Source organism: Pipistrellus kuhlii, unplaced genomic scaffold (assembly GCF_014108245.1).
Source record: "Pipistrellus kuhlii isolate mPipKuh1 unplaced genomic scaffold, mPipKuh1.p scaffold_m20_p_78, whole genome shotgun sequence".
NCBI lineage: Eukaryota > Metazoa > Chordata > Mammalia > Chiroptera > Vespertilionidae > Pipistrellus > Pipistrellus kuhlii.
In genome coordinates this window covers 31178-101277 of record NW_023425582.1, presented here as the reverse complement: position 1 = coordinate 101277, position 70100 = coordinate 31178, and the positions used below count along the sequence as shown (strand labels likewise).

The 70100-nt window shown below is 53.5% G+C and overlaps 1 protein-coding gene and 1 long non-coding RNA gene across 2 annotated transcripts; one reads left to right on the top strand and one right to left on the bottom strand.

The window, feature by feature from the left end:
- Window positions 1-7968: 7968 nt before the first annotated feature.
- On the bottom strand, window positions 7969-8561 carry LOC123651733. The gene is made up of 2 exons (XR_006740607.1): window positions 8505-8561; window positions 7969-8428 (listed from the first exon to the last, which is right to left on the bottom strand). It is a non-coding gene; the product is annotated as an uncharacterized LOC123651733 (long non-coding RNA).
- A 5016-nt stretch (window positions 8562-13577) lies between these two features.
- Window positions 13578-52278, top strand: AGPAT5 (1-acylglycerol-3-phosphate O-acyltransferase 5). The gene is made up of 8 exons (XM_036423170.2): window positions 13578-13911; window positions 23149-23218; window positions 28887-29002; window positions 31493-31582; window positions 34785-34875; window positions 44788-44949; window positions 48487-48610; window positions 50267-52278. The coding sequence occupies exons 1-8, from the start codon at window positions 13693-13695 to the stop codon at window positions 50490-50492; spliced, it is 1098 nt and encodes a 365-aa protein (XP_036279063.1). The 5' UTR covers window positions 13578-13692; the 3' UTR covers window positions 50493-52278.
- The last annotated feature ends 17822 nt before the right edge of the window (window positions 52279-70100 follow it).

Here is a 70100-nt window from a genome sequence, read left to right as displayed (position 1 = left end):
CACCTGTATGATAACAGTGTGGTGCATTTGTATGATCAAGGCGTAGTCATGTGTATGCTAAAGGCATGGTCCATGTCTCTAGGTCCACTCCTTTCATCAACTTACGTTGATCATTAGATTCCACACATGAGTGAGATCATGTGATACTTGTCTTTCCCTGACTGGCTTATTTCACTTAGCACAATGCTCTCCAGGTCCCTCCATGCCGTCTCAAAGGGTAAAAGATCCTTATTTTTCCACAGCTGCACAGTATTCCATGGTGTAAACGTCCCACAGCTTTTATATCCACTCATCTACTGACGGGCATGTGGGCTGTGTCCAGATCTCAACGATGGTGAATTGTGCTGCTGTGAACATAGGGGTGCATATGTCCTTTCTGATTGGTGTTTCTGGTGTCTTGGGATGTATTCCTAGAAGTCGGATCACTGGGTCAAATGGCAGTTGCATTTTTGATTTTTGGGGGAAATTCCATGCTGTTCTCCACAGTGGGAGTCACGGACGTTACTCTTAGCCTATGAGCCAGACGATGCATTCTGAAGAAGCTGGGCCGCTCCCCGCAGCCCCGGCGCAGGCAGGCCCGTGCTCAGGACTCTCAGGACATTCAGCTGCAGGAACCCTAACTTTTCCCTCCTCCCAGAGCACACCGAGAAGCGGACAGTCAGGCTCCTGGCGCCGGCAGGTCCTGGCGTGAGGAGGGGGCCTGGGGGCGGGAGTTCTCAGAGGTGGTCTTCCCCGGAGGAATGGAAAACTCGGTCACTTTATCCTGCTGAACGGACCAGCGCTGGCTGGAGAGTCTCCGTGAGCCCCTGTGCAGATGCCTGTCACCCCGCTCCCCTCCCCACACGTGCGGGGACGACATCCAGGTTGCAGTCAGCGTCACTGAATCGGGAACTGCTCGCCCGGACGAAGCCCGTTGTTCCCCCAAGAGAGATGCCTGTGCTGTCATTTCAGAACGACTCTCCGCAAGCCTGGTGACCAAACCCCCGGAGTCAGCTGACCCGTCTCCCTCCACGCCGGATAAGAGGCAGCATTTTCAAGATTTCTGCGTTCACCCTTTTAACCCAAGGAGTGACTATAAATAGACGGCAAGGCCTGGGATTTCCAGAGCGAGAGCTGCTATAAATAGTTCCAGCACTTTCCCATGTCATGCTCTGCGGGATCATCCCACGTCCTTGCTTGGATAATCTCTGGAGACGGGGCAGTCACATTCAGAATTTTACGGACCAGTTGAATGAAACTCTTAATGAACCGGCTTCCTCGGTAAAGACCTGGATGTGGAATGATTTTACAGGTTAATTGGACGGCTCTGAGAAACGTTCTCTTAAATGAAGCTTTTAATAGCTTCATTTACTTGCTCTCGTTACTGAGAGTTTTCTTTGAAGAGCAACAGCAAATTAAGCCAAAACCTGGATCCCTCGCTAAACAGTGGTTAACTTAAGTGAAATGTATTCTAATTTTCTTGAGAACTTAGCTAGATGGGGAACTCTGGTATCTACAAAATGAAAAAGCAAGCAAGCAAACACCTTTCAACTCGCCTTACACATGAACATGAGGAAAGCTGGGAGTTCCCTCCAGCGTCCAGAGGGCTCATCTTTCCTCAGACATTCTCAGCCGCTCTGTAGACAGACTACAGGTCTCCGAAAGCTCAGAGCAGGGTGTTCGTCCCCAGGTGCCCGAGGGGGCAGCCAGGCAGTTAGAGCTCGGCCAGTCAGAGCCCAAGGCCCCTCTGGGCAGAGGGATGCCTGCCTTCTAGCATCCTCTGCTGGCCGTTATTTTTGGCCAGAAAAGAGAAAATTAGGCCAGGAAATGGCAGGGACATTAAGCAAAGAAGGAACAGCAATGAGAACAGGTAATGTAAAACGCATGTCCCTGTTTTATACTTTGGTAAAAAAAAAAAAAAAAAAAAAAAAAAAAAAAAAAGGAATGAGAGGCTATACTTTTTAAATTAGATATTTATAAAAATTAATAGACAATTTTAGCAGTTTTAGATCTACCGAAAATATTGAACAAAGGATACAGTTTTCATATATTCCCTCACCAACTACCCATTTCCCTGTTTTTAACATCTTACATTAGTGTACATTTATTACAATTGATGAGCCAATATTAACACATTCTTATTAACTAAAATCCATAGTATTTCTTGGGGTTCACTCTTGGTGGTGTACACTCTCTGGGTTTTGTCATATATATATATATATATATATATATATATATACACATACACACACACATACATACATATACATATATATGTACATATATCTGATTGATTTCAGAGAGGGAGAGGGAGAGACCCCAGTTCTTTTAATAAAAACAGAACTGTTTAGTTCCTATTCTCGCAAGATTTGGTAGCTTGTGTCTTTGAAATAATTGGTCTGCATAATCTAATAGTTAACTTTATGAGGATGGAGTGGTTCGCAGTGCTGTCTTGTTCTTTTGCTGTTTGTGGGACCAGCATTGGGGTTCATGCATTCATTTTCAATACTAGCAATTTGTGTCTTCTCTCACGATTTTCTAGGTCAGCCATGTTAGTTTATTAATAGTATTTTTCTTTTCAAATAACTGGTTTGGGTTCAAGTTCCTCTATTGTCTGAGTTTTATTGACATCTGCTCTTTCCTTTGTGTCCATCCTGCTTTGGTTTAATCCACTCTTCTTTTTCCAATCGCTTTTCCAAATCTGCTACGTTGCATTTCCATTTTTTTTTTAAATATATTTTATTGATTTTGTACAGAGAGGAAGGGATAGAGATAGAGAGTTAGAAACATCGATGAGAGAGAGTCATCGATCAGTTGCCTCTTGCACACCCCCTACTGGGGATATGCCCGCAACCAAGGTACATGCCCTTGACTGGAATCGAACCCGGGTCCCTTTAGTCCCCAAGCCGACGCTCTATCCATTGAGCTAAACCGGTCCCGGCGCATTTCCATTTTTATCCAGTTCAAACGTTTATAATCATCTTCTTGGCCCCATTGGCTATTAGAAGCACATGGTGCTGGCCAGTGTGGCTCAGTGGCTGAGCATCGACCTATGAACCAGGAGGTCAGGGCACATCCCCCGGTTACAGGCTCGATCCTGGGAGGGAGCATGCAGGAGGCAGCCGATCGATGATTTTCATCATTGATGTTTCTATCTCTCCCTCTCCCTCTCCCTTCCTCTTTGAAATCAATAAAAACGTATTTTTTAAAAGTACATATTTGCAGATTCCCCCCCCCCCCGAGATTTTGGTGTTATTGATTTTCTAATTTAATTTATTATGGTCAGTGGGAACACCTGGAATTATGCTTTTAAATTTATTAGGGTATGTTCTATGTTCCAGAAAATGGTCTATTTTGGTGAATGTTCCTGGGCACTTGAAAATAACAGGTGTTCTACTGTTTTTGACCAAGTAGTAGCCTATAAGTCTCAGTCAGCTTGAGCTGATTGGTGATGTTTTTCAGTTCTCATACATCCTTGCTGATTTTTGCTCTGTTTGTCCTGGCCATTACCAAGAGTGGTCTTGAGGTCTTTAAGCAGAATTGCTGATTTATCTCTTAAATTCTATCAGATTGTTTACAGCTTTTAATGCTTAATGTGGCAAAGTACTTGCAGCATAACATGTATCGTGTACACATTGGCAGGTATGCAATTCGGCGGCATTAAGTGCGTTCCCAGTATTATCCAGCCATCAGCCCACCACCACTTCCAGAACTCTTGTGTTATCCCAAGCAGAACCCCACAGCCACCAGCAAGCCCTCTCCTCCCCACAGTCCCCACGACCTCTATCCCACTTCCTACATAATGGCCCATTCTGGGTGCCTCCCATGTACGGAGTCATGAAATGTCTGTCATTTTGTATCTGGCTAATTTCACTGCCCGCACTGCTTCCCAGGCCCATCGAGTTTTGTAGCAGATGCTCGCTCTTCAGGAAGAATGCCTTTTCAGTGCAGCTTATGCTCCTTGTTACAGAATCTCTTGGCCTGTTCCCCGTACCTGGGCTGCTTCCACCATTAGCTAATGTGAAGGATGCTGCTGTGGGCACTGGTAGACAAGCACTTGTTGGATTTCCTGCTTTCAACTCTTTAAAACACCTGGTGACTCAGGTTCAGTTTCTGAGGAGCCGCCAAGGTGTCTGCCATGGCGACTGCCCGTTCACCTTCCCCGTGGCCTCTCCGCCTCTGGTTCCTTCCTGTTGTTTTTAAGTCACCCTCCAGGGTCCTGGGCAGTGTCTGTGGCTTTGATGTGCATTCCCCTAAGGAGCGGCGCTGTTGAGCCTCTTTTCAGGAGCTCTCTGACCATTTATATGTCTTCTCTGGAGAAATGTCCAGCTGGGTCTCTTGCCCATGTTTGAACTGGGTTCGTCTATGTTGCTGAGCGTAGGGGCTCAATTTGTCCCAGGTACCAATCCTCGATCAGATACACGACATGCAAGTATCTCCTCCGATGCTAGCGTCCCCTCCTCGCTCGACAGTATCCGTGTTGCATGGAAGCGTCACGTTGGGATGAAGTCCCGAGTGTGGTTTTCTGTGTGGCCTGTGCCTTGGGGGTCACTGCCAACTCCAGTGTGGTGACGACTTCCCCCTCCATTTTCTTGTAAATTTTATCGTTTTAGCTTCAAGTGTAGGTGTTTGAACCATGTTGCGTTAGTTCTTTCTCTATTGTGTCAGAGAAGGGCTCTTCGGCTGGTGGGTACCCAGTTTTCCTGGCCTTTCCGCCTGGGATGGCCTTGGCGCCTTTGTCAAAAGACGACCGACCAGACACCGGCAGCTTATCCCTGGGCTGTCTGTCCCGTCCGCACCATTGGTCCGTGCGTCTGTCCTCACACCCAGCCGCTCTTCATTACTGTAGCTTTGCAGCCAGGAAACGTGTGTCCTCAGCTTCGTTCTTCTTCAGGGTTGTTTGGTTGCTCAGGGTCCTTCAGATTCCACATGGGCTTTAGGATGGACGTTTCCATTTCTGTAAAACAAAAACAGCAGACAAAACAGCCCCACTGCATATGGAGAGCAGTTGCGTTCCATCCGTGGGTCACTTGGGTGTTAGAAGTAGTAAGTCTTCCAAACCATGACCGTGGGCTCTCTCCCATGGTTCTAATTTCTGGTGATGACCTTTGTGTAGTTTTCAATGTGCAAATCTCTTGTCTCCTTGGCTAATCTCATTTCTAAGATTTTTTTAATGCATTTTCATTGATTCTAGAGAAGAAGAGAGAGGGAGTGAGAGATAGAAACACCAGTGATGAGAAAGAATCATTGATTGGCTGCCTCCTGACGCCCCCCACTGGGGATCGAAACTGCAACCTGGGCATGTGCCCTTGACTGGGAATTGAACCACGACTTCCTGGTTCATAGGTCAAGGCTCAACCACTGAGCCACACCAGCTGGGCTGTTTTTTATTCATCAATGAAACTGTTTAAATGTCCACATTGGATGTCCTGGCTGGTGTACAGAGAGGTGTGCTGAGCTGGCGTCTCACACCCTCGCTTCACTATCGGCTCAGTGTCCCTTTCGAGTAATCCTGTCAGCATTCCTTCATGGGTTCTGATGCTCTGCCGTAAGGGTCAGAGTTTGTCATGTATTCTGGGTGAGTTTTGTTTTTGTGTTGATTGTCCTTCCCCTAAAGCCTGCTGTAGTGCTAATAGGACCCTTCTGAGGGCCAGTGTTAGCATCTCACAGCCCGTAATCTCACTTCTAAACTGTGCTCTGCTTAAGGGGCTCTTGCCACCCTCTCGGAGGCTTCCCTCTGCAACACGTGTTGTCCTGTCATGTGGCCAGGCCACGGGTGAGTCAGGAGATGGAAACACGGGTGGACACGGCTGCGCTGGCCATTTCCATGCTTTTCCCTCCCTCCCCTCAGGCTTGCCGTCACTTATGGTTGAATCTTCAGGGGTTCCTACTGTGTCTCTCTAGAAGCCCCAGTCCATGAGAGAGACAGGGGCGCTAACAGTGTCTGGTGAGCTGAACAGTGGGTCTGACCAGTCGCCTTCGGGCCCGCGAGCTCCCGGGGGTAAGGCCTGTCTCCCTCCTCCAGTGGTGCCTGGTTCGGGCCCAATGGGCATGGTGCGGTCAGATACTTGTTAAACTACAATAGATGATACTGGGCAAAGAAGGGCGAATGAGAAAACACTGAGGAAAAAAAAGGATTTAACCTAAAATATGTGTAGGGAGTCTGAACGTGAGAGTGCTGTGAGAATAATACATCTTTTGGTGAAAACATGAGATTGATGGTGAAAACCCTGTGGACACATCAGGGCTCTGAAAGATTTAAGAGGAACGACTTGGCGGAGTAATATTAACTAATAAATACAGCTCTTGGCAGAGAGGACAAATCTGAGAGTGATATACGATTTAGTAAACAATAGAAATTGGCATGGATCTCCAAAAGAGAAAAAAACAATCTTTTTTTTTTTAATCTGGACTTTAAGTTTTGATAAGAAAAGCTGTACTAGCCTGGGCGGCGTAGCTCAGTGGTTGAGCATCAACCTCTGTGCCAGGAGATCACAGTTTGATTCCAGATCAGGGCACACGCCCAGGTTGCAGGCTCGATCCCCCATATGGGGTGTGCAGGAGGCAGCAGATCAGTGATTCTCTCTCATCACTGATGCTTCTCTCTCCCTCTCCCTTCCTCTCTGACATCAATAAAAACATGTTAAAAAGAAGAGAAGCTGCACTAGAGATGGGGTAGGAAGCAGGCGGTGAGGGGAGCTTGTCCTCCCTCTGAACACCTCTAGGGGGCGTAGGGAGTGGAGGCACCCATTGAAACAGCAGAGACACAGGAGCCGGGTAACAGGCCACAGGTCCAGGCAAGTGACACCTGTGCGGGTCATTGGTGCCCCGGGAGGGAGGGACGTTGCTCAGGATGCTGCTGACAACCCTTGGCAGATGGAGCGCTGATGGTTGCTCAGGCGCTGAGGCTGCAGCTCATCCGGAGGGTCTGGCTGCCACGTTGTTTTCTTTACTGGAATGCGGGAAGCGGGAAGGACCGCTTCCAAAGGACGTACCTTTCAGCAGGAGAAGATGAGTGTCCACCGGACATCGATCAGATGAGCACAGATCAGAGAAGCAGGAGGGCCGGCTACAACAGTCTCACTTCAGAACATCTGAAGCCATTTATTAGAAAACATTTCCAAAAAGTAGTTTTAATACTTGTCAGTGTTTGTTTTAAAGCACGAAAGGCCATAAACACGGAATAGTGCACACTGTCGCCATTTCTGAGTGTCCCTGGGTTACAGACATAGAATAAATGGGGTGCCGAGGGGGTGAGTGCTGGTGACACCAGTCATGGACTGAGAGGCCCCCTCCTGAGGAAGCTGGGAGACTTTGTCTATAAATGTAGGCACAGCCTCGTGGCCTGAACCTGAACTTTGTCTACAAATCAGCCCGTTAGCGTGATACCAAGCCTCTCAATGTGTCGCTTGTCCTACTGGATGAACTACCATCACGCCGGAGGGACACACATCGGCCTGGGCACCATACAGTCTGTGAGACAAGCACATTTAAGCTGCATAAGATCGCCAACTTCCATCGGGTGTGTGTGAGCCATGGCATGCGGCTGTTTCACACACCCTAACGACCAGAGGTAAAAATCAATGTCTACTCACCATGCCAGACTAGGGAACATCTGTGGTTCCACAGCCTAAGAAAGGTATACGCTGTGGCAGCTACACGTAGTCATTTTTCCGGACATGTCAGCTTTTCTTTTTTTCTTTTTTTTTTAATACATTTAAAAATATATATATTTTATTGATTTTTTTTTTTACAGAGAGGATGAGAGAGGGACAGAGAGCTAGAAACATCAATGAGAGAGAAACATCGATCAGCTGCCTCTTGCACACCTCCTACTGGGGATGTGCCTTCAACCAAGGTCCGTGCCCTTGACCGGAATCGAACCTGGGACCCTTCAGTCTGCAGACCGACGCTCTGTCCACTGAGCCAAACAGGTTAGGACTGGACATGTCAGCTTTTAAAGTCTTACTTTTTTAGATTTTTTAAAAATCATTTTGAACTAATAGCCACGTTCCGATGTAATCGTGAGGTAAATGCGTGCTCTTCTCCTTAAGGCTCCAGCTTCTCCACCGGACTGGGTCCCAGGCCCACAGATCCGCCCCCGCTCACCGTGGGCATGGGAGCCGGGCATGTGGGAAGCCCTGTGGCCTCCCTCCTCCTCCTTCACCAGGTCTGTGCTCCGGGGGCCACACCGGAGCCGTGCCTGGGGAAGTCCTTGGTCCACATGGATTCCTGTGTCCGTCAGTCCTGCTCCCCACCCAGAGGCTGCACCTGCTCCGCCTTCACCTTGGGACAGCGGGCAGGGCCGTGTGGCTGGACACACAGGCAGGGCGGCCTCTGTTGCATCAGAGCTTCCTTGTAAAACCTCCAACAATTCGGAAGTGCAGCTGACCCTCCGCTGACCCCGCTTCCTCCCTCAGAGACACCGGCAGCAGCAGTTTCTGGACATCTGCAAACGGAAACAGACTGGGTTTTCAGGAGCAGAGAGTGGAGCGTGTGTCACCAGTACCCGTGTGTGTGTCCACCTGGTGTCAGGAGAGCGATGGCAGGTGTGACTCTGCCTGCCTCTTCCGGAAGCTGCTCCCTGCCTCTGTCCTCACGCATTTACGCTGACAAATCCGGCCACCTGCCTGCTCTCCTCAGACCGCCTGCTGCCCCCGTGGCTGGGCCTGAGGAACTCACCGGCCCTGTGGGTCTGGGCACCAGCCCCCCAGCTGGCGATCTAGTACCAGCCCCCTCTGCTCCCCATCGGCTCTCCTCCTAGGGGCTCCCAGGACCTTGGGTCATGTCCAAAGCCGCTCGCATATCCCATGAGACCCAGCCATCTTGTTCTTGACCATTTCCTTTCCACTCGGCTCCCATCACCTCCCCCCTTCCTTTTTCTGCCAGAATCTTCAAACGCCCCGGGGACTCTGGGAATAAGGAATGGGGTGGCCACAAGTAGTTTTAAGGGACCCGATTTTCAGATGCTTAACTTTCCTAGAACTGATCTGCCCGGAAGACTCCTGGGTCTGGGCTCATGTGGCATTTGTCAATGGCCCTTCCCAAGTCATACTGCCTCACACTGCACTGAGTTCAGGTGTGACTCCCGGAGGACAGGTGTGATACCGGGAGGACAGCTGTGACACCCGGAGGACAGGTGTGACACCCGGAGGACAGGTATGACAGCCCAGAGGACAGGTGTGATACCCAGAGGACAGGTGTGACAGCCCAGAGGACAGGCATGACAGCCCAGAGGACAGGTGTGACACTGGAGGACAGGTGTGATACCGGGAGGACAGGTGTGACACCTGGAGGACAGGTGTGATACCGGGAGGACAGGTATGACAGCCCAGAGGACAGGTGTGATACCCAGAGGACAGGTGTGACACCGGAGGACAGGTGTGATACCCGGAGGACAGATGTGACACCCAGAGGACAGGTGTGATACCCAGAGGACAAGTGTGACACCGGAGGACAGGTGTGATACCCGGAGGACAGGTGTGATACCGGAGGACAGGTGTGATACCGGGAGAACAGGTATGACAGCCCAGAGGACAGGTGTGACACCGGAGGACAGGTGTGATACCGTGAGGACAGGTGTGATACCTGGAGGACAGGTGTGACACCCAGAGGACAGGTGTGATACCGAGAGGACAGGTATGACAGCCCAGAGGACAGGTGTGATACCCAGAGGACAGGTGTGACACCCAGAGGACAGGTGTGATACCGGGAGGATAGGTGACACCCAGAGGACAGATGTGATACTGGAAGGACAAGTGTGACACCCAGAGGACAGGTGTGATACTGGGAGGACAGGTGTGATATCGGGAGGACAGGTGTGACACATGGAGGACAGGTGTGACACCCGGAGGACAGGTGTGATACCAGGAAGACAGGTGTGACGACGGGTGTGACACCGAGAGGACAGGTGTGAGACCCTGAGGACAGGTGTGACGACGGGTGTGACACTGAGAGGACAGGTGTGATACCGGGAGGACAGATGTGACTCCCGAAGGACAGGTGTGATACACAGAGGACAGGTGTGATACCCAGAGGACAGGTATGATACCCGGAGGACAGGTGTGACACCCGGAGGACAGGTGTGACACCCAGAGGACAGGTGTGACACTGGAAGGACAGGTGTGATACCCAGGAGGACAGGTGTGATACCCGGAGGACAGGTGTGACACCCAGGAGGACAGGTGTGACATCCAGGAGGACAGATGTGACACCCGGAGGACAGGTGTGATACCGGGAGGACAGGTGTGACACCCGGAGGACAGGGGTGACACCCGGAGGACAGGTGTGACACCCGGAGGACAGGTGTGACACCCGGAGGACAGGTTTGACACCCAGGAGGACAGATGTGACACCCAGAGGACAGGTGTGATACCCAAAGGACAGGTGTGACACCCAGGAGGACAGATGTGACACCCAGACAGGTGTGACACCTGGAGGACAGGTGTGATACCTGGAGGACAGTGTGACACCAGGACAGGTATGATACCCAGGAGGACAGGTGTGACACCCAGGAGGACACCAAGAGACGAGGCAATTTATTTCAATTAAGGCACTATTATGACAAGCATATCAAGAAAAACAACTTCAAAAAATATATATATTTTATTGATTTTGTACAGAGAGGAAGGAAGAGAGATAGAGAGCTAGAAACATCGATGAGAGAGAGTCATCGATCAGCTGCCTCTTGCACACCCCCTACTGGGGATATGCCCACAACCAAGGTACATGCCCTTGACCGGAATCGAAACCCAGGTCCCTTCATTCCCCAAGCCGATGCTCTATTCATTGAGCCAAACCGGTCTCGGCAAGAAAAACAACTTTTATTTACAGTCATCACACACAAGATTTTGTGATCTATATGGATTCAATCATGTTGCTAACAATAGAAAGAGCTCAATCCAGAAGAAATTCCCACTGTGAGAACCTTGATGAAATAGTCTGGTTAATAAGAGACTATGAAGGAAAAAGGATACTCCATTGAGATACATTCAATGGAATGAAAATGTTTCCAAAAAGAAAAAGAACCAATGTAAAATTCCCGAGTATTTTTTAATGGATGATTGTGGGTACTAAATCACCATGGTATTTAGAACCCAAGGGGTCCATTTAAAAGATCTGTCACCACTTTATTTGAAAATGTCATGCACAATTTATCAGAACATACCCCTTTTTTAATTTTAGATCTTAACTTAAAAATGTGTGTGGGAAGCACAAGGCATTCTTTTAGGGGGCATCTAGGTTAAAAAAACAGAGCTGTGTGGCCCACTGCAGTGCCCACGTGGGCCTTCCAAGTACACACTGCCCTCAGGCACATGCCACCTTCAAGTACACGCCTCCCCCGGGTACACACTGCCTTTGGGTACACACCTCCCCCGGGTACACACTGCCTTTGGGTACACACTGTCTTTGGGTACATACCTCCCCCGGGTACACACTGCCTTTGGGTACACACTGCCTTTGGGTACACACTGCCTTTGGGTACACACACTGCCTTCAGGTACACGCCTCCCCCGGGTACACACTGCCTTTGGGTACACACACTGCCTTCGGGTACACGCCTCCCCTGGGTACACACTGCCTTTGGGTACACACCTCCCCCGGGTACACACTGCCTTTGGGTACACACCTCCCCCGGGTACACACTGCCTTTGGGTACACACTGCCTTTGGGTACACACACTGCCTTCAGGTACACGCCTCCCCCGGGTACACACTGCCTTTGGGTACACACACTGCCTTCGGGTACACGCCTCCCCCGGGTACACACTGCCTTCGGGCACACACACTGCCTTCGAGTACACACTGCCTTTGGGTACACACCTCCCCCGGGTACACACTGCCTTTGGGTACACACTGCCTTTGGGTACACGCCTCCCCCAGGTATACACTTCCTTTGGGTACACGCCTCCCCTGGGTACACACTGCCTTCGGGTACACGCTGCCACTGTCCTCACCTGATTCCCTCTCCCTTCCTTCTATGGCCAGCTGGGCTCAGTCCACTCTCAAATGTCAGCTGAGGAGCTGTCGCTGTCCCAGAGCCGATGAGATGGTTACCATGAGGCCCACTGTGCCATGAGTCCCCTCCCTCTAATGCCGGGAACTCTGGGGCCACCAGGAGCCCACTTTCCTGCCACACCGGAGAAGGCCGCTGGCGGGCAGCTGCTTCTTCCCTTTTCCTGACTCCTCACTGCGGGGTCGCTTTTCAGAGAGGGGGTGGAGGTTAGGGGGAAAACATGATGTGAGTCACACACTGGCTGTCCCCCACATGCCTCTGACTGGGCATCGAACCCTAAGGTGACCAGACGTCCCGCTTTTTAACAATTTGTCCGGCGTCCCGCGGCGTTTTAACGCAGGACAAATTGTTAAAAATCGGGGCTGTCCCGCCAAAAGCGGGACGTCCGGTCACATTATGGAACCCAGGACCCCTCGGTGTGTGTGCGCTTCCCTCAGGGACATAGCTGTGCAGACACCGGCTCCCTGAGGCCTCAGGCACCTGGTGGGCCCCAGAGTCACCATCTACCGCCTGTCCCATCGCGTGCAAGTGACGCCCCACCACCGCCCCTGAGCACCTCCCAGAATGCCTCCCATAAACCCACCCGGCTTCCTGAGAAAACCGGGTTTCTCTCCGGGCCTCGGGCCTTCTTCTGAGGGCGCCATCCTGGACAGGCTGCCTGTCCCGCCCCGGAGCCGCCCTGGCATCCAGGCTGCAGCCCGCCCGCCGGTCCGGGCAGGTCCCGGAGGGTGTCAAGCCCGTTAGGGACCCCCCAACCCCTCACACACACACAACCACTACCCGCACCCCCCAAACACACACACCCGACGCCGCTTCTCGTGAAACATCAGGACGAGTCCGAGGCCGGCCCGGGGGGGGGGGGGGGAGTGGGCGAGGCGGACGGACCGGTCCAGTGACGGCGAGGGGAGGCATGTGAAGGGCTGCCGCCTGCTCGCCCCGCCGCGGCCTCATGGCTGCGTGAGAAGGAAGGCGGCTCTGAGCCTCCCGGGGCGGGGGACGGGGGATCCCAGGGCGCGATCCTCCCCGCCCGGGCGGCGTCTGCCGCGCATCCAGGTGCGGTGCGCACCGGTCCGCTCCCATCAGGACGCGGCTGGGTGCGGGCGCGCCGCCGGGCCCACGGGGCGTGCGGGCCGGAGGCGGGCGTCCCCTCCGGCGGACCCGCGGCCACGGTCCGGCCGGCCCGCTTCCGCCCCGCGCGGCCCGCCCTCCGCCACCTGCCACCCTCGGCCCGGCGGGGCTCCGGAGCATGCGCAGAAGCTGGAGCCCGCGGGCAGGTGCACTTCAACCGTCAGCCGCCTCGACCAATCGGGAGTCGTGTTGTTGCCAAGGACTCCCGCTCCAACGGGAGTGGAGACGGGCAGCCAATCAGGATTCTTGTTGTAGCCACGAAGCCCCGCCCCCGGCAGGGCGCAGGATGACGGGATAGGGTCACGGGGGGAGCGCGCGCCCGAGCTCCCAGCCCGCAGGGCCCGCGTCCGCCTGCCTCGCACCCGCCCTCCCGCCCGCCCGCCCTCCGGCGGCGGCGGCGCGGCCCATGCGGCTGGGGGCGGAGGCCCGAGCGGAGCGGCTGGGCATCTCCGGGGCGGCGGGCGGCCCGGGGCTGCGCGCTGATTGGCCGCGGGCGGAGGCCGCGGGGCGGCCGGGCGGGCGGCCGGGCAGGCGGGGCCGCGGTGCAGAGGGCCCTCGGTCGCCGCCGCGATGCTGCTGTCGCTGGTGCTGCACATGTACTCGCTGCGCTCCGTGCTGCCGGCCGCCGTGATGCTGGGCTCGGCGCCCACCTACCTGCTGGCCTGGGGCGCCTGGCGCCTGCTGTCCGCCTGCCTGCCCGCCCGCTTGTACCAGGCGGTGGACGACCGGCTCTACTGCGTCTACCAGAGCATGGTGCTCTTCTTCTTCGAGAACTACACGGGCGTGCAGGTGGGTGAGAGGGCCGCCCCCCGCCCCCCCGGGGCATGCAGGGGCCTTACTCCCGCCCCCCGCCCCCCTCTCCCCACCCCTGCCGACCTCCGCACCCCGGGCCTGCGGGAGCCTCACTCCCGCCCCGCAGCTCGGTCCGGAACACGTGTGCGGGCTCCCCTCCGCGGCGGGGCAGTCCCGGGGTCTCACTGTGGGGTTTGACGGTGAGGCCCCGAGGTCACCAGGAATCCGTAGCCGGCACCCGCCGCCCCCTCCCCTCCTCCATTCAGGTCCCTTCCACCCTCGTGGTGCATCGCGAAGGGAGGGGTGCGGGAGGCCGTGGGAGCAGGGAGACCGTGGGAGCAGGGCGGCAGGCTGAGTTGGGCGTTGGGTGTGAGAGGGGGTGCTGTGTAAGCCCCTGGAGACTGGTGGCTAGAAGCGCCACTCTGTGCCGAGGGCGGGGACAGGACACGGTCCCTGCAGCTCGCCTCCCCGCCTGGAGCTGCCCACGCAGTCCCGCTTCAGTGCGGGGCTGCTCTCTTTTCTGATTACTTTCTTTCCGTTTGTTTCTTTCTCCGTAGAGATGGGGCTAGTAGATACATTTGTACAACAAACAAAAGTAGAAGGGCCTCTTTATTTAGTTCTTTGAAGTCTCATACAAAGGTAACAATTGTGAGTTTTTATTTTATCTATCAATTTGCAAAAAGAGTTTGATTCTTGGTTATTTCTTACATTCAGTTACTCCCCTTTCCCCCCCTTTTCTTGGTTTGGCATGCAGGAGAGGAAAGGAGAGGGAAGGGGAAGGGAAGGGATGGTTTTGTCTTTTTGCCATTGAGAGCCTCAGTGTCAGTCACCCAGCTACTGTTGAGACTGAAGGGTTGTTGATTCCCTGAGGACTTGAGTTTGCCCCAATTGTAGGTGGTGTTTTTTTGGGGGGGGAAAGGCATTAGGAGAAGTCAGGGTCTCCATTTAAACCAGCATCTTGATTTGCTAGGAGAGAAAGATCACTCTTCCAGAAAACTAGTTGACTTTTAAAGCGGGCCTCGTAAAAGGTTCACTGAAGCGCCCCTATGCGCTTCACATTTACCTGAATGTGTGGTTTTTAAGAATTTAATTTCACATCAGGTGACAGCTGGCCTGGACTCAGAGCATATGACAAAGTCAAGTACCTTTTAGAAAAATAATTCTGCCTGTACCTGGTTATTTTATTTTTGTTCAAAGAATGAAATATGTTCTATGCAATATAATGTACAATATACACTGAAGTACTTTTTGTTTAGCAAGTTTCTTATTTTTAAAAAGCAATTGAAATCTCCCATTTTTTTGGGGGGGGGGCAACCAAAACTTTTGGTGGCCTTGAAAAAAAATAAAAAGCAATGGTAAAATTTCACAGTGATTCTAAAATATTTTACCACATGCCCTGTTTAGTAAAGACCTCCAATTTATTTTGGAGTTCTTAGCACATGGTTTCTTTGAAAATTTACATTTGAATTATACTTCACGGCCATCCTTTTATTTTTTAAAAAATATATTTTATTGATTTTTTACAGAGAGGAAGGGAGAGAGATAGAGAGCTTGAAACGTGGATGAGAGGGAAACATCGACCAGCTGCGGACCCTTCAGTCCGCAGACCGACGCTCTACTACTGAGCCAAACCGGTTTTGGCCAGACATCCTTTTATAAACCTGGGTCCCTTGATGAAGTTTTGTAGGAATCCTAGAACTCACTGCCCACTGGCCATGAGATGCAGGTGATGGACATTAAATGAAAATATAGGCCTGAGAGTTTTCTTGTCTGTGCATTATTTTTTGGCAAGGAATTGTTTGTTGGTTTAGTACAGCGTTTTTCAACTGCTGTTTCGCGGCAAAGATGTTGCCTGGTGTGCCGTAGGTGCAGACAAGAAAAGAATTTTATAATTTTTCACTATTTTGTTTACTTAATATTTCATAATAAAGTAATTATAAAATACTTTCTTTGTGTTTATTTGATTCCTATTCAAGAGAATTACTTTATATATAGTCAATATAGGCACAGAGTTAAATTTTTTAACATTTTCTAATGGTGGTGTGCCTCGTGATTTTTTTCATGAAACAAGTGTGCCTTTGCCCAAAAAAGGTTGAAAAACACTGGTTTAGTAACAGAGAGCATGATATGTTTGGGGGAGATGGGTCTTTTTTCCTGGAATCTGGGGTTCCTGGATAAAAAAGGCTAACTTCCAACATTTCTAATGGTTTTCTTTTAAATCAATAGAGGGATTCAAAATAGCTTTTTAAAAATATAAACCCAAAGGAAAAGGATAGATGAGAATGGACATTCTGTCGTCTTATTTTTTACCTAATAGTTTTCCTCAGTGACTTTGTCATTGCAAAGTTTCTATTAAAATTTTAGCTTGCGCTGTGGTCCGTGTGGCTCAGTTGGCTGGAGATTGTCCCATGCACTGAAAGGTTGCCTGTTCAATTCCTGGTCAGGGCACATGCCCAGATTTGCAGGCTCATCACCCAGTGGGGCGTGTGCACGAGGCAGCTGAGCAGTGTTTCCCCCTCACATTGATGTTTTCTCTCTTCCTTTGTCTCTAAAAATCTTTTTTTTAAATTTTAGCTTGTTTTGCTAAGGGATTTTTTTTTTCTTTTGCTTGAATTGTTCATCAGCTTTCATTGCAAGGCCAGTGATGATCTTCTTGTATGTTCTATATAAAATGATGTTAACTATCTTTTAAGTTTTTGAATGAAAGGAAGTTCACCATTAAATTATATACATTATAAAAGTATTTTCAAATTAGATTCTTTAAAAATAGCATTTTAATGCTTTTAAATTTTGAGTATAAAAAAATAAATGCTTTGTAATAGTTGTGACAGTATTTTTTTATGCATGGAATTTGCAGTTTGGTTGTTTTTTAAAATATGTTTTCATTGATTATTTTAGAGAAAGGAAATGAGAAGGATAGAAAGATAGAAACATCTATCTGCTGCCTCCTGCACACCCCATACTGGGTGTGCAATCGGGCATGTGCCCTGACTGGGGAATAAACGGGTGACCTTTGGTTCATGGTTGACACTCGACCACTGAGCCACTCCGGCCAGGCAGCGTGGGGAATTCTTAAAGCTAAAAACAAGTGGGTCCATGGAATTTGTGATGTGTGCTTGGCAGGTAAACCTTCTCCCAGTGGAACTTGGTAGTTTCACAGGACTTTAGATGGACGTTCTGTTCCTTCCTAATTTCACTATTGTATTTTGACATGCACACATCTTTGACGCAGGAAAACATTCCAATCACAATTGCTAAAATTGCTGTTTCTGATTTATCTTTTTAGGTTCTTCTAGGAACTTGTTAAAACTGAACTCAACTGGGTACCTTCTTTATCATTTATTGCTTTGGGATTTTAAAAGTTTTATGTATCTTTTTTTAAAAAAATATTTCTTTTTATTAATTTCAGAGAGGAAGGGAGAAGGAGAGACAGACATCAATGATGAGAGAGAATCATTGATCGGCTGCCTCTTGCATGCCCCCTGCTGGGGATTGAACCCACAACCCAGGCATGTGCCCTTGGCCTGAATTGAATCTGGGACCCCTCAGTCCACAGGCTAACGCTTTATCCACTGAGCCAAGCCAGGTAGGGCTGTATCTCTTGATTTGAGATCCACTGGCAATTAGAATACACCTTTTTACTATTTGAGGGAGCACTGACTTAAGTGGGTAATTGTGTTGAGTTCCTGTGATTGCCATGAGAAAGCACCTCCAATGTAGTGGCTTAAAACAGTAGAAACTTCTCGCAGTTCTGGAGGCCAGCTGTCAAAATTGAGGTGTGTGGGCCTCACTCCCGGAGGCTCCAGAGAATGTCCTGTCTCTTCCAGCACCTGGTGCTGCTGGCATCCCTGGCTGGCGGCCACACCCTCCCGTCTCTGCCTCGTGGTCATGTGGCCGCCTCCTCTCTCTGCCTCCGCTCTCCTCTGCCTCTTTGTAAGGACACTTGTCATGAGGCCTAGCCGCCCCCCCCCCCCCCCCCCCGCCCCATTCCCCCTCCGATAATCCAGAATGATCTCCCCAAATCCCCTGCTGGAATCCTTTGATTTTACTTTAATATGTGTTTTATTCTAATGGCTCTGTTTGCTAATTCTCTCTTCCCCAAATGCTAACACAATACATTATAACAGTAAAATTTCAAATTTAATGTAAATAAATTGGTTTTTCTACTGATATACTTTGAGTATAAAATAGTGGTAGGGATTCTGTGTACATATTCTGCTTCTCACGTAAATTTGTGCACTTTTGTGGAGCTGAATACACTGAGAGTTGAGTTTTCTTTAAAAAATATGTCTTTATTGATTTCAGAGAGGAAGGGAGAGGGGGAGAGAGAGAGAGAAACATCAACGATGAGAGAGAATCATTGATCAGCTGCCTCTTGCATGCCCCACACTGTGGATGGCGTCTGCAACCCGGGCCTGTGCCCTGATGGGAATCCAACCGTGACCTTCTGGTTCACAGGTCCACACTCCACCACCGAGCCATTGGAGCTGGGCGAGGTGACTCTTCTTACATGGAATTAGAAGTTAATTTTACCTTTAATATTTCGTAATTATTACTATGGTTTCTTTCTTTCTTTTTTTTTTTATAGCAAGGGTGGAGATTTATTGACGAACAAGGACAGACTCCCGCATGGGGAAGGGGAAAGAGTCCCCATTACTATGGTTTCTTAAGCAGAGGTTGATATTAATAGACATTCAAAACTATTAATAAGTAGTAACTTCTCACTAACGGCCCCTAGAGCCCATTCTCCTTTCATTCATTCCTTCAATACTGGATGGGCACCTGATGCAGGGGCGACTAGCGTGGAAGGCCTTGCCCTTACGGAGCTCAGTGTAGGGGGCCGGGACGTGGCAGGAAAAGGGCTGTGTTCTGTGCTCTGTGAGCCCACAAGGGGAGGTGGGGCCTGGGAGCTTCCAGAAGCCAGTGCTTTTGGCCTGGAGCCAGAGAAGGAACTGGTTGGGAAGGTGTGTGGTTGTCCTGGGCTCCGAGATAGGGAGGGCAGATGCGCGGAGAGGGTGGGGCATCCCGGCCTGTGAGAGGCAGCAGCAGGTGCTGTGATTGGACAGGGAGGGAGAAGGAGAGGATGGCGAGTGGAGTCAGCTTCCGAGTGCGACCATGCTGTGCACTGCTATTACGAAGGTCACGTCACTCTGCAAGGCAGCACCGTTCTTCACATGTCACAAATGTGAGAATCGAGGCACAAGCAGTTCACGATTTAGTGGTCAAGCCAGGATACGGTCCGAGGCAGTCCAGCTTCAGGCCCAGTTTTCTGAGGATTCTGCGAGGTGGTGTGGTTACATGGGTTGCACTTACACGTGGAGGGAGGTGGACAGTGAAATAGGAAATTGGATGGAGGGTGTGCTTGTTCGCTCTGTGACAGATGGAGACCCTGTGTGGGCCATTCGAGCCGTGCGGCTGTGGTGAAGAGCCACATGGACTCCCTTCCACGGGAGGACGTGCAGGTGTGCCCGGGAGAGACTGGCACCTGCGTGAGCACACAGCCTCCTCAGGTCCGCGTTGGTTCCATGCTGCAACAGGCGGCTTGGGCTGCTGTCTCTCTCTACTTCAACTCGACACCGGTCTTTCCGTATCTGTCCTGGTCTCACCCCATCTCAGTGTCAGGGTCACTTACACGTAACGTTAGCATGTGTACTGTTGGCACTCACACATCTTACTACCCGTTTGCCTTCTCCAAGATGGTAAGCTCGTGGCGGTGAATGGAGAACCACTTAATTTGATGTTCTTTGTAGCCAAGGCCGCACAGCCTGCGGGATTCTGGCCTTGCTGGTGGAGAGGCAGTGCCTGCCCTGGCAGGATGGGGTCTGACTGGCCTTGGTCTAGCGGTTCTACAGGTGCGGTGAGTCTGAGCGCATCCTTTACTAGGTCAGGTGTGGAGACAGACTCCGCCCTCAGAATCAGGTCAGCGGCCTCGTGAAGGGAGGTTCTGGGACAGAGAACCCTTGTTTGCGTGCCAGGATGCTGCACTTGCTGTGATTTGAACCCACGCAGTCTCTCGGCTTGTTTCCTCCATCTCCGTGGGAACTCGCCGTGAACACCAAGGAAGCGAGCGTGGCTAGGAGTTTCGGGCTGTGGGTGTGTGCGAGTGCTATTTGGAAGGCAGCTTGCCTCTCCTCCGGGTGGGATCCAGGCGCATAAAGAAATGACGGGTGATACTGGGAAAGAGAGCGTGCTGAGTGCTCACACAGGCTAGGCACGAGCGTTTCTGCTTGACAAAATAGTCTCGCCCTCAAACCACACACTTCAGCAACACAGATGGAAGGAAGTGAGTTTAAGAGCAAAAGTGTCTGGTGAGATAAGTACCAACAAGTAAAGAGAGGGACGCCAAGCACAGCAGTTCAGGAGGGCAGCCGATGGCGTGCTTACCTGGGAGGGGTTGCTGGGGCGGCAGGCCCACCATCAGGCAGCTGGTACCTGGGGTGCCGGCTCATGTGCTCTCAGGCCCCCTCTGCTCCTGTTTTCCTCTGTATTTCTGTACAAGCTGTTTTTATGTAAGTTTTTAATTTTTATCTCACCAGTTCTTATCTCTTGGTGAGTAGTCCAAATAAAAAAAATCATGTAAGCTTCTAATACATGTGAAACCTGCTCATTGACATTTTTATCTGGAGTTTTTGCAGAGGATAGTTTGTAACATTTGATGGAGTTTGGGATCCCTGGGTGAGAAATTTGTGTGGTCCCCAGTTCTTTGCCCCACTGCATGTCAGCTTGAGCAGGTAGGTCAGCTTCTCAGCTCCTGGCCCCCACTCCCTGAGCCGAGTTCTCATGTCTCATGGTCTGGGACAAGCTGAAAGGCTGTGGGACGCCTGCCAGCTCCCTGATGGCCCATGTGGATGCCCAGAAAAAGGCCATAAAGAAAGCAATACCCAGGACAGAGGTGGCGCTTGGTCAGACCTCTGAGCTAGGAGGTCGCCTAGGGGCTGTGTGGTGATTGCTTTTGCACATGGGTATTGGACCAGTAGCCATGTTTGCATCTAGTGGTAAAGGGATCATCACTTTCCTCATCAGTGGGATGTTTCAAACTGGGCAGAAAAAGATTGCAGATTTTGGGTGCATTACAATAGGAGACTTTTACTGGGTAACTAGTGACCTATTTCATTGGTATAAAGCACATTAAAAATTTTCAAATGATCCTATCTAATAAAAGAGTAATATGCAAATTGACCATCACTCCACCACACATGATGGCCGCCCCCATGTGGTCAAAGATGGCTACCCCCATATGAACACAAGATGACCGGCAGGGGAAGGCAGTTGTGGGTGATACCACCAGCAGGAGACAGCAGTTGGGAGGGAGCAGGCCTGCAGGGGAGGGCAGTTGGGAGGGACCAAGCCTGTAGGGAGGACATTTGTGGGGAGGACCAGGCCTGCAGGGGAGGACACTTAGGGGCGACCAGGCTGGCAGGGGAGGGCAGTTAGAGGCAATCGGGCCGGCAGGGGAGAAGTTAGGCATCCATCAGGGAGAAGCAGTTAGGGGCAATCAGGCAGGCAGGCGAGCGGTTGGGAGCCAGCAGTCCTGCGTTGTAAGAGGAATGTCCGACTGCCCGTTTATGCCTGATCCCGGGATTTGGCATAAACGGGCAGTCGGACATACCTTGTGGGGTCCCAGATTGAAGAGAGTGCAGGCTGAGCTGAGGGACACATCCCCCCCCTCCCCCGTGCACAAATTTCATGCACTGGGCCTCTAGTTATAAATAAGCATGGAGTATACATTATATATGCAATCTTATTCAAACTGAAATTCTTTGTGGCTGCATCAGAGACCTTTTCCAGGAAAGTATACTAGAGAGCTATGGTTCTTATTCATTAATCACTTACCCCAGTTTTGAATTTAAAAAGAGCCGTCGCATTGTCTGGATGGTTTCCATGTTCCAGGCCTCTTTCAGGCAGCGAGGTTCATCTGTCCCACCACGCTTGTGAGTGCCCTGGCAGTGTGTGCGTTCCCGGGCAGGAGTGGTGTGGAGGGTGGGCCCTTGCTCAAGCTCCTAGTGAGGGATGGCCGAGTTTCAGGGGGAGCCGCTGGCAGACAAGCCTCCAGGCCCACCAGCCGGCTGCACCGGCACTGACCACGTGGAGGCCAGGCCCTGTGACTTGACCTTCCGGTGTGGCAGCCTCTGAAGCTGCGGCTCCCTTCTGGAATGAAAAGTGATTCCCCTGAGCGAGAGCATCAGGCAGTCTGCGGGCCAGTGGGTGGTTCTCATCTGTGCTCTGCATTCTGAGTTGTTTCTCGAGCAGTTTTGAGTGAGCATTTTGTGTTCAATAAAAGTGGTTGTCTCACACAGCCAGGCACAGCAGTTCCCCCCCCCCCCACCCTTGTCCCGTTCTGGCAGACGCTTCCCCCTGACCCTGGTGCAGGCGGTGCTGCTCAGGGTGCCCAGCATGCCTGACAGTGCTGACCTCCTGACCTCCTGCACCAGGCAGCTCCCAGCTGCAGAGCAGGCTCTTTCCATGCTCCTGCCAGCCAGGGTACGAGGGACAGATGCCCAGATGGCCACCCCACAGTTTGCCTCATGCTACTTCCTCCTCACCTGCCCACCCCGAGGCAGGTGCCTGTGGAAAAGGAAACAAGTTTCAGAGGAGTCTTGGGAGCTGTGCCTGTGACTGGTGCAGTGCAGGAAGGAGACCTTTTCTCCACCCCCAGGCTTACACGGGGCCTGCCCACAGCAAGGACAGGGGCGAGGTGAGCGTCAGGGCAGCCCTGCGCGTTTCACTGCTGTGAACATTGGGACGTGCCTGGGCCTCCCAGGAAAGAGGTGGGAACCAAAAGGTCTGACATGCAGAGGTGTCGAAGGCCTCATCTTCTCCTGAATGTGTACCTTCATCTCATCTGAAAATCGCACGTCCCGGGTACTGCTGTTCTGTGTGCTCCGCCCTTAAACCAGTGCACACTGCGCTTCCACAGCGCGTGCATGTCTCCTTCCACGCACTGCATGCACCTGCCTTCTCTAAGGAAGGTCCTTGTGAGCTGTGCCAGTGCATGTCCAGCCGGTACATGCTTGCTGTGTTTTGCTCAGAAGAAACCATTGTGTTTCTTTCACTTTATGACCATTAACCTGGCCTACTCTTGAAACACAGGCCATTTATGCCCTCTGAGACTCGGAGGAGAAATCTGGTTTGTGTGCATCGTGATTGGAAATGATTGTCCTATTTTGTATGTTACATAAGTACATGCTTTAAAATATCAAAGTAATGTGTGTGTTTTTTTGTTTTATCTTGTAGATATTGCTATATGGAGATTTGCCAAAACACAAAGAAAATATAATATATTTAGCAAATCATCAATGCACAGGTTTGTATTTCATTTGTGTGAATCCTAAGTTTTTCTACAGAAAATACGTGGGCATTCAGAGCAATGTTGTTGATTTTTAAATTAATTTTTTTTGTTATTGTTAAAACATGAGTTTGTAATGCAGACATTATGTGACCCTGTATTTGTGACTTCCCCCCGTCTTTGCCTCTTCCCTTCGATGCGTGTAAATAAGCTGTTTCCTCTCCCACATCTTTGAACAGCACTCTGCGTGTCTGTGCCTTCTTCCTCTGTAGGTAATGTGTCTGGAAGGGCTGGTGGGTTGCGGTGAGTGTGCGCTTATATTTTGATGGTTGAGCTGCAGAAAGGGCCGACGTACATGTCTGCCGTGCGACGTACATGTCTGCGGTGCGCCGTTCCTTCTGCCTCTCGAGTGCATGTTTACCCACAGCTTGTTCCTCCGACACAGGCCTCCGAGGACAGGGTCTCAGTGAAGCGCAGCGCAGACTTTCAGTTAGGCACTCTTAAGTTTTAATTCTGCCATAGTTGTGGATTATCAAGAATTACAGAAAATAGTGCTGAGATTGCATGACCTCCTCCCCAAGTGGCCCCAGGGATGACTTCTTAGAAACTGTGTGCAGCACCAAAAGCAACACATGCACACGGCTACAGCCCTTAGTCCTCCAAATCGCTCCGTTCAAAAACAGCCCTCTTCACGTCTTCTTCAAACCTGTGACTGCTTTTGAGGTACACTTCCTAAATTTCATCTTCCTCTAAAAGTGCAGTGCTCGGGAGCTGAGGGTGAAAAGCAAGCTGACACTGACGATGCCTCATCAGGAAGGCCTGTGTACTCGTCTGCCCTCACCTCCCCCTGCCCACTGCGTCTCCATGACTTTGTGCTTTCATTCCCACTTCTGCCATAGACATGGCAAAGAGAGTGAAAGAAATTGAAATGTATTAGCCTCAACTTAGCTTATTAATGATTACACTCTGATTTATAGGATGAGTTGACACTACCAAGTGTTAACAGGAGATTTTGTGGTTTTTTGTTTTTTTTTTAATACATGTTTTTATTGATATCAGAGAGGAAGAGAGAGGGAGAGAGAGATAGACGCATCAATGAGGAGAGAGAGTCATGGATTGGCTGCCTCCTGCACCCCTCCCACGGGATGGAGCCCACAACCTGGGCATGTGCTCTGACTGGGAATTGAACCATGACCTCCTGGTTCATAGGTTGATGCTCAGCCACAGAGCCATGCCCGCCTGGCAACAGGAGTTTTAAAGCCTCTGCTTATTTTGTGAATGTTATCAACATGACTGGCTGAATTATTTGATTTCATTACATTTGATTTAAGCGCCCAGTACTGTGGTCTGCTTCTAACTCTGGCCTAGAAAGTCACCTTGCTGTCCTTATTTTGACTATTTCTCCCAACAAAAGTGGGCTTTTACTATTAACAGTCTCTCTTCCTGGCCTGATGCTGATGCCTATTTCTACCAGAGCTCCTTGAACCAAATAGAACAAATTGTAGGGTCTAGGGCAGACATGATGCTCAGATTCCCTCAGATTGAGCTAGTGGTGATGCGGATGCTGATGCTGATAGTGATGATAGCAAGGGTGATGGTGGTGATGATAATGGTGATGATGTCAATGGTGATGATGGTGATGGTGATGCTGCTGCTGATGGTGATGATGGGGATGGTGATGATAATTGTGATGATGGCAATGATGATGGTGGTTATGGTGATGGTGATGGTGACGCTTCTGCCGATGATGATGATGGGGATGGGGATGATGATAATTGTGGTGGTGGTGGTGGTGGTGGTGGTGGTGGTGCTGGTGCTGACCATGAGCGCAGTGTTGGGTCTGAGTCAGGTTAGTGCATCCTGGACTCTGCAGCGCCCATGTGAATTAGGAACTGTTGCTACATCAGAATGTACATGAGGAAGCCCTGCTTTTTTAACAGACATATATATTTTTTGTTGATTTTTAGAGTGAGGAAGAGAGAGAAACACTGGTGCCCAGACCGGGAATCAGTCCAGCCACCTTTTGGTGTGCAGGACAACACCCGACCATCTGAGCCACACCGGCTACAGCCAGGAGCCCTTGCTTTCCCTGCGGCCTCTCCTCACTGGCTTGGGTTCAGGAAACAGTGGTGCAGCTTTGACTTGCTCACATGGAAGAATTTGCGTGTGGCTACATTTCTGACACCTCAATTACATGATGTCAGAGCTCCAAGTGCATGACTGTAGAGGCAATGTGTTACCTCATAACTCGATGTCTAGTGCCTCCTGCCTGGCCCTCTTGGAGAATAACAAACATAGTGAAAGAGGAATTTGAGGAGCAGAATTGATGGCACAGCCCTGGTCGATGTGGCTCAGTTAATTGGAACATCCTGTGCACCAAGGAGTCGTGGGTTCGATTCCCGGTCAGTGCACACACCCCAGGTGCAGGTTTGATTCTGGCTTGGAGTGAGTACTGAGGCAACCAATCGATGTTCCTCTCCCAAATCTGTGTTTCGCTCTCCCTTTCTCTCTCTCTCTCTCTAAAAACCAATGAAAACATACCCCTGATGAGTAAAAAAATAAAAAATGGATGGCATGAAGCTGGTGTCTTGTGACTACTTAAGTTAGTTCTTAAATTTCTCCACTACAATTTTCAAAAGATGAAGCGCATAACCCAGAACAGTTATTTGCAAACATTACCTAAGTTTAAAATCGTACACTTTTTGCCGAGACCGGTTTGGTTCAATGGATAGAGCGTCGGCTTGGGGACTGAAGAGTCCCGGGTTCGATTCCGGTCAAGGGCATGTACCTTGGTTGTGGGCATATCCCCAGTAGGGGGTATGCAAGAGGCAGCTGATCGATGACTCTCTCTCATCGATGTTTCTAACTCTCTATCTCTCTCCTTTCCTCTCTGTACAAAATCAATAAAATATATTTAAAAAAAAATTTGGTAAAATTGTACACTTTCTCTCAAAAGTGTTTGGAAGATGCATCCTGGACCATAGTATAACCACGCAGGTTTCAGTATTGAAAGTCGCTTGACGACTTCCCCAGACTTTGGGATTAGTTGTTGTAGGAAGAGATGCCAAGTCTGTCTTCGGCCTGCACCCTAATGTGCTCCAGGCTACACCCTCACAGTCCTCACGGCTCACTCCGTGCTGCCCATCAGGCACAGCGAGAACAAGCGTGGTGTTTGTTCCCGAGACACGGTCAGGATCAAAGTATGTGTCAGTGACTGCCTCCTGGGTGCGATGAGAGGAAGGGACGGGATATGCCTGTGGGGAGTGACGCTGGAGAGTGCAGTGGAGGTGTTCCACGGACACAGAGCGGGGTCAGTGCGGGAAAAGCCTTGGTATAGTCAGTTAGAGTGAGGAAGAGAGAGAAACACTGGTGCCTACACCGGGAATCAGTCCAGCCACCTTTTGGTGTGCGGGACAACACCCGACCATCTGAGCCACACCGGCTACAGCCATCACCACCACCACCACCACCACCACCACAATTATCATCATCCCCATCCCCATCATCATCACGTAAGTCTGATTATAGTTCCCTGTAAGTGTGACTATGCCAAGGCTTCTTACTCACTTCACTGTGGAAGAGGTATTTGTAAGTGTTAAAGAAAGATTAAAAAGAGATTTATAGCCCTAGCAGCTTGGCTCAGTGGGTAGAGCGTCAGCCTGTGAACTGTAGGGTCCCTGGTTGGATTCCAGTCAGGGCTCATGCCCAGGTTGTGGGCTAGATCTCCAAAGAGGGCGTGCAGGAGGCAGCCAATCAATGATTCTCTCTCATTGTTGATGTTTCTGTCTCTCCCCCACTCCCTTCCTGAGAGAGATTTATAATAATTAATACAATTGTTTTCCAAAAAGACACCTTCAGTGTCCCAGCTGGCTGAGTGGTACCTGGCTGCTCTGTGGAGGGGCCATGGCCTGTGGCCTGCACAGTGGACAGGTCACCTGTAACTGGGGAAGACCTTTGGCTAGAACTTCTTGGTAACTCCTCCTTAACTGACTCGCTTGTATTTCCTACAGCCTTTTACTTTGTGTTTTTTAAAACGTTCCCCTTCGTTTGCTTCTTCGTGCACTCTCCTGGGACCTGAATCCTCTCGCAGAGCTCACCAGTTCTTTCCAAGCCCATTCGTGCCCGCCAGCAGTCCCCTCGGGTTTGCTGATCGTTTTCAGTCTCAGGAGACAGGGCGCTTTGTAGCCAGTACTTTCAAGTCCAGCCCTGGGGGTCTTGACCTTCACACTTGCCCTCTTCTGTCATTTCCTTTCATCTCAAATCCATTTCCCACTTCTGCCCACTGCTTGTCCCTCGTCCCTGCTCCAGGCGAGTCCTTGCTCAGGATTTCTGTGAAAGATCAGCTAACAGTTTCTTTCTTCCTGCAAGTTATTATTGGTATAAACTCACTCATGCCTCTTACTTTTGCTGTCACCCTTTAGTGATACCACGTCTGTTAGTGAGAGCTGTCAGCAGCCTGGGTGTATCTTGGGTTTTGCACAGCTGCAGGCACAGTTGCCCGCTGCTAAGGTCCTTGGTTTGGATGCTCCTGTAACCCAGTGTTTGCCTGCAGCTCACTGGTGTGGCTTCCCTGCCTTTGTTGGCTGTATTAACATATACAGAGTTCCCAGCAGTACTAGGCAGTTACACTGAACCGTGTTTTTGCTTATCATTTTGTCATGATTTCTAGACTCAGAATTAGAGAAGCTTACTTTATCCCTGCTTTTGGATTGCTTTGGTGGTTTGTAACCTTTGCATTTTGTTCATGAAATAAAAGCCTTTCAAGAAATGCAAAACAAAACAAAAACTCTAATGCTAACTGAAACCGGTTTGGCTCAGTGGATAGAGCATCAGCCTGAGGACTGAAAGGTCCAGGTTTGATTCCGTCAAGGGCATGTACCTTGGTTGCGGGCATATCCCCGGTTGGGGGTGTACAGGAGGCAGCTGGTCGATGTTTCTCTCTTATCGATGTTTCTAGCTCTCTGTCACTCTCCACTCTGTAAAAAAAATCAATAAAATATATTAAAAGAACAAAACCAAAAAACTAACCCTAGCCGTTCGGCTCAGTGGTTAGAGCATTGGCCCACAAACTGAAGGGTACTGAGTTTGATTCTGGTCAAGTGCATGTACCACAGTGGGCTTGATCTCCATCCCCGGTCAGGAGATGTGTCTCTCCTCCTCCCTTCCACTCTCTAAAAATCAATGGAAAAATATCCTCTGGTGACGATTAACAAAAATACAAAAAAACCCTAAACAACAAAAATTAGAAAATACAGACTTTATATATTTTTAAATGTCTCCTGTTGATTTAAAGTAATAGAATTCAAATCTAACATTTTCTTTTTAAAAATATATATTTTATTGATATTTTACTGAGAGGAGGAAGGGAGAGAGATAGAGAGCTAGAAATGTCAATGAGAGAGAAACATCGACCAGCTGCCTCTTGCACACCCCTACCGGGGATGTGCCCGCAACCAATGTACATGCCCTTGACTGGAATCGAACCTGGGACCTTTCAGTTCGCAAACTGACGCTCTACCACTGAGCCAAACCGGTTTTGGCTCAAATCTAACATTTTCTATACAAATCCCTTAGAGAATGTGGTATGGGGCGCTCCGGCTGTGTGTGTGGAGGGAGAGGTGGGGGGTGGGGGTGGGGGGAGGGGCTTCTGTCTCGTGGCTGGCGCACTCATGGCCTGTCTCCACAGTGGACTGGATCGTGGCGGACATCCTGGCCATCCGGCAGGGCGCCCTGGGGCACGTGCGCTACGTGCTGAAAGACGGCCTCAAGTGGCTCCCCTTGTACGGCTGTTACTTCTCTCAGGTAATGCTGCTTCCATGCTTTTTAAAAATATATATATATAGCTTATAAAAATATAGACTTAAAAAAAAATGAGGAACTTTTGTAATAATAGGAACAATAAAGGTTTATTAAGAAAAATGTAGACTTAAAAATTAAATATACACTTAATATAAATGTACAGGTTGGGGGGTCATTTTTATGAATTTAATAGCTTTTACTAAATTGAAGTAATTTTATTTCAGGTTTTCAATGGTGTGTATTTATATACATGTCTGATTACTATTACTATTACTATTTAGTTTTATTAAATAGCAAAAATGCAAATGTACAGAAATCAGACAAATAGGGGCATTTAACAGCATAGAATTTGATAGACAATTACCTTAAGAAACCGATAATAAAAGTGATTGTGGCCCAGCCAGTGTGGGTCAGTGGTTGACTGGCAACCCATGAACCAAAGAATACTTACGAATAGATTCTCTAATGTTTTGGAATTCTAAAGGAATCAGAAGTCAAGGCATCTTTCAAAATAAAGAGACAACTGACTCCCACTGTTCCCAACCTCAGTTTCCTTCATTTCCATTTTACTAGGATCCTCTCTCTTCTCTTCTCTTCCTTGACCTTCTCAACCCAAGACAGACTGTAGTCTCAAAAAATAAAAACCAAAATCACAGTTTTATGAAATAGTTGAAGATCAGCCTTAAACTTAGCTGGGGGCTTGGTAGGGTTCTACCATGTAGTAGTGACCTGGGGATGTTTGCCCAGAATACCTGGGGGTCTTGTGTCTTGTTTTGAGAGCATGCAGATCCCGTGGTAACATGAGAAGCCTCAGTCCGTGCCCTTTACCAACACAGACCAACCTGACACAGTGGGCCTGTTCCAGGTCCCTAAGCTGGTGGGGCTTCGGCCAGAGTCACTCTGTAGCCTGCGTCTGCCTGGCCAGCTGCAGAGGGACATGCCTGCTCTGTTCCCTGGAGAGGCCTGCCTGGCATGGTCGTGCTCCATGCCAGGCTTGGTTGTGCCGTGCTGTGCTAGGATCTGCCAGGACAGGTGCTGCCACAGCCCCAGCAAAACATGCCGGCACTTCCCGCCCAGCCCTGTGTTCTGGGGGAGGCAGGCCCCACTCCTGTCCCATGGCCCACCCTGACCTCCCTAGCAGCTGCCTTTCTAGGCGGGTGTTCCTCCCTCTTCCCCTCCCCCAGGCTGTTCTCAGCCTCACATCAGTGCCAGGGCCCAGGATGGGCGTCACCAGGACACCCTCCGCTGCCGCTTCCTCTCTCTGTCCTGCCTTTCCTTGGGGCTCTTTCTGAAAGCACCACGTTCTCTTACACTTTCTGTGTCACACGCCCCTTCCCCTGCTCAGTGAGCGTCTTAGAGAAAGATGCCTAGTCTTCCCTTCAGTATCTTGGGATGTTTTGAATTAAAATAGACTTCAGTAAGCAAGTTCGGGGACAGGGAGGACACTGTGAAGAACAGACAGGACATCGTTGGAGGCTCGGGAAGTTTCTCCTTGTGCTGGGTGCCGGCCGTGGCTTTGACCTCTAACAGGACGGGCTCTCGGCAGTCCTGTCTGGGTGAATGAACAGCGGCCCTTTGAGTGTCTTCTGCACTCTGATGGCCTGTGCATACGTGGAAGGAGCCCCACCTGATGGAAGACTCCTGCTTCCTCCCGAGGCTGCCCCTGCTTGCTTCTCTTGTCATTTCCTGTCACTCAGACTCTGGGTCAGGACAGCACAAATCCAGCCAGTTCGCTCACTGCAGACGAGTCCGACGTAGTACAGAGGGAAGCAGCACTAAAGGAGAGGCGAACGCTGCCCTGATGCGGAGCTGAATAAGGTTCCCACACGGTTCTGTGGGGGCCGGGCTCCTGCAGCCAGCACACAGCAGCAGCCTGTTTCCTCACGGCCCGGGGAGAGGGCAGCGGGGCCGTGCTGGCAGGCTTCTCCTCCCTCCCGGCCTCTCCCTGCGGCTGACACCTCCCCCGTGTCCTCTCTCCACTCCTTGGCAGGCCCTGTCCTGTTGCGGAGGACCACCTGGGGACGCGTGACCTACATCTCTCCCTGGAGGCCCATCCCAAACTGGCACCTCGCAGGGCAGGGCTTCACCAAGAATTTGGGACACAGTTCTGTGTACATGCGGCAGTGCTGTGTACATGTCTTAGTCCGGCTGGTTTCTAACACCCCAGAGACCACAAACATGGACATTTTAAGGACACTTTGCAGTGATGTCACAATTAGTGGAAAAATTGAGAACTAAGATGCATTTGTGATCGAGTTTTTTATCTTAAAAATTCATTTTTTAAAAATAAAACATTTTTATTTTAACTGCCAACAAAACAAAGATAATGTACTTTGCAATATGCAGTTTTATTTGAATTGTGCTACTGCATAGGAGAAGGCTCAGCTCATGTTCTTAGGTGGGAATATTGGAACTTGTACAGTAGTTGACTGCCCGCCTGCCTGGTGTCGGCCGCTGGGTGTTGTGAAGTAACGCTCTCTGGCCTGTTGGCAGCACGGGGGCATCTACGTCAAGAGGAGCGCGTGCTTCAAGGAGACGGAGATGCGCCGGAAGCTGCTGAGCTACGTGAGCGCCGGGACCCCGGTAAGTGCCTGCCACCCCTGCTCGGGGCGCAGTTAAGAATCGTCTGCACGTCTGTTGTCCGTGTATCGTGAGTAACGCAGGGCTTGTGAAGGCCACAGAAGCCCTCCCCATAGTGCAGGCACTTGGGGCCGTGAGGAGGTGCCTACAGACGGATGGCCATGGCCTGTGCTGGGCTCAGTGTGACCTGAGAGAGCAGGCAGGGAGGGCACAGTGTCTAGTCTATAAATAGCAGGCGGCTGCCTGTCACCTTACACTTCAGCCCCCTCTGCTTGGGCCTCCACATCAGCGGGTCAGGCTGCTGCTCTATGCGTGAGGGCCGTGGCACTTCTTGTGTAGATCCAGTTAATGAGAAGTAAAAAATAATGTCAGTATCTACAGACAGAGAAGCACTCAGTGTCAGTATTACTTCGCAAAATGTGGCTCTCTCGCTTCCCCTTCCTCCAGATAATCTCAGTGTTCACTTAGAAAGACGCTGCTGGCGCCTCTCCCTGCTCCCCCAGAACCCAGGACACAGTGCGTGGGTGGCCTGTGGCTCAGCACTTCTCCTCCTTGGTCAGGCTCCTTCTCCTCCTCTGGGTCCCATCCCTCCTCTTCATGTCCGCCCTCAGCGCATGCTGGGGAAGAGTTCACAGCAGCTGGTGTGCCCGGGTGGTGCAGGTAGGACTGGGTGGGAGTGCTGTATGCACATGCCCAGGTGGTGCAGGTAGGACTGGGTGGGAGTGTTGTATGTACAGCCCAGGTGTGCAGGTAGGACTGGGTGGGAGTGCTGTATGCACACGCCCAGGTGGTGCAGGTAGGACTGGGTGGGAGTGTTGTATGCACACGCCCAGGTGGTGCAGGTAGGACTGGGTGGGAGTGCTGTATGCACATGCCCAGGTGTGCAGGTAGGACTGGGTGGGAGTGCTGTATGCACACGCCCAGGTGGTGCAGGTAGGACTGGGTGGGAGTGCTGTATGCACACGCCCAGGTGTGCAGGTAGGACTGGGTGGGAGTGCTGTATGCACACGCCCAGGTGTGCAGGTAGGACTGTGTGGGACTGCTATGTGCACACGCCCAGGTGGTGCAGGTAGGACTGGGTGGGAGTGCTGTGTGCACTCGCCCAGGTGTGCAGGTAGGACTGTGTGGGACTGCTATGTGCACACGCCCAGGTGGTGCAGGTAGGACTGGGTGGGAGTGCTGTGTGCACTCGCCCAGGAGACTGAGCAGTCAGGGGTGTCGGTCACTTCCGAGTCTCGAGTGCGGCTGTGCCATTCTTCCCTGGCAGTTGGTCGTTGCTGTGCTTCCTGTCACTGCAGGGAGGTAAAGGGAGTCACACAGCTTGGGCTGTTTAGCAGGGTGGATGTCTGGCTTCTTCCGTTTAGCATGTCTTTTTCAAGATTCATCCATGTAATCATGTGAAGTGTGGATCAGTGTCTTTGTTCTCACTGCTGAGTAGGTTGTCCTTGGGTGGAGGTGCCACCGCTTATCTCAATTTGGGACAATAAAATACCTAACTGCTGTCATGTCTGTGGGCTGCTTTTTCATGTTCCTGACAGTGGCTTGAAGAACAGTTTTGCCTGACCAGGTGGCTTAGTGCTTGAGTGTTGACCTATGAATCAGGAGGTCACCGTTGGATTCCTGGTTAGGGCACATGCCCGGGTTGCAGGCTCGATCCCCAGTGTGGGGTGTGCAGGAGGCAGCTGATCAATGATTCACTCTCTTCTTCTCCCTCTCTCCCTCTCCTTCTCCATTCCTCTCTGAAATCAATTGATCAATATAAATGTATTTTAAAAAAAGAACAAGTTTTTAGTTTTTCTAATTCATTGATTTTTCTCTTAAGATTTATGCTTTTTGTGTCCTATTTTAGAATTCTTTGCCAAACTCAAGATTACAAGCCTTTTTCCAGTTTTCTTTGGAAGTTTCATAGTGTAGTTTTGCATTGAGGCTGACATCTATTGCTACCTTCTGTGTGGGTGCATTTGAAAAGGGGGAGGGTTGTCTTATTTTGTCCTTTGGCTGCCAAACATGTTGGTGTCATTTCTGTAGTAGGCTGAGGCTAGGAGTTCACCCTGTAGTTTCACGGTGTCTGTTCTGACTTCCCAAGCAGGTAAGTGACCGCCCAGACCAAGGGTTACTCAGCTCACATGATGAAGTGCCATCCCCCCAGGGCCCGATGTACGGGGCGCAAGCTAGCATGCAGCAAGGGAACTCGCAAGTAGCACTGTGTACTTTTTGAAACGTGAACACTTACACATTTTATATTATGGGAATTTACGTATTTATATATTATTTCCCTCAAATAACATGTCCTTAGGGACACAGATATCTACAATTTATGCCTTTTAAAAGTCATTTTGCAGAATTGGGAGGGGGACTCTTTTATTAATTACTAGAGGCCTGATGCATGACATTCACGCATGGGGGGACAGTTCCCTCAGCCCAGCCTGCACCTTCTCCAATCCGGGACCCCTCAGGGGATGTTGGACTGCCAGTTCAGGCCCAATCCAGCAGTTGGACATCCCTCTCACAATCCTGGACCACTGGCTCCTAATCGCTCACCTGCCTGCCTACCTGGTCACTCCTAACTGCCCCCTCTCCACTGGCCTGGTCACTCCTTACTGCCCTCCTGTCAACCTGCTCGCCTCCAACTGCCCCCCTCTGCCTACCAGGTCACCCCAAACTGCACCCCCCCCGCCCCCCACAACCAGCCTAGTCGCTCTTCACAGTCCCCCCTGCTGTCCTAATCATCCCCATCTCCACCCCCCGACCCCCCCACCCCGCTGACCTGATCGCCCCATGCAGCCTGCTGTTCAGTCGTTTGATCATCCCTCACTAACCCCCCTCCTGGCCTAGTCTTAGGCAGCCATTTTATGAGGATGTGATGGTCAATTTGCATATTACTTCTTTATTATATAGGATATGATTACTTAATGGAGGCTTTGCACGAGTCAGCATTTTGTGGCCGAGTTTTCATTTAGCAACTATGAACAGGTAATGAGAAAAGGTAGCTTCTTGGTGACTGCCTTACAGTGAGCGCAGACTGCGTTTTGAATGTGGTCTGTGCTAGATAAGACGATTTGAATTTTGTGTTTTGGTTTCTCTGCTTGGAAGAAAGGTCAGGTGTAAGTGCATATGTGTGTTCCTGGCCGTGGGAGACGCTCTCTTAGCCTCTGTGGGTTGGCCTTGATAAGCTAACAGCAAACCTTGCCCTTTCTGCCCACAGATGTACCTTGTGATTTTTCCAGAGGGGACGAGGTACAACCCCGAGTTAACAAAGGTCATTTCAGACAGTCAAATGTTCGCTGCTCAGGAAGGTAAGCGAGCCTTTGCTGCTTTTGAAAAACCATTTTAAAGAAGATGGCCTTTTACATCTTTGTTCCTAGAGAAGATATTTATGTTTTACAGCAATTGAGATGAATGAGTGAGTGTATTTTCCCTGAGTGAATGTGTGTGTAACCCTTAGGAAATGGGTTACACATGCCGCCATCACACATCTGAGAGGTGCGTTCAGAGACTGGCCAAGCGCCATGTCGATAACATCTGTGTGGGTGCCGGGGTATAGGTGACATCCGTGTGGGGCACGATGCACAGTCTGGGTTCTGTTGGATGTGACGGAAGTGTTTCCACTCCTGGATTGGGATCCAAATGGTGGCACTTCCTGTTTATCTGGCTGCAGGCTCCTGGTGTTACTGAGTCTCTTTCCTCATCTCTTAAAAAATATACACATTGGGCCGAAGCCGGTTTGGCTCAGTGGTAGAGCGTCAGTCTGCGGTCTGAAAGGTCCCAGGTTCGATTCCAGTCAAGGGCATGTATATTGGTTGCGGGCACATCCCTGGTAGGGGGTGTGCAAGAGGCAGCTGGTCGATGTTTCTCTCTGGTCGACGTTTCTAGCTCTTTATCTCTCTCTCTCTTCCTCTCTGTAAAAAAATCAATAAAATATATTTAAAAATATATATATACACATTGGAAAAACAAGATGGCGGCATAGGTAAACACCTAACTGCAGCCTCACACAACAATTTCAAAAAAATACAACTAAAATACAAAATGGACATTATCCAGAACTACAGGAAAGTTGACTGACTGGAAATTCTACAAGAAGGAAAGAGAAAACCAGAAGGAAAATCAGAGGAGCTGTAAAAGCCTAAGATACGGAGACATGGTACGCACAGGGAGAGGATGGAGCCGGAGAGGAGGGAGAGGCTGAGTGCCTGGCTGGTGTTCCCTGGAGGGAAGGAGATAAAAACTCTGGTGTTCCCTGGAGGGAAGGAGATAAAAACCCTAACCCTAACCCCTAACCTCTAACCCCTAACCCCTAACCCTAACCCTGTCTGAACTGTGCTGAGCCCCAGTTCCGACTGCACTGAACCCAGTTCTGGGCCAGACCCTGGGAGCCTGGGCTGTAAGGCGGAACCTCAGGGGAGTGGCAAAAGGCAGTCCCGGAGGCATGCACATTTTGCGCAGAAGATGGACTGTTGACTCTGCTGCTAGATTGCCCTAGTGGGAAGGAGACAAAAGCTTCAGACTGCTCTGAACACCACTACCAATCCCACTTCCAACTGCACTGAACCCTAGTTTCAGGCTCATTGGGGGAGAGCCTAGGCTGTTTGGTAGCAGGCAAAACTCGAGGGCACCTTTCTCTCAGAGGTGCTTACAGCGAGTACCGAAGGACACTAAGGAACACCGAGACTCAGGAACCTCATAGGGCAGGGCTGACGAAAGCCAAGGCTGTAGGCTCCACCCTGAAACTCCTCCCCATCCAAGCTGAACACAGAGGCTTTTGCAATTTTCCAAGTCTAGTCGAATAAAGCTGTCTCTGGGCATAGACACAGCTGATCCTCACAGCCAATTGGCCTGGAGGTCAGTTCCTCCCAGTGATACCAACAACAATCAAGACTTAACTACAAGGCTGTACACACAGTCCACAAAAGGGGACACCAAGAGTGTCCACCTCAGGTAACTGGGAGACTGACCCGCTGAACCATATAGGACACCTTAACACACAAAGCCACCCTACCAACTCAGGAAAGCAGCGAAAATGCCGAAACAAGGAAACAGAACACAAACGAAAGAAATAGAGGACAAAAAGAGACTGGATATAGAGTTCAAAACCACACTTATAAGGTTTTTCAAGAATTTCCTAGAAAAGGCTGATAAAATAAATGAGACCCCTGAGGATATGATAAGGGATCAACTAAAAATAAAAAGGGATCAACTAGAAATAAAGAATACATTGTCTGAAATGAAAAATATTATACAGAGTCCTAAAAACAGAAGATCACAAGAATCAAGTCAAAGATTTGAAACATAAAGAGCCAGAGGACACTGCTCCGCAGAAGCAAGAAGACAGAATCCAGAAAGTTGAAGATAATGTAAGAAACCTCTGGGACAACTTCAAGCGAACCAACATCAGAATTATGAGGGTCCCAGAAGAAGAGAGAGAGCAAGATACTGAAAACATACTGGAAGAAACAGTGTGACAGAAAACTTCCCCCACCTGGTGAGAGAATTAGACTTACAACTCCAGGAAGCGCACAGAACTCCAAACAAAAGGTATCCAAAAAGGACCACACCAAGACACATCATAATTAAAATTCCAAAAGCAAAAGACAAAGAGAGAATATTAAAAACAGCAAGAGAAAAGCAGGTAGTTATCTATAAAGGAGCACCCATAGGATTGTCAGCTGATTTTTTAACGGAAACCATGCAGGCTAGACGGGAATGGCAAGAACTATTCAAGGTGATGAATAACAAGAACCTACAGCCAAAAATACTTTACCCAGCAAAGCTATCGCCCAGAATCTAAGGCCAGATAAAGAGCTTCACAAATAAAAAAAAGCTAAAGGAGTTCATCACCGTCAAACCAGAATTATATGAATTGCTGAATGGGGTTCTTTAGGAAGAGGAAGAAAATAAAGACAAAAATTATGAACAATAAATACGTAACTATCAACAAGTGAATCTAAAAACCAAGGGAATTAAAAAAATTTGATGAACAATATTAACTGTTGAATATAATAGAATCAGAGGTATGAAAGGGGAGTGGACTGACGATTCTCGGGGAAAAGGGGAGTGAGGGCATGCGGGAAGAGACTGAACATAAACTGTACACCTATGGATGAGAACAATGGAGGGTGGGGAAAAGGCAGAGGGTGGGTTGGGAACCTGGTGGAGGGGAGCAATGGAGGGGGAAAAATGAGGAATATTTGTAATAATATGAACAATAAAGATTTATTTAAAAAAATATATATAGATATACACCTCATGGGACAGACCCAGGTCAGTCTGTAAGAACACACTAGAAGGTATGGGCGTGTCTGTTGAAGAACCTGACATACATTGGGTCACGGACTTGGAAGCTGCTTTATGTCCCCGATAATGAGAATGTCCCTGGCATCTATGTTTTAGAAAGTGGGTAACTTGTGTACCAGCAACGATTCGACATAAGCAAATCGGGGTAAACATAAAGCAGCAGCTCTGCTGTTTTCTCTGGTGGATGAGCTGTCTGTGGGAACGTCCTGAGCGAACGCCTCCTGATGACACTGAGCAGGCTCAGGCGCTGCCATCCCGAGAGTGGGCTGCAGGGAGCTCGTGACCAGGTGGTGGTTCTCCCATGTGCTGAGGAACATCAGAACACAGCCGGTGCAGTGAGGAAATAAATTTTTAATTTTATTCATTTTTAGTTAATTCATTGTGATCTGATGTGAATGCTCCCGAGAATGGAGTGACTGCAGACAGTAGCAGCTGAGTGCACCCAAGTCAGCCTCAGGGCAGGCTCCAGAGGGAGGCTGGCCCGTCTGCTCCTCAGGGTGAGCTGGAAGTGGCAGTGGGCAGGCTGGAAGGTCCCAAGTGACTGTTCCCTGTGTCAGGTGGGCAGGTGGCAGGTGACTTGCGTGCCCCACCTGGGCTGGCTACATCAGCTGGCATAGCTAGGCCCTCTCCCTCTTTCACCTTCCTCACGCCAGGATACAGTCTGAGATGGACGTGACCATGAGCGGGGGCTGCATTCCCAAATGAGTCTGAGTTCTGGAACCCAGACAGGCCTTGGTTCCTTTGCTCGGTCTCCTTCCTCCTTAGACAGGAGTTAACAGCATCTGTCTGTCACGGGCTTCTGGGAGGCTCAGTGGCTTCATGTTTGCAGACAGCAGCTGTGGAGGGCGGCTGTCTGCGCGTGCTGTTCGTTCACTTAAGGCACTAGGCATCCTTGGGTGCCCTGGAGCCAGCCTTCCCAATTCCAAGGGAAGGCTGGGCTCTTCTGGAGGCAGACACGACCGGAAGTTTGGACGGTGGGGGTTGGTACCCTGACAGTGTTGTTCAGCGTTAACTGCATGTATTGTGTGTGTGTATCCTGTTTGGGTAAAACAAACGTTTGCATGCAAACAGATTTGTTCACTGTGTTACATTTACTCAGAGTCATCATTTCAATCCAAGTTCCAGGACCGGTATTGGCCCCCTCGGCCTCGGTGGCCACGGTTTCTGGTTAGAACCATCCTCATGGCGTGGGAGGCTGCCCGTCCGCCGTGTCCTCACGTGGCCTTTCCGGAGAACACACAGGCTCCTTTGTGCCTCCTCTCTTTGGGAGCGCACAGCCCTGTTGGGTGAAGGCCCTGCAGTGCTGACCTCCTGGAATCTTAATTGCCTCCCAGAGGCCCATTTCCAGCTCAGGCCCAGGGCCAGGGCCCAGAACCAACTGGAATGGGGGGCACACCTCAGCCTAGGAGGCCTACGCTGTTTCTCTGTGTGTAATGAGATGTAATACCTATTTCTTTTTTCTTTTCTTTTTTTAAATATATTTTATTGGTTTTTTACAGCAAGGAAGCGAGAGGATTAGAGAGTTAGAAACATCGATGAGAGAGAAACATCCATCAGCTGCCTCTTGCATACCCCCCACTGGGGATGTGCCCGCAACCAAGGTACATGCCTTTGACCGGAATCGAACCCGGGACCCTAGAGTCCACAAGCCAACGCTCTATCCACTGAGCCAAACCGGTTTCGGCTGTAATATCTATTTCTTAATCTGTCACTTCAAATCCAGTTCACCTTTATTATTTAATCTCATTAACTGAGATGGCTCTTTATATGCCTACTAAGAATTACTTTTTTTTTTTTAAATCCACAGCAATTTTTGTTTTAAAACAAGTACTTTTAGTAACTTGTAATAGTGTAATAGTCATATGCATCCTAGCTTCTTAGTCTACCAAGAACCCAGTCACCTGTAATTGACCAGCTGTTGGCTTCCATTTTTCTGAGTTGTAGATCTTCCTCAAAGCTACCAAAAGGGAAGAAAAACTTCTATTACTGATGTAATGTTTGACTGCTCACTTTCCTCCTTTAAATTCTGAAACCAGGAGCACCGCTGTGGTCTGTTGGAAGTCTGTTCTCTAGTGACTAGGAAGTAATTCGTGCCGTACTCACAAGGAGATTGACTTGTGAGCAGTAGGTCTAGAAATAGTGTTTCCTGTTTTCCTGCCGCTCCTAATGAGATTACATGAAAACAAAAACAAAAGACTTTTTCTCCACCTGTTAATTTTTCGTCAAGAAAGTTGAAATTAGTAATTTGTTAGTATTGATATGCTTTGCTACTAAACATACCTTCATTTTTGTTCCTAAAATACCTTCATTTGATCCTGACTTAGCAAATAGAAAAACAATTGAGATTTTTAAAAAACTGACACTTGTTTACCCATCTAGGTCATTATACCAGGCACCACTCTTACTTCCCTGTCAACAGTGGTGTTGCTGGCTGAGCAGGTGTGTGTGGCGTGGGGGAGGGGGGTGGCTGATGTCTGTCTTAACCCAATGTATCAAGGCCTGGTTATTGCTAATCCCTGGGAGTATTGCTTAAAAAAGGTCAGGCACAAAATATGTTGATTCAGTATTAGGGTTGTTATTTAACATATTTGTGTTATAGGGTCTTGAATTCTTAACATTGTTTACTTCAAAGATTGTTATATTAATGAACTCTAAAGTCCCTTCTTAGTACTTGAAACTAAATGTTAGCCATTCTTTTAAAAAAGACTATTTAAATTCCCCCCAAAAAATTGTTCAAGATTTTGTTTAACTACAGTCTCTCCAGAACAAAATGAGATTTTGAGAGATTGAAATATTGGTAGCGTCTTCAAGAGACTATTTATGCCAGGCAAGCAAGATGTGTATGGAAGGCTGCTCCCTGTTATACTAGTAGATTAGCAAAAGTAGAATTTTATTTTCAGAAAAGCTAATATGGAACTAGTCATTAGGAAAACAATGGTAAGAATAGGTTCAGCATCATAGGTGAGGTATTGTATAATCCTATATAATAAAAGCTTCACATGACACCCTCACACAATGTCATCACAAGATGGCCACCACAAGATGGCCACATGCACGGTGAAGACGGGGCCCCGTGGTCGTTCCTCATGGTGAGGCCTGGGGTTCCTGAGGCTCTGTGTAGTATGGAGGAGGCCAGTCCCAGCAGAGGAGGCAGGTTATGGCAGGGGAGAGCACTTATGGGTGATCAGGCCAGGAGGGGAGGGCAGTCGTGGGTGACCAGGCTCGCAGGGGAGGGCATCGGACCTAAATCGACAGTTGGCCATCCCCCAGTTGGTCCCAGATTGGAGAGGGTACAGGTGGGGTTGAGGGATTTCGTGCACTGGGCCTCTAGCAGAACATAAAGAAGTTGTAGCCTACCAATAAAAGAGTAATATGCAAATTAACCATCACCCCACCCCACAAACCACACCCACCAGCCAATCAGAGCGAGTATGCAAATTAAACCCAACCAAGATGGCTACAGCCACAGAGAGCAGGAGGGAGGCGTTTCCCTGGCAATGGAGGAAGCAGAGCTTTCCACACACCCTTAATGAGACGGGGCCCAGGCCTACACTCAAGACTACAAATTTTCAATTATAGGAAATAAAGTCCCAGCAGAAATGGCTGCCACAGAGCAAGAAAGGAGGCTTGGCTCCACTCCAGGCTACAAAATTTCAATTGTATAAAGTAAATATATCCCAGATACCAGGGTCTCTGCTTGGGTCGCTGGGGGGCGTGGCTGGCCTACAAACCACCACAGGCCCCTTGCTCAGGCTGCCCCATGCCCCAAGGGAACCCCCACCCTAATCCAGGACACCCTTTAGGGCAAACCAGCTGGCCCCCACCCATGCACCAGGCCTCTATCCTATCTAATAAAAGAGTAATATACAGATTGACCATCACTCCAACACACAATATGGCTGCCCCCATGTGGACATAAGATGGCCTCCACAGATGGCCAGCAGGGAGAGCAGTTGGGAGGGACCAGGCCTGCAAGGGAGGGCAGTTGAAGGCAATCAACCCTGCAGGGGAGGGCAGTTAGGGGTGACCAGGCGGCAGAGGAGGTAAGTTGGAGGGAAACGGGCTGGCAGGGGAGCAGTTAGACATCAATCAGGCTGGCATGGGAGTGGTTAGGGGGTGATCAGGCTGGCAGGCAGAAGCAGATAGGGGCAATCAGGAAGGCAGGCAGGCGAGTAGTTGGGAGCCAGCAGTCTTGGATTGTGAGAGGGATGTCCCTCCAGGGGTCCCAAATTGGAGAGGGTGCAGGCTAGGCTGAGGGACACCACCACCTCCCTACCCCCCACACAAATTTTGTGCACAGGGCCTCTAGTAAATACATAAAAATAAGGTGCTAGATAGCAAAATAGTATTAGATAAAAATAAAATAATAAGTAGGGTTTCCCACAGCAGCTGGCGTGACCACACCCACTTCCTGAACCCTAGTGCTAGGATGTTCGTAGGGCTCACCGCTATGTTGGGGGTGGCACAAACCTAGAATTCTCAGGTTTGAGCCAATCAACTGGTTTTCTCCTGTTGCTCGATGCCCTGGAGAGTGACTGGACTCATAAACACAGGAGGGACAAGGTCCGTCCTCACCGCACACATGGACACGCCCCAGCCCACTCAAGCCTCACTCACTGGAGATGCTGGTTCAGGTAACAGGTGACCCTGCCCAGTGGCCACTTCTCAGTGGGGAGTGTGGTGGCCGATCCTTCTGAGATGCTTTTCTGCTGGCTGTCACCCATCTCCTCCTCTCCTCCTCCCTCGCTGGCACTGCCTTTGGAGCTGAAGGTAGAGCTGGAGCAGGAGGCGGCTTGGGCCAGAAAGCGTGCTGAGTGTTTAGTGCTGATCATAGTGCCTTGGTGGAGGTTGGGGGGTAGTGTCATGTGCATATATATTAGTGGTAGGTATTTTTCTTTTTTTAAATATTTGTTATTGATTTCAGAGAGGAAAGGAGAATGAGAGAGAGAAACATCAATGATGAAAGAAAGTCATGGATCAGCCGCCCCCTGCATGCCCCCTACTGGGGATCTAGCCTGCATGTGCTGTGACCAGGAATCAAACCGTGACCTCCTGGTTCATAGGTCGATGCTCAACCACTGAGCCACCCTGCCGGGCAGTGGTGGGTATTTCTTAACCATTTACACCAAGCTGTTTTTTCCAAACCTTTATTACCATGCGTTCTTTGGAAATACTACTTTGTCTTTAGCTGTCTATTAAGTTGGACTCCTGATCACTTGTTCCCGCTGAGCAACACGGGGTTGTGTGGGACCTGGCGGTGCAGTCGGGGAGCGTGCTCTGAGCTGCACACAGAGCCACCTGTGAGGAGGGGAGCCAGCAGCAAGGAAGGAAGGGCAGACAAAGGAATGCCCCCTGGCGGGCCGCTAATCAGACTTGGGCTTTAAGTTTGTGAGGAGAGTGAGCTGCTCTGCTCTGGGCCACGTGGTGTGGGAACCTCCACTGTTCCCACAGCCTCTGCATTTCTAGCATTCCTTCCAAGGCCCACTGGGCAGCTGCTCCTCCTCCGCTCCTCTGTGTGCTGGGCGGCCCCTCCTGCTCTCCTCAGAGCTGGGCAGGCCTCCTCCTCCCCCTCCCTTTTCCCCTTCCTTCTCTCCTCCAGGATGGGTGGCCCCTCCCCCTCCTCTCCAAGCTGGGCGGCCTTCCCTGATGGGCTCCCTGGGTTGGGAGCAGAGGTCTGCTTTCCTGTCACCTCCTCTGAGAGCTGCTCCTGGTGACACTGTCCAGAAAGTCTCCCCCAGGAGAGCGAAAGCACGGCCTTAGGAAGAGGAGGAAGCAGGGCTCTTAGCACTCGTGGGAGCACTGATGGCACGTGGTTATTATTAAATTAAAATGTTTTCTCAGGTAAAGAAGGTTTTTTTAAAAAATATATGTTTATTGATTTCAGAGAGGAAGAGAGACAAATATCCATGATGAGAGAGAATCATTGATTGGCTGCCTCCTGCATGCCCCCTACTGGGGATCTAGCCCACAACTTGGGCCTGTGCCCTTGACCAGAATCGAACCCAGGAACCTTCCTTATGCAGGCTGACGCTCTATCCACTGAGCCAAACCAGCTAGGGCAGTAAAGAAGGTTTTTATAAAGAAACTTTTAAAAAATGATGAAACATACCCAAGAGAATTGAAATCCTATGTTCGTACACAACCTTACCTATGTGTATATGTGCAGCATTCGCGTGTACCTGGTGGTTGACATGCATGTGTAGCAAAGGGTGAAAGCCACAGAGCCTATAGCGTCAGCGGTGATGGGAACGTGCTGTCCACACCACGTGATGCCACTCAGCTGTGGAGGAGCGGGCCACAGTAGGCGGCCCAAGTGTGAGTGCGTTACGGCCACAATCACAGACATCCACACCGTGTGATTCCACCTGTGACATGCTCTAGCAGGCAGCGCTATCGAGGCCGGAAGCAGGAGTGTGGCCGCTGGAAGGGGGAGGCACTGCCTGCCTGGGCTCAGGCGTCTGGTGAGGAAATGACCTGGGGTTTGCTGGTGCTGATGGTTGCACAGCTTTTTGAATACGGAAATCTACTGAACTGTGGCTTTAAGGGTAAGTTCTGTGTTGTGTGCATTAGATCTCCATTTCCTAGAAAAGTGCACCAAAAACTGGAGTCCCAGGCTGGTGCCTTCCACAACGGCCAGTCAGGTGCTGGTGGGAATCCTGGGCTTGGAGCCTCGAGAGCCTGCTGCCCAGTGAGGAGGTCACCAGGCGGAGGCCCCCTTGGGCCCTGAACTCCCATGCCATGCGTCTCGCTCACACAGGTGCTGGCTGTGATTTCAGTATCGTCACGAGCCGGCACGTTCCAGTCCTCAAGTCCAGCGTGTGTGAGGGCGTGGCCTCGTCTGTCTCAACCTTCCATGGTGCAGGTGTGCGCGAGGTGTGAGCCCGAGTCGCCACTCTGAGCCTGCTCTTTTCCAGGCCTGCCCGTGTTGAAGCATGTGCTCACACCGCGAGTGAAGGCTACACACATTGCCTTTGATTCCATGAAGAACTACTTGGATGCCATCTACGACGTCACCGTGGCCTTTGAAGGGACTGTGGATGACAAGGGGCAACGGAAAGAGGCGCCTTCCATGTTCGGTGAGTCTCTAGCCAGTCTGTGTCCTGTATTCTCCAGATTCCGTGTTCGTCTGTAATGTGTAAATGCCAGGAGTCCTGTAGACAAGCCCATTGTCATGAACTCAGCCTCTTTCCACCCAAAGTCCCCACAGGGGGTGGGGCCCGCTCATCTGCATGCATTTGCATGCAGTATTTATGAAATAGTGTGGCCTTTTCCCAAACACACCAGGTTTTCAGGACGCTGAGCCGTGACTGTCAGGTGTGACAGGAGAAAACAGAGCGCTCTGTGAGCTGATCTTCAGTTAAACAACAGACCCTCCTGCTTTGAGGAGGTTTGCATGGAGAAGGCGAGGAGTGTGCTGCCCTGGGCCCCTCTCAGTGTCCACTGCGCTGTGACAGGAGCGGAGCTGGGGTAGGCTGGCCCCTCGAGTTGGCCACCGTCAGTGTGGTACCCACGAGCTCGTCATAGCGCCTCTTGGGATCGCTAGTAAATGAGAAGAAAGCCCACGCTCACTGCACGTGCAAACGGCACAGAGAGGAGCAGGGAGGCCCGGGGCGGGGTGTGCGTGTGGAGAGGTGGTGGGTCAGGAAACCTGACGGTCACCCCAAAGTCAGAGTGATGGCTCTTACCTGTGCCTCCAGGAGGCGGAGGGTCTTCATTTTCAGTGGGACTTGGGGAACATCATGCATCACGCAGTTTAACATGAAAGCTGTACGGAGTGTACAATGGACCAGCTTGCTGTCTACCAACCCCATGTCCATTGGTCCCCACACCCTCCCCAGAGGCCTTCTTAACCACTCAAGGAGCTGTTGACGTGTTTTTACATTTGAAAACATACATGCATTAAGTTCAACATTGTTTTCATTAGTTTATTAGATAGTGTTTAAAATAGGATTAAACCTCTTTTTATTTTTATGGAAACCAAGTAAAATCCCTACAGTCACAATAACCTTTGTAAAATGCAGCTTTTAGTGGTCCCCTCGGGGGCCTGTGTCCCTGAGGGTGAGAACTCAGGGGCTGGGCCAGTGTCCGTAGGATGAATACCCAACTCTTCCACCTGCCGTGCAAGTACCCATAGTCCAGCCTGCGGTGGGCTCTCCCTTCTCCATGCAGTGCTGCCTCGGTCCGCACCCTTGGAGCAGAAGGCCAGGTGTAGTGAGCGGAAGGCCAGGCCGGGTGTCGGTGATGGAAGGCCAGGCCGGGTGTAGTGAGCGGAAGGCCAGGCCGGGTGTAGTGAGTGGAAGGCCAGGCCGGGTGTCGGTGACGGAAGGCCAGGCTGGGTGTAGTGAGCGGAAGGCGAGGCCGGGTGTTGGTGAGCCGTCTCCTGGCCAGTCTTACCTGGAGCTGCTCTCGGCTCCTCCAGGCACAGGCTGGCTCTGTTCCAGCAGGTGACAGTGCCTGGAGGAAGCCTGATGCCCAGCCGCCCCTCCCACCACTGCTACTCCTACGGGGCAGCTGGCTATGGCTGCTTCGTTACAGTCTGTCCCTGTGTGTGAGCAGGTGGCTCTCTGACTCACACTGCAGCCGTGGAGAAAACAACCCATCCTTTCTGTTGGTTAAGGTGGCTTTCTGTGGGAACTAGACCAGCCTGAGACTGGAAGGCAGGGCGGACACAGGTGGGACTCGTGCCTGCGGCTCAGCTCAGGAGGAAGGCCAGCTGCCTTGATGTGTGGTGTGGTCTGCAGGCTGGCAGGAGGGTGCCGTGCCCAGGAAGAGTGGGCACAGGCTGAGGGTTCACAGGGAAAGTGGAAGCCACATGCACAGTGAGAAAAAGGCAGGTTCAGGTGACAGGAGACCCTGCTTTTCCCCCATCGAGTAAGCTGCCATCCCAGTCACAGGCCAGCGGTGCTGTCGGTGCCACTGCTTGTCACAACCCGCTGCTTGGGTCCTGCGTACGGGCCTAACCACAGGCCTGGCGGGTGCCTCGGGCCTCTGGGCCCCGCATGTCCTCCCTCCGGGGTGCAGACATGCCCACGCTGGCTTGTGAGGAGCAGGTGGAGTGACGACAGCGTGCCTGTCGGCGCCTCCCCCCTCCCGCCCCCCTCCCCCCGCCCAGTCTTACTGGAGACAGTGTACCACCAGGCAGTGCACCCGCAGCCGCCCCAGCGCTCAGACGTCAGGGAGGTTCGGGGACGGGGCAGCTGGTCTGCCTGTTTGTGAGCGAGAGTGGAAGCCAGAGGGTGAGGTGAGGAGGAGACGCTGTGATAGCTCACACTCTGCACATGGGGCTGGGCTCATGTGTCCACATGGGCACAAGTGAGGAAGAGCATTACCAAAATACTGAAAGATCAGTCTTCCCTGTTGTAGTACTTTTGCATGTTTGCCATCAAAGCCAGTTTGTTCCTGAAGTCTATATAAGAAATAAGATGACTAACGTGGCAAGGAAGAGGTGTGGGTCTAAGAGGGGAGAGGCTGTACCTCTGTACTGAGGTTACGGGGTCTGGGGGGCTGTGGGCGGTGTGGGCCATGAGTCTGGGCTGGGGATGTGGGTCTGTGGGCGGTGTGGGCCACGGAGTCTGTGGGCTGTGTGGGCCATGGGGGCTGTGGGCTGGGGGTTGTGGGTCTGTGGGCGGTGTGGGCCACGGAGTCTGTGGGCTGTGTGGGCCATGGGGGCTGTGGGCTGGGGGTTGTGGGTCTGTGGGCGGTGTGGGCCATGGGGTCTGTGGGCTGTGTGGGCCATGGGGGCTGTGGGCTGGGGGTTGTGGGTCTGTGGGCGGTGTGGACCACGGGGTCTGTGTGCTGTAGGCTACAGGGCAGTGGGGTCTGTGGGTTATGGGGTGGGAGCGAACTGATCAGAACAATGGGACCTCATATCAGCTGGAAATTAAAGGTCTCAGCCTCCCACTTGCTTCCCCCCAGGGAGCTTAGTCGTCCCTGAAGTCTCTCGGGAGGATTGCCTCTTCTTGAGGACTTCTTATGCATGTTCCCAGGAGCTGGAGTTGTGTAGGGGCTGGGTGCCAGGCAGGGCCAGGAGAGCAGGCAGCCAAGCAGAAGCCAGAGAAGTCCTGGGGCTGGAACAGGGCCTCCGTAACAGAGGGAGGCTGGGGTGGGGGCAGGGACCAGGGATCCGGGAAGAAGTGCCCATGGGCCCAGTGCTCACACACACCCCTCTCCTCGCCCTCCCCGTGTGGGCTCCCAGTCTGGGGGGAGCAGTGACCATGGGGGCACATGATGTGCTGGGAAGCAGGGACGGCCTCAGGAAGGTGACCCGTGGGTGTGATGGTGCCAGTCAGGGGCCCCTCAGAGGGGCCGGCGCACCTGCAGCAGGTCCAGCCCCTTCCCGCCCCTGGGCTGGCGACAGGGCCCACAGGGCCCGCCATCCCACCAGGTCCCAGGGTCCCAGGAGGTCCCGGCATTGGCTGGGGGGGTTAGAGCCGTGGTCGCGGTGGATGAAGTTATGACCCCCCTTCAGCTGGAACCCCAGCCTCCACTGAGGGCCTTTACCCGTTTGTTAAGGAATCTGCACTCTATTTTAAAACTTTTTTTGCTTTATTTTCATTATTTCGCATAACCATGAATTCTAGAGTAAAAGAATGAAATATTTTTGTTTTTGTTAGAATTTCTCTGCAAAGATTGTCCAAAAATCCACATCCACGTTGCTCGCATAGCTAAGAAGGACGTCCCGGAGGAGCGCTCGCTCATGAGGACGTGGCTGCACGAACGATTCGAGGTCAAGGACAGGTGAGCGGCAGGCTCAGCTTCAGCGGGCCTTCCTCCCTGTGAGCCCCGCTCACCTCCCAGTTCCAGGGGATGGGGGTGGGGACGGCCCAGAAACAAGATGGAGAAAGGAGACCTAACCAGCTAGGAGCAGCCATTGTGCAGGATCGCACCTGGGGCGGGTCTGTATGTAGTCCCTCCTTCGGCTCCTCATTGGCTGAGTGCTATTTGGTCACCTACTTCCTATAGGTTGCCCAGGTCCTGCCGCCTCCCATTGGTTATTTAAAGAAATGGGTCGGACTGGAGTGCCACCTCCTCAAGAACGGGTCCGACCGCCAGGCGCGGGAGAGGACATTGGTGTGGGATGCCACGTGTTTCTAAAGGGGAGCCACAGAGCTCTGCTTTTGAAGGAGAAAAAAAATATATATATATATATCCTATAAATAAAAGGCTAATATGCAAATCAATCAATGGCAGAATGACTGGTTGCTGTGATTTGCACTGACCATCAGGGGCAGACACTCAACACAGAAGCTGCCTCCTGGTGGTCAGTGAGCTTCCACAGGGGGAGTGTCCCTCAGCCAGAAGCTAGGCTCACCGCTGGTGAGCACAGGGGTTGGGGTGGCAGCACTAAGACCCCTTGGGAGATGTTCGCTTGCTGGCTTAGGCCCACTCCACTGCGAGAGGCTGCAGGCAGGGCTGAGAGTTGTTCTTTCTCCTTCCCCCCTAAGTGCATGAATGTCATGAAATCAATATATATATTATTGATTTCAGAGAGGTTGGGGTGAGAGAGAAAAAAAACCATCAATGATGAGAGAGAATTATTGATCGACTGCTTTATGCACACTCCCTGTTGGGGATCGAGCCTGTAGCTGGGGCATGTGCCCTGACTGGGAATCAAACCTGGGACCCTTCAGTCCATAGGTTTATGCTCTATCCACTGAGCCACACCAGCCAGGGTGGACTTCCCCTTTTTGTACTATTGTGTTGGGGATTTTTAAAAAATATATATTTTATTGATTTTTTACAGAGAGGAAGGGAGAGAGAAAGAGAGCTTGAAACGTCAATGAGAGAGAAACATCGACCAGTTGCCTCTTGCACACCCCCTACCGGGGATGTGCCTGCAACCAATGTACATGCCCTTGGCCGGAATCGAACCTGGGACCTTTCAGTCCACAGACCGATGCTCTACCACTGAGCCAAACCGGTTTCGGCGTGTTCGGGATTTTTTATGTTGACTGTGGCCTGCTATTAACACTTTGCATTTCTAAAATAAGATGGGGAACGGATTAAAGATGCGGTTTTCCCTGTCAGCCGCTTTTACAGTACCATGGAATGAGAGACTGTGGCTTTTGCGGGGAGGAGGAGGGAAGTTGGGGAGATGGAGAAAACTGAGGGCGTATCGCCCCCGGCCTGAGCCAGGGCCTGGCCACTCTAAAGGGCTCAGGTTGTAAAACAGAAGCACCCACTGTGGCGGGAGGCCCTGGCACGGAATCCGCGCTGCTCGCCAAGCACGCCGGCTCTTTTCAGAGTTGAGGGGCTGCGGGTAAGCCCCGTCGCTGGTGCCCCTTCATCTCTGCGAGCACCTGTGACTCCAGCCATACCTAGACCTGAGAGGGACTGTGGACTGAAAGATTGAAATGACTGGTACTGAACGTAAAACTCTCCGCCTGGCCACAGGTTGCTGATCGAATTCTATGACTCGCCGGATCCGGACAGAAGGAACAGGTTTCCTGGGGAAAGTGTCAGTTCTAAACTTAGCCTCAGGAAGACGCTGCCGTCGCTGCTGGTCATGAGCGGCCTGACCGCGGGCATGCTGGCCACCGAGGCCGGGAGGAAGCTGTACGTGAAGACGTGGCTCTACGGCACCCTCCTCGGCTGCCTGTGGGTCAGTATCAAAGCGTAGGCTCCATCTGGGTGCTGCGTGGTCGTGGCAGTTCGTGAGTGACGTCCGAGTGTAAATAAAGCTTGTTGACGGAGTGTTGGGCACAATAGAATCTCTCCCGGGAGCTGGGTCCAGGTGTTCGGCAGACTCGGGGGCTCTGATGTTGGAGCCGGGCTCTGGGGACTCGGGCTGGCCGCTGCCCTGGGTGCTGTCCGGAGCCAGGCCAGCTCCGAGCGGCCCCGAGGGCTCATCACCGTGTCCCTCAGTGGCTGCACGAGAGAGCATTCGCAGTACGTGTCGCTGACAGTGTTATTTCCAGTTTTTACAACTTGAGTGGTCCACACTCGGGTCATAAAATATTGAGAACCTTGCAGCTCCATGGCATTGCTCTTTCTGCGCACCTTCCTCCAAGTCAGCGAGAGACTCCGGTGGAAGGCCGAGGCAGAGCGGGACGCACCCTCGTGAGCACTGCTTCCTGCGCTGGTTTCACTTTATAGTTGCAAAGTAACGCCTTTCTGATGCTTGTGGAGCAGCCTAATCGCACGCCTCCCACTGTGCAGAGTAGTGGCAGTGTGCGAGCCAGGCGGTCACGTGGTGTAGGACTTGCACTGCCCAGCTCTGCAGACTCCAGCAGGGCTCTCAGAACTGACAGCACCTGTGCCATACGCACCTGAAGCCTTAAGCCCTTTACTTTTTGTGGGGCCCGCACCCCAGCTTGTGCTGGAGCTCCCCGCTGCTGGCTTACCTGCCCGTGCCTTCTCCTCACTCTGGGTTTAGAGTAATGGCCCCCAAAACGCCTTGTCATCCCGTGGCGGTCCTCTGTGTGGCCAGTCAGGTGCTCGTGGCTCACATGGGGGCGCCAGGGAGTGTGTGTGGGAGCGTCCCCTTCTCCAGCCCTGCCGGGGCACCGCTGTACGGCAAGGGCCTGTGAGGTCCCGTCAGGACGCCGGGCCTCGAGCCAGTGCGACAGGGCGCAGTCCGCTGTCCCCTCGACCACGACCTGCATGTCAGGGACCTGGTCTCACAGGGTCTGTGTGAAGGACTTCTGACGTGCGACCTGCTCTGTTCCTGTGTCGCCATTGAACGTGATGCCTGCTGGTCCCTAAGGCGGCCGTCCTGCTCCTGCTAGTGGGTTTGCCCGAGGCTGCTGCTGAGCCCCCCAGCCCATCGGGAGGGACCACAGTGATGGCGGGGAGTCCTGCCTGACTCTCCAGGATGGGAAGAGCGGGCCGTGGGCCTCACCTGTACAGCAGGTGGACACGAACGCTGCCTGGGCGTGGCGGCTGTCTGTGAGGCCTTTGACAGTGTCCTCAGACCAAATTGCCACTTTCTCTGACCGGTGAAGTGGAGCTGGGCTGCCTTGGGTGCATGCTTTTTAAAGTGTTAACGTCAGACCTGCTGACAGGCGGGCTGCCGCAGGCTGGGTAGCTGTTTGAAGGTGATGGCTAAGCTCTGAATCGTAAGTCTGGGAAGCGACTTACACTTGAAGAATTGCATTGATTGGGATGGGTTTTAAGAAGGCCAAGTGAGCTGCTCGAGCTCACGTAAACACCATGTTTGTGACTTACATTCTTCTCACAAAGGCCTGTAAAACATTTGTTAAAAATTTGTACCAAAATGTTTGGAAGTTAGCAGTTTCTTTTTAATGTGTGCGGAAATGACCTGAATTATTTCCTACGCACGTGGTGTCACTCACTTTGGTTCCTGTGCTGATTTGCCTCGGTCCCCTGTGCCTGCTTTTATGTTCTCCAGAGATGGGCGTGTTTGGGTGAAAGTAAAAGAATAAATAAACCTTCACTGTCTCTCACATCTGTGCTGAACATTCTGCGCCCCAAAAAAGTGCCTTCTTCTCCCCCCCCCCCCCCCCCCCCCCGTCTTCTGTTGCCTGAAACAGGCTTCCTGCTGACCCTGCACCCTGAATGCATAAACTATGTATTTGGTAAAGGATCAAGCAAGTTTAAAGAAAAGACATGGAAACACTCCATTGAGCAGCGCGTTAGGTAGGTTATATGCACTCCATTGCACGACCACTTCCCCACTGAGGTCTCCCTGAGCGTGCCAAAGCTCAAGCCGGCGGTGGCTGGTCCTGTCCAATCCTGGGAGTCCGCAGCAGGGACTCCTGTCCTGTTTCCTTCTCGAGGTTTCCCATGGCGCAGCCATCCGGAGGGCGTGAGTGTTACTTGCTCCTCGCAGTGTCATGTGGCTGAAGAGTCTCCTCAGTAAGGTGGTCTGATCTGATGAGCCCTTCAAAAACTACGAGCGAAACGTGTAGAAAACTTGCCCATCTGGAATGGACAACACAGAGTGCCTGCCAGACATCCAGACTCACCCCGAGAAGGTCCAGGTGCAGGTCGGCCTTGGCAGGGGCTGTTAGATTTGGGGTGCTGGGCTGAGGGGGTGGTCATTCAGGTTACAGGCCAGAGGTCACGTGCACGAAGCTCTGTTTGGGGAGCTCAGGCTGCGGTGCGTCTGGGCCATGTCACTGACAGCACCGTCTCCCAGCGCGGCCCCTTCCCGCCCCTTCCCGGCCCTTCCCGGCCCTTCCCCCTCCCGATGCTCCCTTATGGGGGGAGGGGTGGCAGGGCTCTGAGCCTCAATTTCCCAGATTGTAAAGCGATGTGGGAGGATGGATGGAGCAAGGTGTGCACCCCAAGTGGAGCTGCCCCACCCCAGAGGCCCCGATCCATCCGGCCCCGCCCCCAGGAACCCCAGCTCCCGGTGCTGCGCTGGGACTCTGTCCCACCCTGCCTCTCATTGCGATCAGCGCAGATCCTGTCCACTGGCCGCCAGCGGGCTCCGGACGCCAACACTGCCGCTGTGAGCTCAGGTGCCGGCCTGTCGGTCTCACTTGCACGTGACGCTGTGACGTGGAATGAAGTCCGTTGAGTCGGTGCCGAGTGCTGCATGCGTGCCTTGCTGTGAGTGATAGGGTGACTGTGGTCTCTGTGTATCCTCCCTCTCTGTTGTTGGTAGTATGATAGACATCTCCCCTCCCCCCCTCCTCCCAGCTCCTACCACCTCCCAGGTCTCCACCACCTATTGCCGGGCCGTGGGCAGAGCACATTGGTCTGTAAGGCCTCTGGTTCATCTCCTCCAGTAAAGGACTTGGGTCAGAACCAGCCAGGGCTGGCCCTCCTGCGTCTGTCTCTGGCCCCTGGCGCGTCCTGCTTGGAGCTTTTGGCAGCACGGCGTCTGCGTGTTGCCGACCCCCCAGGTGGCACTCACTTCCTGGTCGGTTTATTACTGAGGGTGGCTCCAGTCAAACATAAAGCCAGCGATGGGGCCTCAACTGGCCATGCAGTGCGCCAAAGGACAGCCCGGGGGCCGGGAGACGGGGGTCGGGGCCCAGTTACGGGTCAGTGGGTCGCTTCCGCCTGCACCGCGGGCTTCTGCATCCTCTGCATTTCCCTGGCACCTCCCCATCTGGGCCTGATGCACAGGGACCCCTCATCACCCTTCCCCCGCTGCCAGGAAGTCCTCTCCACGATCCTCTCCTGCTGTTACGTCAGCTTCCGACAGCCCCTGGCTCCCCCAGCGCAGGCCTCTGAGACGTGTGTGACACCTGCCTTCTCACCTGCACTGCCCGGGGTGGCCTCAGTCCTGGGGCCCCGGGGCCCTTGAATTGTGAAACGCGCGGTATGTGTCAGCTGCACGCCAGGTTTTAAGGGCTAGTCCACAGAAGAAGGTGCAGCAGCCTGTTCCTCTTGCTCGTGAGGACGCCTGTGGTGACAGGGATCCATTCTGCCCAGTGAACATGGGCACGAATCCCACCTGCTCGCTGGCTCTGACGCGGCTGCTGGCGAATGTCACCGTGTCTGGCAGCGCTGGTCTGGGAAGCATCGGGTTACGGCTGTGTGTTATCACAGGTCATGTTATCACAGGTCATGTTATCACAGTCGCTTTGTTGCCTCGGTGTCACCCTCCTCCTGCCCAGCGCTGCGTGTTGGTGCTGCACAGACCTGGGCTCCTGGGGGACAGGCGGGCACCGTCCCAGCATGTGTGTGACACGTTAGGGGCACACAACACGGTTAGCCTCACTCAGGAGGTGCAAACCTAAGGCTGGACCTGTCCTGTTAGCGGAATCCTCGCGACACCAGGCTAACCCTCCACGGGAGGGTTCCTCAGTTGTTTTAACTGGATGGTCCGAAGTCTGTTGGTTTGAAAAACACCAGCTTTTATTAGTATTTATCCCGTGATCGGAAAGTTATGAGCTGATGGGACTGTACGGAACCGCTGGTGGAGGCTGGACTACACGGCAGGAACATCGCCTGGAGCGGACTCCGCCCGGGCGTGCTGGCTCCGAGGCTCACTGCGGCTGGCCCGGCGCACTCTGCGGGCTCACAGTTGTCTTACCTTGGTGCTTACACGTTTACAAACAGGAAGCCCAGGCGCTGGCTCTTGGTTTAGTCTTCTTATCCAAAGGGGCTCCTAGTTCCTGTGCCCATGATGTACCAGTTCCAAAGCCCTGCTCCACTGCCATCACCCCCGTCTCTAGGCCATGCTCAGGGGAAAATTGGCCCTTCAGTTCCCAGAGGAGCCCGGCTGGTATGGCTCGGGTTGAGCATCAACCTGTGAACCAGGAGGTCAGGGTTCACTTCCCAGTCAAGGCACATGCCTAGTTTCAGGCTCAATGATCCCCAGTGTGGTGCATGCAGCAGGCAGCCGATCCATGGTTCTCTCATCATTGATGTTTCTCCCTCCCCCTTTTTCTCTGAAATCAAAAACATATTAAAAAAAAAAAATTCAGGGTTTAAAGCACATGTGTCAAACACAAGGCCCGCGGGCCAAATGCGTCCCGCCAGGCCTTGCAATGTGGCCCGCACCGCGCTGTCATCACTGCACTCCGCTGCGTTTCCATCACAATGACAGTTTATGACTGTTCAGTAAACCATTCGGCCCGCGATTTAGACTGGATTTTAGATTTTGGCCCCTTCTCTGATTGAGTTCGACACCCCTAGTTTAAAGGATGAAAGAAGCCCTCTTTGTAGGAGAGGAGAGGTAAGTAAACAGACAGGAGGGGTGGGCACAGGGCACAAAGGGAGACGGAGGAGGCCAGGCTGGGCGGGCGTGGTGAGCACCCAGATGTGTAGAGAATCGCACGCCGGAACCTGTGCAGCTTCGTTAACCAATGTCACCCAGCAAATGCACTAAAACGAGAGGGGGCGGCAGAGCCACACCTCTGGCCTCAGAGCCACATGTTACCTGGAAGCCTGTCCCCACATCGCCCGCGTGCCGGGAGTGTACTTCAACTTTGGGGTGAAAAGCAGGGACTTCGAGTCCAGCCTGTGGACAGGACAGTGGGCCTCTGCCACCCCCTGGTGGCTGCTCCCCCAGGACGCACTGCAACAGGGGACAGGCCTGCGGTGAGGTCACGGGGGGACACCCAGCATCCACACCCTGACGGCTCCCAGAGAGCCGGGCCGAGGGCATCGCGGCACCCGGGTCGCTGCTGCCCGCAGCACGGCCTCCTTGGGAAACCGCCCGCACTCCCCGTGGTCAGAGCCCTGCCCCGCCTCTGGGCAGCCTGCCAGGTGGTGTTCAGCCGGGGCTGGTGGTTCTACCCTGGCCAGGAGCAGCCTGGATCGGCTGTGACTCCAGCGGCCACTTCCTCCCATTTCCAGAGCTCTGCTCAGCGGGGACAGGCCATGGCTCCTCACCTCAGGGAGAAGCTGAGCTTGGCTGGAGCCATAGCAGCAGCAGCAGACGTGTTTCACTGGGGTGCCCACGGCCTGCCCGGCATGCCAGGGTCATTTCATCCCATGGCTTCCTGAAGGAGGTGTCTGCTCCCACTGGACAGCTGGGACCACTGCATCCCTGACTTGGGAGGAGGTCAAGGTGGTCCCAGGAGGAGGTGCTCCCACTCACTGCCTGGACTAGGAACCAGGAGGTCAGGTTCCAGTCCTGGCTGGGGCACATGCCCGGGTGGCAGGCTCCATCCCCAGTGTGGGGCGTGCGGGAGGCAGCCCATCAACGATTCTCATCATGGATGTTGCTCTCTCCCTCTCCCTGCCTCTTTCTGAAATCAATAAATATGTTAAAAACATACTTTTAAAAAAGAGTGTAAATTACTTAAAAGCAAACACAGCAGCAGCCCCACTGAGCTGTGGCTCCGTGGACTCCTCACTGCGCAGGTGGCCACGTGAGCACTGGGGCAGAGGCAGAGCGGGGCCACGCCCCCTGCAGGCTCCTGGTGAGATCCTGCTGCCTCCTTGTCCCTCCTGTCTACTCGTGTCCTGGGGCCTGTGGCCTGGACAGTTGGGCTCACCATCCAGCCCAGCCCGACGCCCGCGGGGCAGACCACAGCATCCGCTCCTCGGTGCGCTTCGACTGAGGCCTCCGTGGGCCTGGGGTGCCTTCCGGACCAGCTCCTGCCGTGGTGGGTTTGCTGGTGTAAGGAACAGAGCGAACAGCTGGCTCTGTATTTGCCGCAGGAGACACCCCTAGGAAGCACTGTCTCGAGTGGGTGTGCACCCCACGCTTCTCCCACTGAGGCGTATCTGCATGGGTGGTGAGGAGGAGTTGGGGCACAGCTGGGACTTGAGGCAGTGGAGGCCAGGGGAGCCCTGAGGGTCTCCTCCCTGACCCCGAACCCACCTGGTGCCCAGCCTCATCTCGGCCTCTGTTCTCGGAGGGTCAGCAGGCCCCAGGTCATACACACCCACTGCTGACCTCTCCCCAGGCCCCATGGTGCATGGGGAGCAGAGTCCTTGGTCAAGCTAATGGACGTGGGCCCTTCACCCCAGCGTCCAGTGCCTGAGCCTGGCCTCGCATCCTGGGGTGGTTGCAGTCCTGACCCCACTGAGATGGTGTTGGAAGAGGGAGGGGTTGTGGGCCCCCACCTCTGGGTGTTAAATCTCCCAGGCCCCCTCCAGAGACAGAGTCAGTGGGTCTGAGAGGGGTGCAGAAGCTCCTATGCACCAGGAGGCCACGGTTCGATTCCGGGTCGGGCACGTGCCAGGTTGTGGGCTCGATCTCCAGTGAGGGGCGTGCAGGAGGCAGCTGATCCATATGCTCTCTTATCATTGATGTTTCTCGTCTCCCTCTCCCTTCCTCTCTGACATCAGAAAAATATTTCTTAAAAAAAATTAAAAGGGGACCAGCATTGTCCCTGCTCCGAGTGAGATCACGGGGAGGTCCTCTGTGAACCTGGAGGGCCCACAGCCTAGGGTGGCCGGTGCCTCATCTCAGACTTCCAGCCTCAGGCCTGGCCCTGGTGCTGCCGCAGCCGCTGAGCTGTGCCTGCACGGCAGGTGGTGCCTCACCTGGGCAGCCGCCCCGGCAGGGCTGGCCCAGGAGGCTGTGCAGCAGGTGCCCCCATGAGCTGCCGGGACACCAGGCCGGAGGGTTTGCCGTTGAAGTTTAGTGTCCGTTCACGGCAGAGCCGAGGAGACAGGTTGAGCTCTCTGAGGGCCGAGGGAGAGCCTCTGGCTCGGGGCGAGACCATTCCCACGTGGTCACAGTCCCGCCAGGCCTCCGCTTCCTGTTTTCCTGGGACCCGCTTCCTGCAGCTCCGAGTGACGGCAGAGGATGTGGGAGTCACACTGCGCCTGGCCAGCCTGGGCTCAGCCCCTGACATGCCGGGAGCCAGGGCAGCGAGCCCGGAAAGAGTGTCCGAGGGCGAGGGACAGAGGGGCCAGCTCTGCCTGCAGATGAGCCTGCGGCAGCAGCACCAACAGATTTACGGCCTTGTCCACACTGGCCCAGCCTGTCCGGGGCGGGCAGGGTGCAGCCGCCCGGGGAGAGCGCCTGCGTAGAGGATAAGGGCGTGGGGAGCTGGGCGCATCTGGCCTTTGGGCGTCAGTGGAGTGAGCTGTTCCCAAGTTTGAGGGGCTTGGGTTGGGGTGTCCCATTTCAAGCCCCCTTTCACCCGCTCCTGAGACACTGACACTGGCTCCCGCTTCCCCACCCGCCCCGCAGTCCTGTGTTCGGCTCTCTGCCACCGCCTCCTGAGCATCTCCCCCGATCCAACCTCCCTTCTCCGGGCTCCTCCGAGCTGCCCAGCCAGCGGGCCGTGGCTCCTGCAGGTTGAGGATCACAGCCGGGTGACACGGTCTAACAGGCAGCAGCCGGACGGTTAGCTGAGGCCGCTCGGGGCCAGGCTAGCACTGGGGTCATGACCCTGCAGCAGCAAAGTGCTAGGCACTGGGTACACATAAAGGCCAACAGAACAGCGGGCCACGCGTCTCAGTGATTGAGCGGTGAGCGGTGAGGGGCAGTTTCGGGGCCTCCCAGAGCACCCGGGTGCCTTCCGGCTACCGGACCCCGAGACATGGAGCAAATGGCCCAACCCCCGACCCCAGCTGGATAAAGCTCACAGTTATCACCTGAAAACCGTGCCCCTTGTTCAGAGCATCTGGGACATCCTTGTAACTGTCCCTGGTCTTTAGGCTAAAAAAGGAACCATTCTCTTTTTGGCATTTCTTTTTTCATTAAAAAAGGAAAACCCACAAAAAATGTTTCCCCAAATGTGAACAAGCGAATGAACGAGAGGAAATTTACAGCTGTGGGCGTGGTGCCCCGGGCTCCCCGGGGACAGGGCTGTGGGAGCCCACGGCCCTCCCCCCCACCGGCGAGGTCACAGGCATGTTCCGGTCACTCCATGGGGGCCACAGCCACTGAGGGTAGTTCCCACCGACACTGGGGCAGGTGACAGCGTTCCTCCCCCTTGGAAAACCGCGTGCAATGGGAGGACCGCAGTGTGGAAGCACAGGTCTCGGGATAGGGCATTTCCAAGTCACACCCCAGGCGCGGCCCAGCAGGTGTGACCCAGCCGACATAGGAAGTGCGTCTAACAGAACTAGGCTTTCCTGGTGGCCACAGCCGGGCGGAGGGCGCTGGTATCGCGGGGGCTGCCCACGGGGCTGGGGCTGGAGCCTGGGGATGGACAGGCCCGGTCAGTCTGCCCTGCATCCTGGGCTCTTCGTTCGCGGCACCACCTGAGCGGGACCTTCTGTCTCAGCCCGAGTAAAGTCAGGGAGGCGGCCAGCAGGGCTCAGGGGTTGAGGGTCGACCTATGAACCCAGAGGTCACGGATTCCCAGCCAGAGCACATGCTGGGGTTGTGGGCTCGATCCCCAGTGTGAGGCGTGCAAGTAGCAGCTGATCTATGATTCTCTCTCATCACTGATGTTTCTATCTCTCCTCTCCCTTCCTCTCTGAGATCAATAAAATGTATTTTTAAAAAAGACTCAGGTCAAACGTCCTTGTTCTAGTCACTGTACGTGGTAGTCGATGCCCAGCAGTTTGTTGGGCAGCAGAGTGGGGGGAGAGCCATGGAAAGGGGCATCTGTGTGCAGCATGGGGCGGTGGGGGGGAGGGGGGTTGTGAGGAATGAGAGCAAGTGGCAGGAAGTGGCAGGAAGGCCAGTGTGTCCTTGTGGGATGGGGTTGGCCTGCTGGCCTAGTCCCCGCCCCCATTTGTCTCCCTCCACCGCGTGGCCGGGAAGTTGCAAAACAGAGAGCTCCCTGCAGAGCAGGACTTGGAGGGCCCGAAGCTGTGGGGTCAGAGGCTGTAGGATGGAAGCTTCTAGAGCCTCCAGGTGCAAAACCTGCAGAAAAGCCAGTCTAGCTTTTCTGAGTTGAAAGCTGCATTTCTGTGCAATTGGGGGGCCCTGACTGGGGGTGAGCTGGGTCCCCAGCGGGTGGTGCTGAGGGGGTTTTACCTCCATGAAGTGATGTATAAACACAAGCCCAAGTGTGCAGCTGCTTAATCACCATTCACTTATTTATTTAAATATATTTTTATTGATTTCAGAGAGGAAAGGAGAGGGAGATAGAGAGAAACATCAATGATGAGAGAAGCCCCACTGGGGATGGAGCCTGCAACCTGGGCGTGTGCCCTCACTGGGAATTGAACAGTAACCTCCTGGCTACTGAAGTTGCGATAGAGAAACAATGCTTTCTTTCTTAAAAACTACGTGAGCTCATGGACCTAAAGCCAGGACAGAGCTGGGGATGATACACAGCACCCGTTAGCAGACTTCTCTGTGGGGCGGCCGGGTGGGTGCAGGTGGGGGTGGGGCACGCCGCTCTGGGTGAGGGTGGCCGGGCTGGATGGGTCCCTGGGTCTGTGCTACGCTCTGCTCCTTGATGGGCAGCTTAGTCAAGTTGGTTCCCTGCTGGTCTGGGGAGGGCAGATGGGTGCCCCTCGGCCGGCCTGGGGAGGCGCACTTGCTGTGTCTCAGGAGGCAGAAAGCCGACCCCAGGCTCCCGGCGGGCGGGCGGGCGGGCGGGCGGGCGGGCGGGTGGGCGGGCGGAGTGGGGCTGTGGGGACTCTCCCTCCTCACCCTGCGCTGTCCTGGCTGAGCCCCCAAGACCCCCACGCAAGTCCAGGTTTGGGGGTCACCCTCCACTCCTGCCTGAGCCTCTGGGCTCACAGGTGATCTCCACGCTGCACACCAGCCTGGCCTGGACACCCTCAGCTCCTTCCCTCTCCTCCTGTGATTTTGGACTCGGGCTCCTGGCTGCTGGGCCACTTTGGGGTGGAGGGGGAGCGCAGGGGGAGCAAGCCATGGGGGAAGTGGAGGGGAGCGAGCCCTGTGTGTCCCAGGGCTCAGCGGCAGGAAGCTTGCTCCGAGAGGCAGCCCACGCTTCCTCTTCCTTAATGACCGCCTGTCGCTCCCACTCGATGTCCGAGTGCCAGGCCGCAGCCCCCTTTCCTGCTGTTTACCCTCAGGCGCTCAGGAGCTGGTCCCCGCTCAATGACATTGGCAGACTCAGCCCCAGCCTTTCCCAGGAAGATGGTGGGACACATACATCTGTCTCCCATCAGCTGGACAGAACCTGTACTCTCCCAGTGTAGATGCAGTCCCCAGTAATTAGTCTCTACCTGTCCCCGTAACCATCATATCTGACAAAAGAGGAGTCCACATCCCTCTCCTCCTAACCGTCATCATCACAGCACGGGTTGGAACTGCCATAGGGAGCTTAACCACTGCTCCAACCTCACCCCCAGGATAACCTATTCTCCCCTTTCATATCACTGGTGAGGCCACTGAGACCCCTACTCTGTTCCCCCTAAAATTAACATCTAGGTCTCAGTCGTATTTCAGCTCCAGGCCCAGAAAAACAGTAAAACCAGACAAGTGACGCTGTGGCAGCCTCAGGACCAGCTTTTACCTCCCGAGTGACTCATCAGGATCGCTCTCGAGACTTCCATTATCTCCAACCATTATCTTGGAGAAATCATGCTGCTGCACTCCTCGTCCAGCATGGAAAACACTACCTATTAAGTATTTTTTGCTCACGTTCTCCATGGCTCCTCCTACTATTAGGCCCACTGGTATTTATACTCTTTAATTTTGCTCTTTGGCCCTGTCTCATGCATTGTATCACTAGTCTTGCAGAACAGAATGCAGGCGTTTGCCAACCAGAAGGGAGAGATCTATCTGGCCTTGAATTCAGAACCGAACACCAGAATCCTTGAGACCTGGGTAGATGCCCCTAATGACACCCCCTCTCAGCTGGAAGCAATTACAGAAGGTGGACCTTCACCCCCTGCCCTTGCCCAGACTCTCAAAATTTTTTTTAATATTACCAAAGGCCTGGAATGATAGACCCTCCCTTCCCCCAATTAATGGACGAAGAATGACATAAACTGCACCTGCAGCACGGACATTTCTGAGCACCTAACCAGGCACCTTACATGGACTGTACATTGAACCACCAATCAGCACCTGTCAAATATCCTAAGCCTCCGATTCCTAAGTCCTTGGGTCCCTAATCATGTGCCTTATATGAAACCACCAATCAGCCTGTGCCAAGTGCCCTAAGCCCCATCCCTTCTCTTTCCTCCCCTCAAAAGGTGTCTTCACCCTGCAGGTGGGCTACTTCCCCTTGTGGGGCAGCCTCGCAGGGTCCTTCTCCTCCAATAAAGCCTGTGTGCTGGTCTCCGGCCTCTGTCTCATCTTTCATACCCATAGGCGTTTGTGAGCTGGTCCCGCTCGCTGACATTGGCAGACTCAGCCACCCAGCCTTTCCCAGGAAGGTGGCGGGACATCTGGGGGACAGCCCCCTGGCCCGGAGCCAGAGGTCAGAGGTCAGTGCAGAGGGAGGAGGTGTCCTGCCGGCCTGGGCACTTGGCTGTCTGCAACCCGCCTCTCAGGCGTCCTCCCCTGGTGAGCAGGGCTCACGCACCAGCAGCCGAGACACCTGGTTCAGCACAGACTTTGAGGTGTTTTTAAAATGTATTTTCATTGATTTCAGAGAGGCAGGGAGAGAGAGAGAGACATTAATTAGAGAGAATCATGCATCGGTTGCCTCCTGCCTGGGCCCCACGGGGGATCGAGCCCACAACCGGGGCCTGTGCCCTGATGGGAACAAAACCGTGACTCCCGTTCACAGGTTGATGCTCAGCCCCTGAGCCACCAGTCAGGCCGGCCTGGGTGTTTTAAAGGGAGTTCTGTTGCAGGTGTTGCCCCCCATCCACCTCGGTCCTCTGGCTGGACCCCCCTGGTTACCCTCCCTGCCCTGCCCTCTCCCAGGGCCTGTGATGGGGTGACTGTCAGAGGGGTCTGGGGCTAACTGTGTCCCCCGTGCCTGCGCCTCCAGGCTGGGACTGCGGGACCTGGCGGGAGGGTGACCCAGAGGCAGGCACGTGGTCTCGGTGGCCCCATCCTCCCCCCCACAATCTCCCCTCAGCGGGACGGTGGTCTGGGGCATCTGGGGGTCCCAGGCTGCCGTCTGCCACAGGCCTTGTAGAGTCCCCAATGCCAGGCTCAGTCCTGGTGAGTCATGCCCCTCCGCTCGCCCGGTGACACTGGTTCCGAGAGCATCTGGGCCTGGACCCTTCTGTCCAGTTCCCTCTGAGATGTGTGAGGACCAGCCGCTGGACCTTCTCACTTCCTGAGCCGTCATGGCACACATAGTGTGCATCAGGCCCGGCCTGCATGGCTCAGGGATTGAGCGTCGACCTAGGAATCAGGAGGTTGGGGCCTGATTCCCGCTGAGGACTTGATTCCCGGTTGGGGCACAGGTCCAGGTTATGGGCTCCATCCCCAGGGTGGGCGTGCAGGAAGCAGCTGATCCATGATTCTCTCTCATCACTGATGTTTCTCTCTCCCTCTCCCTGCCTCTGAAATCCATACGAATCTGTTGTAAAAGGTAAGTATGTGTCAGTGACAACACAGAGCAGACTGCCTGGCGACGGGCACCCTTTTCTCTCTGAAAGAACAGGAGTCAGAAGAGCGTCACAGCCTCTCTGCGGCATAGATTTCTCCAAAAGGTCTGAGCGATGAAACACGACGCGCACCCACCCCAGCCAGTGTGGCGGGCAGTGCCGGCGTGTGGCCAGCACGTGGCTCCGCCTCCGTGGCCGCCCCACAGGAACCCCGCCACGCCACTGGAGGGGTGCTGGTCAACCCTCTGCTCTTCTCTGGAGTTCAGCTCAGGGCCCCCTCCCCAAGCCCTCCCGTGCCTGTACCTGTGCCCGTGTCCGGCGGGCCCACGCGATGGGCTCCCACTCCTGTCCGTCTTCCAGGGCACGAGGACCTGACTGAGCTCCAAGCACTCTGTGAAGCGAGCGGCCACCACGCTGCCCGCGGCTTTGCTGGGGACACGGACAGGCACGGGACGGGCACAGGGAGGGCTGGGAGGGGCCAGGAGGTCTGGGCCTCGCCTCCCCGCGCTGTGCCCGCTGCTCCTCCCATGCCCCCGTCGCTGTTCAGCACGGGCACTGGCGGCTCCATTCCCCGTTCCCCAGGTGCCCAGCTTCCTCAGTGCCAGCCTGACCAGGTGCTCCTGCAGGGCCAGCTCGGGGCCGGGCTCTGTAAGCGGAACTTGGGGACCCGCGAGGCAGTGGGCCCTGAGAGCCCCCTGCAGGGTGAGACCAGTGGGTTAGAGAGCCCGGCCCACAGGTCGTGGGGGACGTCCTGGGGCAAAGCGGGCAGCCGGCGATGGGGTGGGGTGGGGCGGGGGGAGCTGAAACCCACCCAGACGGGCCTTTCCTGACCTGGGGAGGGGAGGCCTTGGCCGGCGTGGAGCAGGTGCCAGTGGGCGTAGGGGATGTGGAGGAGGTGAAGTGAGGGCGCTGGAGGGTGGGCGAAGCTCAGGTCCGTCTGTCTGGCAGGGTCCCTGAGGTCCGAGGCCCGGCTGGAGCTGGGTGCAGAGGCCACTGAAGCCGGTCAGAGACCCACCCGGGGCAGCCAGGTTCCCTTTGACCCCCGCGTCCCCGCTCCGGTGCCCCTCCGGGGAGCGGGCGGGCTGCAGGGCGCCCCACTCTCCCAGGCCTGGAGGCTCTGTTCCGCGTGTGGCACTGGCACCGCCCGCGAGGCCGGCGAGGGCGGAAAGAGGCCATCTGTCCTTTCCTCCTGCGTCCCCAGCGATGGACAGTGGGTCCTGCAGGGGCCTCCGTCCTCGGGCCTCCGCCTCGGGTTCTCGCTAAAGACAGCACGTTTCCCCGCACTCTCCGGGCACGACTTTGGGTATGTTCCTTGGCCTGGCACAGCACCGGCTCAACTCACCTGGAGGTTAGCAATTCTCAGAGAAAGGGGTGGGGGAGGGGGGGCGGAGCTCAAGCAAAACCCCAGGGCAAGGCCTCTGAGGGGGAGGCCTGGTCCAGGCCCTGCCTTGCCTCCTGGTCCCAATGCTTGTGCTTGCCCCTGAGCCTCCCCCAGACCCCTTGTCCCCGGGCCTCCTCCCCAGACCCCCTGCCCCCTGGGCCTTCTCCCTGGCCCCCTGCCCCCGGGCCTCCTCTCTGTGGATTGGCTGGGACCTGCACTGTCCCTGTGGGCTGCAGGTACCAGGCGATTGGTCAATCGGTTTGCAGGCTTGTTTCAAAGTGTCCGGTCATGAGCCGCTGGGTTGAGTGTCCTGAGCGCAGGCCTCTCTGTGTTGCTTCTCGAATCGACTTTGTTTTCTTGGAGCAGTTTTAGGGTCACAGCAACGTGCAGGGGAGGAGCAGAGGTCCCCCAGGTCCTGGGCCGCCACCATCACAGGGCCACATGTTGCAATGTCTCCCCCCCCACCCCCCCATGGCAGCCCCTGACTCTGCCCCTGTCCCCGTGGCCTGTCTCTCCCAGATGTCACATGGGGGTGGCCTTTTCAGACCGGCCTCTGTCCCTCAGTCACTGCACTCGGGTTTCTCTGTGTTTCGGTCGAGAACTAGCTTCCGGAGCTGAGCAGCGTCCAGGCCGGACGTGCGGCAGGGCTCCCTGTGAAGGGGCCGGTTGCTTCCACGTCTGGTCATCATGGGAAGCTGCCGTGAGCGTCCAGGTGCCGGGCTTTGTTTTTTAAACGTTTCTGTATTGACGTCAGAGAGGAAGGCAGAGAGAGAGAGAGACATCCATGACGAGAGAGAACCACTCGTCAGCTGCCTCCTGCACGCCCCCTACTGGGGATCGAGCCCACAACCCGGGCATGTGCCCTGACGGGAAACCGAACCGTGACCTCCTGGGTCATAGGTCAACATCCAACTACAGGGCCACGCCGGCTGCCATGTACAGGTTTTTCTGTAGACCTGACTTTTCAGCCTGTGAGTAAATACTAAGTGCAGGATGGCGGGCTTGAAGGGGAGGGTGGGTTTGACTTGTCTGAGGCGGCACAGCTTCTCCTGAGGGGGCTGCACCCCACAACACCCCCCCTGGTAAGGGGCTCCCGCTACCCCCTCCACCTCCACCCTGCCCTCGCCAGGCTGGGTGCTGCCACGCTCCAGGTTCTGTGGTCCTGACGGGTGTGACGTGGCCACGTGGCTGTGGGTTTGTGTTTCCCCGCAGACACACGATGGGGAGTGTCTGCTCACGCTGCTGTGCCACAAGGCCTCTCCTCCCCCTGCACCCCGAGCCCTGGGATGTCGGAGGCTGTTCCCGAGGGCAGATCCCGGGCTCCCCACGCGGTCTGAGTCTGGGCCCCGGGAGCCTGGCACAGCGGGGAGCGCTGCGTCTGCAGTGGGGTCACGTCCTCCCCAAGGAGAGGCTTTCCACGTGGCAGACAGGCCAGCACACCTTACACATCCAGGTACACGCAGCACAGGCTGGGCACGTGGAAACACGCACCTGAGATCAGCCGGCATGAGGGTCGGTTACTCCGTTCGCCTCGTGGGAAGACCTGATCCCGCACCCAGGGGAGCGCTGAGCCAGGACAGGGCTCCCGAGAGGGGATGCCCCCACCCCAACCACCGGGTGCCTCTGGCTGGGCATTAGGAGGAATGCTTTTCTCTGAAACGGTGCCTGGGGGTTTGGGAGCGAAACGTAGCAAAGAAAAGTGCGAAGAACCGGATCCCACCATGGTGGCCGCAGACTCCCTCCGACTCCCACCACACATTTGGCTAGACAAGCCTGGTTGCTGGGCAGGCGGTAAATTTAGACGCAGAGGCATTCCACTCGCTGGGCCTGCGCCCAGAACCACGCCGGCCCGCGGCACAGGGGTCAGCATGGAGGCCGAGGTCCCGGGCCCGGCCCGGCCTCCTTCCTCACCGGCGCACGCAGACAATGACCGGCCTGGACCGGGCCCAGCGGGCCCTTGTTCGCCGCTTCCTGCCCCCTCCGCGGCACAAACAGCTATTCTGGGCTTGGGCTGCTCTCCAAGCTGGCTCCATGGCGGTAAACAAGTTTTTCTGGGGGAGTGAAACGTGAACCGGGCCCCTGGCAAAGTGCGTTAGAAAGATTATGTGCAGCCAAAACCGATTTGGCTCAGTGGATAAAGCGTCGGCCTGAGGACTGAAGGGTCCCAGGTTTGATTCCGGGCAAGGGCATGTATCTTGGTTGCGGGCACATCCCCAGTAGGGGGTGTGCAGGAGGCAGCTGATCTGTGATTCTCTCTCATCGATGTTTCTAACTCTCCATCCCTTTCTCTTCCTCTCTGTAAAAAAAATCAATAAAATATTAGAAAAAAAAAGAAAGATTATGTGCAGAAGCGATTGGGTGGTGCGGGAGAGGCGTGCGGTCATGGAAACGCTCTCTGCCGCCCTGTAAGCTTGGCACAGAGAGCCCGGGTCCCGCCACTCCTGAGCGGTTCCCAGAGTCCAGGGCTTCCTTCTGGGGCCTGGCGGCAACGGCCATCTTTCTGAGGATAAAAACGGAAAGTGGAAAGTTCAGGGAATTAATTAGCCGCTCGGCTTTCTTTGCTGAGAACCTCAGCAGAACGAGCAGAGGGAAGCCAGGGATGGGGCACGGCTCCCCTGTCCCCCGTAAATCTGCCTGGTGCGGCCGGATCTGGGCTGGGACACGATTCCCACGAGAACACGGAGTTCTGCACAAGCTCGCTCCCCATGGGAACGGCGGTCGCAGGGCCTGGGTCAGCTGCGGTTTATTTATTGGAATTCTCTCAGTCGATGGATCACGGCCGCTGACGGTGGCAGCTGCCCCCAGGACAAAGGAAAGCACAGAGAGGCACGTTAGGGCCTGAACCAGAACCAGAACCAGAACCAGAACCGCAGCTGTTCTTCGTCTTTTCCTGAAGGAAGCTCTTTGCCCACTGTTCCTGAGAGACTTCCCCGGGGCAGCCAGCTGCGTGCGGGGAACATGCAGGCCGCACGCCCTGCCAGGCCTGGGCCACGCAGGGTGCATGTGGACGGCCCAGAGCGGCCACCTGAGCACCCCCCACCCCCAGGCTGAGGCTGAAAAGGGTGAAGATGGAGCCTCCAATGGGAGGCCGGGCGCCTGTCTGATGAGGGACGAGAGCGCCACCTGCTGACGCCCGGGCAGGAAGCCCGGAGCACCTTGGCCATGGCAGCTTTGAGGCAGCATCCAAAGGGATTAGGGAGACCACATTAGCCTAAACTCTGAAGACTAGAAGCCCCTCGCCGAAGTCCCCCCAGACTCGCTCCCCCCCAGAACCCCCGCGAGGCAGAGCCCTCGAGTGCTTTCACGAAAGGCAGGCAGCAAGGCCTTGCCCCTGAGGGCTGGCTGTCATGGTGACCTGGGCTCTACCCAGGACCCGCTGTTTGCAGCAGGGATCACGGATTAAGTGGGGGAGGAAGGGAACAGGCCGTGCATTTTGAACCTGAGTTGGGGTGGAGCCAGCCTAGCTCTAGGCGGGGGCTGTCAGACACCAAGGGCAGAATCCAGAGGCTGCTGCGACGTCCCCACCTCCTGGCTGCTGGGAAAGTATTGACCCCTACATTCCTTTTATTCTGAATATGTTTTTATTGATTTTTAGAGAGAGAGGAAGAGGGAGGGAGGGAGAGAGAGACAGAAACAGTGATGGGAGAGAATCATTGCTCGGCCTCCTGCACACCCCCCCCCTCCCAGGAGTCAAGGCCACATCCCTGAGCCCCACCAGCCGGCTAAAACGCTCCATCTTTTAAAGTGAGTTCAAGACAGATTGTCCCGTGTGTGGGGTCGCCACAACACCCTTGGGCATCCTAGTGGCGGTGCTGGCCTGTTGGTGTTCTCCTGATTGCAAAGAATGAAAATGGACACCCGAAGAGCAAATACCCATGGTGCTCCTTCTGCTCCGGCCCTCCCCTCCTCCTCCCCCATTCCCCCACCCCGTGCCGATGGGTAAACACCGCAGAGCTCACCCCCCCCCCCCCCCCCCGCCCCGTGGGCTGGAAGCCTGCCCACCGCAGGTTCCAGCTGGGAGGCTCAGACCCATTTATAATGGAAACGCTGGCAGCCAGCGGGAACCATGGCCCCGCCACACGCATGTTCCTGTGTGGTCGGTCATGGGTTTTTCCATCCTAGTTTTCCACGGAGAGTCCTCTGGGGAGTTCACTGAGCCGGCGTCGCGGTGTGCCTGCCCGGGGCTTCGGGCTGAGGGGGCTGTGGCTCTGAGGGCCAGACGGACTGACAGACGGGCGGGTGGGGAAGGGGGCGTGCTCAGGAGCACCTCGTCTCCCAGGTTTGTAACCTTGGAACGTGCCCTGCCCGCTGTCTCGGCGGCTGCATGCAGGAAAGACGTGTGTGCTGCGCACAGGTCTTGGGGCAACAGCCACCCCTGGGGCCTGGGACCCTGGTTTGGGCCCGAACCACTCTCCCCCATCCTCCCTCCGCCGGGGAGATGGCCGTCGGCCACTGGGAATGCTGTGGGGAGTGGAATCCAATCGATGTTGTTATTTTTATGGAGATTGTTCCAGATGTCCCCATTCCCTCCTGCTCCCCCCCCCCCCCCCCCCCCAATCTGGGTCCGTGCCTCTGCACACGGGCGTAAACGCTTTTGGTAATCTCCATCCCCCCACTCCCACCCCCACCCCCGGCCTGTCCTTTCTGCATTCATCCTCTGCTCCCCTTTGTCGGTCAGTTTATTTGGTTCACTAGCTTCTGCACCTGAGTGAGGTCGTGTCTGTCTGTCTGTCTGTCTGTCTGTCTATTTAAAGACACAACCGGACCTGAAAGGAAATCCTTGTTTGGTGCGGAAAGACGGCCATCAGCGTTCCGTGGAGAAGGGACCCTTGGACTCGGGAAAAGGTACCCTCCTCCCTGCCTGGCCTGGCTCAGTAGCCGCCCCTCGAAGCCAAGCCAGCCGTCCCGATGGGGCAGGCTGGGGCAGTGTGAGCGATGGGGCAGGTGTGGCCTAGTGCCTCCAGAGGCCGTCCAGGCCCCTCTAAGCCTGTTCCCCAGCAACCCCTCTCTGTCAGCGCCCGCTCTCTGCTTTGCTGGCAGCAGAGAGGGTGTATCTCGAAGGGACTGGGAGGCTGACCTGGGGAGTTGGTCCCCTCTGGTCCCCATGTGCCTCCTGCTGAAAGCACTCCCTCT

What these genes read in the sequence shown, in the direction of transcription:
- AGPAT5 (XM_036423170.2), top strand. Translation starts at nt 13,693, where the DNA reads ATGCTGCTGTCGCTGGTGCTGCACATGTACTCGCTGCGCTCCGTGCTG. An exon ending in AGAACTACACGGGCGTGCAG is followed by an intron (nt 13,912 to 23,148) that starts GTGGGTGAGAGG and finishes TTTATCTTGTAG; the next exon opens with ATATTGCTATATGGAGATTT. An exon ending in ACGTGAGCGCCGGGACCCCG is followed by an intron (nt 31,583 to 34,784) that starts GTAAGTGCCTGC and finishes TTCTGCCCACAG; the next exon opens with ATGTACCTTGTGATTTTTCC.